At 40.8% G+C, this 72,089-nt stretch overlaps 1 protein-coding gene across 4 annotated transcripts; it reads left to right on the top strand.

Moving 5' to 3' along the window:
• The first annotated feature begins 27,945 nt into the window (after positions 1–27,945).
• Positions 27,946–38,724, top strand: LOC307043777 (uncharacterized protein). 4 transcript variants are annotated; one of them, XM_079688580.1, is made up of 6 exons: positions 27,946–28,264; positions 29,569–29,599; positions 34,410–35,417; positions 35,614–35,769; positions 37,020–37,112; positions 37,496–38,724. In XM_079688580.1, exons 3-6 carry the CDS (start codon positions 34,416–34,418, stop codon positions 37,817–37,819), a joined length of 1,575 nt encoding a protein of 524 aa, XP_079544706.1. In that variant the 5' UTR covers positions 27,946–28,264; positions 29,569–29,599; positions 34,410–34,415; the 3' UTR covers positions 37,820–38,724. The 4 variants fall into 4 exon arrangements, with proteins under 4 accessions (XP_079544706.1, XP_079544705.1, XP_079544703.1 ...); XM_079688579.1 differs by lacking the exon at positions 29,569–29,599; XM_079688577.1 differs by lacking the exon at positions 27,946–28,264 and having other exon boundaries at positions 29,125–29,599.
• The last annotated feature ends 33,365 nt before the right edge of the window (positions 38,725–72,089 follow it).

Here is a 72,089-nt window from a genome sequence, read left to right on the forward strand (position 1 = left end):
CCAGAAAATCACATTGTCTGACTTTTAAAGAATTTATTTGCAAATTATGGTGGAAAATAAGTATTTGGTCAATAACAAAAGTTCATCTCAATACTTTGTTATATACCCTTTGTTGGCAATGACAGAGGTCAAACGTTTTCTGTAAGTCTTCACAAGATTTTCACACACTGTTGCTGGTATTTTTGGCCCATTCCTCCATGCAGATCTCCTCTAGAGCCGTGATGTTTTGGGGCTGTCGCTGGGCAACACGGACTTTCAACTCCCTCCAAAGATTTTCTATGGGGTTGAGATCTGGAGACTGGCTAGGCCACTCCAGGACCTTGAAATGCTTCTTACGAAGCCCCTCCTTCGTTGCCCGGGCGGTGTGTTTGGGATCATTGTCATGTCATCTTCAATGCCCTTGCTGATGGAAGGAGGTTATCACTCAAAATCTCACGATACATGACCCCATTCATTCTTTCCTTTACACGGATCAGTCGTCCTGGTCCCTTTGCAGAAAAACAGCCCCAAAGCATGATGTTTCCACCCCCATGTTTCATAGTAGGTATGGTGTTCTTTGGATGCAACTCAGCATTCTTTCTCCTCCAAACACGTCTAGTTGAGTTTTTACCAAAAAGTTATATTTTGGTTTCATCTGACCATATGACATTCTCCCAATCCTCTTCTGGATCATCTAAATGCTCTCTAGCAAACTTCAGATGGGCCTGGACATGTACTGGCTTAAGCAGGGGGACACGTCTGGCACTGCAGGATTTGAGTCCCTGGCGGCGTAGTGTGTTACTGATGGTAGCCTTTGTTACTTTGGTCCCAGCTCTCTGCAGGTCATTGACTAGGTCCCCCTGTGTGGTTCTGGGATTTTTGCTATCCGTTCTTGTGATCATTTTGACCCCACGGGGTGATGTCTTGCATGGAGCCCCAGATCGAGGGAGATTATCAGTGGTCTTGTATGTCTTTCATTTTCTAATAATTGCTCCAACAGTTGATTTCTTCACACCAAGCTGCTTACCTATTGCAGATTCAGTATTCCCAGCCTGGTGCAGGTCTACAATTGTGTTTCTGGTGTCCTTTGACAGCTCTTTGGTCTTGGCCATAGTGGAGTTTGGAGTGTGACTGTTTGAGGTTGTGGACAGGTGTCTTTTATACTGATAACGAGTTCAAACAGGTGCCATTAATACAGTTAACAAGTGGAGGACAGAGGAGGCTCTTAAAGAAGAAGTTACAGGTCTGTGAGAGCCAGAAATCTTGTTTGTTTGTAGGTGACCAAATACTTATTTTACCGAGGAATTTACCAATTAATTCATTAAAGATCCTACAATGTGATTTCCTGGATTCTTTCCCCCCATTCTGTCTCTCATCGTTGAAGTTTACCTAGGATGAAAATTACAGGCCTCTCTCATCTTTTTAAGTGGGAGAACTTGCACAATTGGTGGCTGACTAAATACTTTTTTACCCCACTTGTACATGTACTAATTAAAGTAATAACAAACCTTGTGCCCCTATCAGCCAGGTGCTAAAAACCCAACGTAACTAATTATTTGATGTTAATTTCTCCGTCATTCATCCGTCATTACACATGTTTACACTCCTTCGTTCTCTTTTCACTTCCGGCAAAAGTCCTTTCAAAATAAAAGTCTGGATCTTATAACTATCAAAATAAAAGTACAAAACTAAAACGTTACCACAGGAAAACATCGGCACACAAGTATAACCACCTCTACAAAAGGTTAAACATATTAAAGGTCATTTTCACTCCCACCAAATTATGAGTGAATTTGTTAAATGTATAGATAAAGCACGAATAATTTCTGAACTTGATTTGACCTTTAACCTTAACTCTTATTCCATTAGAATGTCCATGAATAAGTGTTCATACTGTAAAGGATATGGTTGTGCCGTGAAGAGGGTGGTCAAACAGTCTCCACGAGCAGGATCAGCTTCTGCACTGGACGTTCGAGAATGGACGGCTTTCCAGAACACTGTCCCACCTTTCCCGTCTTCTGATCTCCAATACTAATCGTGACTCTTCTCACTAGCCCATCTTTTTATGTCACTGTCTCTATAACTCTTGCCAACTTCCACTCATTCCTGGGCAGATCTGTCTTCTCCATGACGATGTCACCGACTTCGAGGTTTCTCTTTGGAGTATGCCAGCGTTGTCTGGTGGCAATGCTGAATGTGAATGGTGGTAATGGGTCCACACGCTCGGACGGCAGATCTGCCATACGTTGTACCTTCTCATGATAATGAGCTATTATTGTCCTGGTAATGGGATGGTCCTTTGGTATTATCACTGGATGTTTCAGTGAGTCAAAGAGAGATGTATTTTTCAGTCTTCCTCCCACCTTGAGCAGTCCGTCTTGATCCAGAAAGGTATCCATCTTGTACAGTTTACTCTGTCGAGGAAGCTGAGTTTTCTTACTGAGCAACCTTATCTCTTCTGGATATATTTGTCTCTGTAAATCCTTTATGATGGTATGCTGTGCGTCCTCTCGTTCTTGTACTGTGCTGTGATTCGTTGATATATCTCTTCTAGCACAACGGATGAGACGAGCGACAGCTTGAGTTGCCTTTGACCATGAAGAAAACCTTGACAATCTGTCTGAAAGACTCACATGTTTCACTGTTTGTGTGTTTAGTGTCTGAATCTTTTTGATTTCAGGATCTCCAATCTGCATTTCTGTGATGACATCTACAGCTGGTGTCCTTCTCCAATAGCAACTGAGGTCCTGTGAGCCAGCTGGACGTTAGAATCTCATTTGCCCTTGAACCTCTAGATGCAAGGTCAGCAGGGTTATCGTTAGTAGAGACGTATCTCCACTGCTGAGGAGTTGTACTCAGATGTATTTTCTGTATCCGGTTTGAGACAGTCTTTCCATCTTTATTGGCATCCTGATAGTCAGATTCCAATACCCATAATGCATCTACTGGAGTCACTGGAGGGAGCTCCTTGACAGCAATCTGTGGCACATATCTTTGAAGCTTGGTGACTCATTCTGTGATGATGTGTAACCCACAATACTCCATCATTATAGCCTATCAAAAGGCCAACTTCACACTCTAGCTGTGGTGGGATTTCATCTGCTATTATGCGGAGATGATTCCAGTGCCTTGCCGTTTCGCAGGTAGGAATGTGTTTTCGATTCACTGGTATGCAATCCTTAATGTAGGTTGGAGGGAGATCAATGAGGACTGTGGAGTTAAAACCTCTCACTCTGAGGCCTTGGACCCTTTCACTGTGCATCAATGCATCCTTTCCAATCATCGTTGAGAGCTTCAGCCTCACAGGATGTGTCTCTGTTTGCAAGCTGTTGCTTACTTCCTGTTCAATGAAGACCGTGTCACTTTGAGTGTCGAGCAACGCATACACAAGCCTTTCCATACCTAGATTGCTGACAGAAGAAACCCACACCGGCACAATCATTGAAGTATTATCAGATGGCTCCTCAGTATTCACATTAAAAGACAGTGTGGTTGCTGCTTCATCTGTGCTGCTCTGACTCAGGACTGATGATGTTTTTGCTGCAGTGTAGCTGTCATCATGGAGAGATGTAGGATGTTTTCCTTTGCAGTTGTCACATGAGTGTCTGTGACGACAGTCCCTTGCATTATGGCCTGGCTTTAGACTGCCATAGCACAGTTTATTTTCCTTTACATATTTCCTTCGTTCATCCAGAGATTTACTTTTGAACTCAGGACAATAGTGAAGAACATGGTTACTGTCTTGACATAGCATACATTGAGGCCTTAAACTTGTTTTTGCCTGTCCTTTAATTTCAGTCTCTGTGGCTTTCTGTGTGTGGAGAACACTCATTTGACTTCTCCCTTCTTTCAGGTGATGTTTCTCTGAGTTCGACTCTGCTGAGTGGAGAGCACGGAATGAAGTAATAGGATTACAGGCAATCTCTGCCTCCATTAACATGAAATCAACAAACTGCTGGAAGTTTGGGAATTCTTGCTCACTTCTCATGACTTGAGTAACCTTTCTGTTCCACTGTGATGCTGTCCAGTCAGGTAGCTTTTGAATCAGTTTCTGATTTTCCTCGCAGTCATTCAAAATGTCCAGACCTTTAACTTAGGGCATGGCTTACTGGCATGAGTTTAGGAAATCAGCAAATGTCCGTAATCCATCAGCATCCTTTGTGTGTATTTTTGGCCAGTTTGACAGTTTTTCTCTGAATGCTCTCTGTATAATAAAGGGCTGACCATACCTTTGGTTGAGACAGCTCCATGCATCCTTATAGGCTTCCTCATCACGTCTGAAGAAGATGCCATCAAGTATTCTTCGGGCTGGACCTCCTACATACTTTCTCAGATAATGCAGTTTGTCAGCTGAATAAATGTTCCTTTTGTCTATAAGTGATGTGAATGAAGCCTTCCACTCAATGAAATGGATCGAGTCACGAGTGAATACAGGTGGCTCTGGTATTGGGAGCTTGTTCAGAGAAATGCTATCCTGGACTGCTTGAGCCAAGTAAATCACATCTGTCTGTGGGGTTGATGTTGTCACTGCAACATTAGTGGGCTGCTGGATGACAGCTGTATTCACATATTGCTGTGGAAATACACGTTGTTCTCTAGGATCGATATCAGAAGAATAGACATGTTCCTGCATTACTTCCTGGTCATAGGTTACAAGTCTAGCTCGTGCAGCTCTTATATTCTTTTCTGCCTTCAATCTTTCCAACTCACGTCTGAGCTTCAAGTTCTCTCCTTTGTTGCTCCTCTAGGAGTTGAATCCTTTCCTTTTAGTTTTTAACTCTTCCAACAGCAATTCATACTCTGCTTCCTTCACTGCTAACTCTGCTGCAGTGTCTGCTCTTTTGGCTGCTACGATGGAGCACACAGAGTGATGGCTGGAGTTAGAGCGTGGACGTGAGGGTGTGGCTGTGGAACCGTAGATGGAGCGAGCATAGTCTTTGTTAAGCAGCTCACGAAGACGTTGCCGTATTTATAAGCATCCATTGTCTGGTCCTTGTCCCTATCGTCTAAAGATGAGTTGTCTGATGCCATTTCGTGAGTGGGTGTCACAACCTTAGACCATCACATCAAGTCCCTCCGCACTCATCCTTGTTCATGAGCGTAGTGGGAATGATGAGGTGAAGCTCTTACTGTAGCGTCCCCAGCTGAATAATGGTCATACTCTCAAACTGATGGTATCCTTTTATTGTACACCCTTGCATGTATACATTAAGTATCAAGTACCAACGTAAGAGCTAAGAAAAGAAAGAAGACGCAATAATTAGCCACATGGGCGTCGCAGCCATTATATGAGGGTGGGACAAGTCCCCCCCACTTTTTCAAATGATTAGTTTAGACCCCCCCACTTTTACCATGTGGAAAGTTCTTGAATCGGTCTATCCACTCGCCACACTTTTTAGAGCGCTGTGTCAGTGCTTCACTCTCAAATCCATTCCACTTGCTTATTGAAAATGCCCAAATCAATGAAACTCCGTACCATGTTTTCACTGCTACTTTGTACCAAGGCAGATTCTCCAATAGCGCGCGCATGTTTAAGGAGTGTTGTCATAGTTGGACAGCTCGGACCTGTGTTGTATGAAGCGATGCCGGTAGCGGATGTGGCACACACACTAAATGTTCAGGACATTGTTAATACAGCGAAAATCAAAGCTGACGATCTCTTGGTTTGATATGTTTTCTCCCCAGACAACATGGACATAAGAACATTTCAAAGAAGAGGAAAGTAAGTCTTCAGCTGGTAGCAGTTAATCAGTTAACAGTGATGGCGGTGGCCGCGGCAAAAGCGTCTCACTTCTTGAGAGGAGTTTCATCTTTATGTCATGATAGAGAGATACAAATACTGAATAGTTTAGATGAGAAAAGGCATCGAAATACCAGGTTACTAGTATTTATCATGTAAACAGGGAACATGAACAGCCCGATCTCTCTGTGCTCATGTAAACACCATGATGTCCATGTAAAGACGCAGTCAGTGTGTTTTACTGCAGCCTCTGTTCGATAAGAGATTATTTTCTGAGTTCTTTAACTTAGGTACTCTAATGGTAATGTGCATTATGTTTTAATTATACTTCTTATCTTTCAGAAGCTTTTTGTGTGTGTTTATGTTTTACTGAGTGCTTATAGGCAATTTCCATCCCAGTATCCAGTTAACTATTTATTTTCTGTGCACATTACATAGACTAGCTAATATTCTACCTATTGCTTGGGACTTTGAGTCTTCAAAATGTCCAATGTCACAGACTGGGACTTACTTTAGAGTCAGTTGTATTTACATTCAGTATGACTTGTCCTGATTCAATGTGAAAGAGTATACTGCTCAATAAATAATTATCACTTCACCACCTCTCTTGACATCTAGGCGCTTGAGAGTGAGTCAGAGGCAGAATACAGGGACAGTGGAGAGAGGTTCATTGCTGAGGTGAGTGATGAAAGGGAAATGACAGTTTAGAGTAAATTGTGATGTGGACTCTCATCACAGAATTGTAAGGAAATCAGTGGGGATATTGAACAGGAAACATTTCAGTCAAGGGCCATCATATGACCAATATAGACAAAAGAGCAACATTTATTTGAATATTTAAGTCGATACCATTCCAAGGTGAACTTAACATCTGTATGGAGTCAGATCAGTCTCAATATTAATAAATGCTCACAGAAGGATTCACAAATGTATTTTGCGATTTATATATAAATGACTCCACAACAATATCTCTCAATGCACTCACAAATATTTATTGTTGTATATACATTGACAAAAAATGGGCATTGAAACTGCTTTTTATTAATTCAAAGACGGCTCTGAAATAATAATCAAATATGTTTCCTTTTTTTACTTCTGGATGAAATTACAAAATGTACCCTTCATTTTCCTCATGCTAGTGTAGCCACATAAAAGTATCAAACCACCTAAAAATAAATGCACCAGAATACAGGAAATCTATTTTTTTTCGTGGGGGGGGGATCCCCAAACCCCCGTTAAAGATGTCCCCCCCACATTCAGGATGCTTCCTATGCCCATGATTAGCCACCATTTCACAGATAAAACATCTCCATTCCTTGCATTTATAAACGTTACATTTCTAATAAACTAAATAAAGCAATTATAGCTCACTACTGCCCCTAACTAACAGAGCAGAACCAAGCGGCAAACTCTGGGGAATATCCGGGACGCCAATACAGAAGTGCAACACACTGCAGTTCATACATGGGCCGCTAGGAACTGACTGCAGAAAGGAGCAATTTCCATAGACCCCCATGTTAAAATGCCCAACTTTACAGCAGAAAAAAACATGTTTCTACCCATGGATGCAATAAATATTATTATTGATATAGTTAGATTCCACCTTCATGATTATGAATCTGTGAGTGAATTGTTTTCTAACACGACCCTTTTATTTATATTAGGTCTTAAAGTGTTTGCATACATTAGGGCGTGGTCACTTTGATGGACATGTACATGCCTCACTGTCAGCTAACAGCAACTTGTCCACTCTGCTAGGCTACAACCATAGAGGCTACAACGTTAGTTAGTCATAGTACTGTACTTGACCCTTTAGCTTTAGCCATGTTCGTGGTGATTGTGCCTTTTATGGAATATTGTTAAGAATACCAGACAATTAAAATGTCGTGCTGTGCGCTTGAATGTACGAACAGAACTTCCAAGAAGTCTAAAAGGATAATATTATACATGTTAATCCCGTTCGCAGGTGTTTCTGTGCTTGGTAGCTTAGCTTGTTACTTATTAGCCAGCTAAGGACGTAACCCTTTATACATACATATACATTTTAGTTTATGATTCAGCCTTGGGTAAGACTTTTATAGTCTATGGCTATGACGCCCATAATGCTAAATGGGAGCAAATGTTAATAGGGGACCTAACTATCCCAGTGGTGGCCGCCGGAGCTAACGGAGCCGCAGGGGGCTAGCTCCAGCCGGCGTCCCGGAGCTAGCCCAGTGCGGCTCCGTTAGGTCCGGGCAATGGAGTCCGTCGTTATAACTGGCGATCAGGGTATGCAGCGAAACGCAGACTTGGTTCGCCTGCTGTAGTATTAGCTAAATAAATTATGTTGAACAAGGTGTAACAGGACTGGGCAGATAAAGAGAAAAGTGGTAGTGTAGCAATCACGACAGAGGCAGTGTTCGAGTCCAAAAAAGAGGCTTTATTGCTGTTAAACTCAATAATACCTTTAACTATACAAAGGCTAACGTAGCCGGGCCGCTAACCGACTTACCAGCTTACAAAATGTTTCCTCACGCTGGGAGTCTCCTGCTACCACCATGTGCCACACACAACTGAGCAACTCTGTGTGCTTTGTCTCCCTTGAGGGAGTGATTAGCACCAGGTGTGAGGTCTCCACACCTGCTCCCAATACTGTTAATTGGAAGCGGGTGGAGCCACCTATTGGGAATGTAGGTGCCTCCCACTACTCTGCCCCCCCCCCCCTTCAGTTCTGGCCGAGGAGAGGTGACCATGGTCCACAGGGCATCTCTACGGGACAGGGTATCTGCATTCCCATGCTTGGCTCCGGCTCTGTGGATGATAGAGAAGTTAAACTCCTGTAGTGAGACAAACCACCTTCCTACTTTAGCGTTTGTGTCTTTTTTATTTGCCATCCAGATCAGTGGGGCATGATCAGTTACCAGAGTGAAGTGACGTCCCAAGAGGTAATACCGGAGGCGCTCAAGAGCCCATTTTATTGCTAGGCCTTCTTTCTCCACAGTAGCATACCCTTGTTCCCTTGTGTTCAGCTTCCGGCTGATGTACATGACGGGGTGTTCCTCACCGTGAACCTCCTGGGATAGTACTGCTCCTATGCCCACCTCTGACGCATCCGTCTGCACAATCATCCCCCGGCTGAAGTCTGGGGTCACCAACACCTGCCGTGCGCAGAGAGCCCTCTTAAGTCCCTCAAAGGCGTGTTCAGCCTCTCCTGTCCACTTGACCATTAGCGGCTGTGAGTCTCTGGTCAGGTCTGTAAGGGGAGAGGCTAGTGTGGAGAAGTTCGGGATAAAATGGCAATAGTAGGACGTCAGACCCAAGAAGGTTTTCACCTGTTTCTTTGTTGACGGCCGTGGCCAGTCCTGGATCGCCCGAACCTTCCTTTCTTGTGATCTAACGTTGCCCCGACAAATGGTGAAGCCCAGGTATTCGGCTTCCTCCAGTCCAAGCTTAAATTTTCTTGGATTGGCTGTCAAGCCCGCCCTGCGGAGAGATTCCAGTACTGCTGCAAGCCTTATAAGATGGCTATCCCCAGAGTCACTGTGGATAACATCGTCATCCAAATAGGCAGCTGCATACTCACGATGTGGCCTCAGAACCTTGTCCATCAGTCTCTGGAACGTGGCTGGTGCTCCATTAATCCCGAAGGGAAGCACAGTATACTGGTACAGCCCTGTGGGGGTGGCGAAGGCCGTCTTCTCTCTTGAGGCTGCTTCAATTGGGACCTGCCAATACCCTTTTGTTAAGTCCAGATTCCTGATATACCTGGCTTCCCCAAACCGATCAATTAGCTCATCTATCCTGGGCATTCAATTTTCAATTTTCTGAAATCATTACAGAACCTGTTGGTTTTGTCTGGCTTAGGAACCAGAACGACAGGGCTGGTCCACTCACTGTGAGATTATTCAATCACCCCCATAGCCAGCATTTTCTGCACTTCTTGCTCAATGGCCGCCCGTCTTGCCTCCGGCACCCGGAAGGGCCGCATCTTTACCTTTGGGCCAGGCTCTTTGTGGATTTGATGTTCCACCATCGTTGTGCGTCCAGGTCGTAGTGAGAACACTTCCAAACTCTGCTGAACCAGTTCCTTGGTTTGCTGTAACTGAGCTTTGGACAGCCCTGGACCGTATTCAACTTTGGCCACCTCATGGTCTGGAGAAGAGGGGGACACAACCGGGGAACAACAACACAGCAGTGCCTCTCGGCTAACCATTTCTTTAACAGGTTAACATGGTATATTTGGGATGGTTTGCGACGGCCAGGTTGGCGTACCTTGTAGTTGACTGGTCCCACCTTCTCTGCTATTTCATAGGGACCTTGCCACGATGCCAGGAATCTGTGTTCTGTGGTGGGGAACAGGAGAAGCACTTTATCCCCGGGAAGGAACTCACGCGGTTGGGCACCTCTGTTATACACTTTTCTCTGGGCTTCTTGGGCTTGAGCCATGTGCTCTATGACCATGGGCCAAACATCTTTCATATGCATCTGCATCGTCTCTACATGCCCAATCAGGCTCCGATGGGGGCTTGGTTGCTTCTCCCAGGCTTCCTTTGCGATGTCGAGAAGTCCTCTGGGCTGTCGGCCATACAGCAGCTCAAAGGGAGAGAAACCGGTTGAAGCCTGTGGAACTTCCCTGATTGAAAACAGGACATAGGGCAGAAGCTGGTCCCAGTTACGACCATCCTTGTCAACAACCTTCTTTAACATGGATTTCAACGTCTTGTTAAAGCGTTCTACCAATCCGTCTGTCTGAGGATGCTAGACAGATGTACGAAGCTGCTTTACCTTGAAGAGCCTGCAGAGACCCTTCATTATCTTGGACATGAAGGGAGTGCCTTGGTCTGTTAGCATCTCTTTAGCATCTATTTAGGAATCCCAACTCGGCTGAACAGGTGAAGGAGCTCCCGTGCAATCACTCTCGTTGTCATGTTCCTCAAGGGAATGGCCTCCGGGTACCTGGTTGCATAGTCAAGGATCACAAGAATATACTGATGTCCCCTGGCAGACTTCACCAGTGGTCCCACTAAGTCCATGGCAATGCGAGAAAAGGTACCTTGATTATCGGTAGAGGTATTAGGGGATTTTTAAAGTGTGGCTTGGGACTCATCTTTTGACATTCAACACAGGTGCCACAATAATCCTCTATAGCTCTTACCACCCCTGGCCAGTGGAACCGGCTCCCAATCCGCTGCCTTGTCTTCTTAACCCCTAGGTGGGCCCCTAGGACATGGCTGTGAGCCAGATGCAGCACTGTGGACACATATTGTTTTGGGAAAACCAACAAGTCTCTTTGCTGACCTTCAACCTCTTTGGCATAGTATAACAGATTATTTTTTATTAGGAAATGAGGACATGTAAGCTCACCTACTCCTGGAACTGGTTTTCCCTCTATTTCCGTAACATTGCTGCGTGCATGCAACAGATTGGGGTCTTCAATCTGGGCGGTCCCGAACTGGCCCTTCAAACTTGGAAGCAATGCGACTTCGCCCTCCTCATCACCTGTGCTTAGGTCTCCCGGGAAAGCAACAAAAGGGTTATCATTTGCCTCGTCTGCACTGGAAGATTGGTTGCCTCTCTGCTCCTCCGGCACAGCACACACAACTTTGGGGGACTGCTGAGGAGACTTACCCTGGGTGGCAATTTGTCCTTTCTCTCGCTTTCCTTTGGCACGCTTGGGCTTTTTGGGACTCACCTCCTTCTGGTGCCGCAGGCGCTTGTATAGTGGGCAGTCTCGCCCCACCAAGACTGGCACTGGTAGGGAAGGAACCACCCCTACTTTCAGCTCACAGCTGCCTTTAAATGTGGTAAGGTGGATGAGGCAAGTGGGGTATAATTTAGTGTCCCCATGGACACAGGAGATGGGCACAGTCTCTTCAGATGACAAATGGTCGAGGAGGTGGGGTTGAATGAGGGACACCACACTTCCTGAGTCCACTAGCGCCTCTGCATCTTTTCCATTTACCTTGACTGGTATCATTTGAGCCAGGGAGCTTTCCTGTACCCAGCAAGAGTCAAGAAGGTGGCAGGGCCTTGCACCAGATGAGTTGGCGGTCGGCATTAGCTCATCCTTCCCTGGGCAGTCCCGGGCAATGTGGCCTATCTCCCCACACTGGTAGCAACGCGGTTGGCCCTCTGGCAGGTAGGACTGTCGTCGCCTTACCTCTTCTGGTTCCCATCGCGGTTCTCGTGCCCGTCTAGTCCGTGATGCTTCCGCACTGACTTTCCCGCCCAACTCTGTGTCTGGTCGTGTGGACTTAAGCAGGTCCGCTGTGACCACGTGGCTCTCCACTACGCTAACCAACTCATCCAGACTGGCTGGATTCTGCTGGCTTGCCATTTTCTTCATCTCATAGGGCAGAGACCGAATATATTTGTCCATCATTATCCTCTCTAAAACGCTCAACTTTTCGGGGTTGCATGCTCTGGTTACCCGGCCTAGGTCATACATCTGGGCCCTGGCTGACAACTCTGGCTTGTATTTCCAGTCATGGAACCGCTGGGCTCTTGCTGCTACGCTATAGCCAAACCTCGCCAGGATTTCCCTCTTCAAGACGACCTAATCCTTTGCTTGGTCAGGAGGGAGGTCGAAGTAAGCTTGCTGTGCCGGGCCCAGGAGGAATGGTCCAACCAGGTCAGCCCAGGAGTCCCTTGGCCAGCCCTCTCTTTCAGCTGTGCGCTCAAAGGCTGTTGAATAGGCCTCTATCTCATCACTCTCCATCATTTTGGGGAAGAATCGACCTGTGTTAGGCTGCACGGTTGCTTCCCTCTGGATAGGAGAGGCTGCTGTTAGGCATTTTTGGACCTCCACATGGAGAAGCGCATTCTGTTTCTGCTGCTCCTGTATCCTCTGCCCTTGCAGAGTCTGCTGCTCAGTAGAAATACGCACCAACTCCCTTAGTAAACCCTCCATCTTGAAAAAAAAAAAAAAAAAAGATTCTGACTGCAACACCACCACTAGAGTTCTTATGCCCGCATTCTCCACCAGTGTAACAGGACTGGGCAGATAAAGAGAAAAGTGGTAGTGTAGCAATCACGACCGAGGCAGTGTTCAAGTCCGAAAAAGAGGCTTTATTGCTGTTAAACTCAATAATACCTTTAACTATACAAAGGCTAACGTAGCCGGGTTACCAGGGTAACCCGGGTAACCGGGTAACCAGCTTACAAAATGTTTCCTCACGCTGGGAGTCTCCTGCTCCCTCCATGTGCCACACACAACTGAGCAACTCTGTGTGCTTTGTCTCCCTTGAGGGAGTGATTAGCACCAGGTGTGAGGTCTCCACACCTGCTCCCAATACTGTTAATTGGAAGCGGGTGGAGCCACCTATTGGGAATGTAGGTGCCTCCCACTACTCTGCCTCTCAGTTTCTTACAAAGGCTTATTAAGCTGAACATCGCCACAATTTTTCTGCTATGTATCGGTACTTATTTTCTTAACGTGTGAATGACAAGCATTAAGAATAACAAAATATAGCTAATTCTCTTGCAGATTGTATCATTTGATTATGAATTTATAGGGGAACTACAATGTTAGAAGTAACTTGGTATGCATGTATTTCATGTTAGCTTAGCTTCTTAGCCTGAGCTAGCTCTGTTTACTTCCAGTTCGGAGGCAGCAGGTTCGGCTCCGCCTCTTTGCCCTTATTTGGAGCAGGCGGGATTAGACTCTGACGTCGCTGTCAAGCGTTAGTGGCCGACTCCGCCTACTAAGGGCTTCTCTGCAACTCTGCAGAATCCTATTGGTGACGTCACGGACACTACGTCCATTTATATATACAGTCTATGAGCAGAACACATGTAGGCTAATATAGCAGTTTTGTTAATTCAAAAGCATGGACTCAAAACTCTGCAAAACTACGAAATAACACCACATAATATCAATACACATATTAATTAAAGTAATAACAAACCTTGTGCCCCTATCAGCCAGGTGCTAAAAACCCAACGTAACTAATTACTTGATGTTAATTTCTCCATCATTCATCCTTCATTACACGTGTTTACACTCCTTCGTTCTCTATTCACTTCTGGCAAAAGTCCCTTCAAAATAAAAGTCCGGATCTTATAACTATCAAAATAAAAGTAAAAAACTAAAACTTTACCACAGGAAAACATTTGCACACAAATATAGCCACCTCTACAAAAGGTTAAACATATTAAAGGTCATTTACACTTATTGTAAGTCGCTTTGGATAAAAGCGTCAGCTAAATGAAATGAAATGTAATGTAACTAGACCGATAGTTCTTTGGATTTTGGTTTCACACCAAAAAGATCTGGAACTAGAACCTAGTTCGCGCGAACCTTTTCACCCCCAGATAGTCCCAGCTAGAGAGGTGGTACTTTCCTGGGGATTAAAAGGTTTGTGGGTGTGTCGGCCGCACTAAAAATGTCTGATTGGCTGGGCGAATTGCAAACCACGGCCCGTAAAACTCCGAAGAGTTTTGTGAAGCCGCCATTTTATTTGCTCGCATTAGCATTATTAGCATTATCTCAGCGCACCAACTGAGAGAGACTAATTTATGGCAACACAAAATAAAACATGGGAGCGGTGGAGTGATGAGGAGGTGTTGGCGCTTCTGGCGATTTACTCGGAAGACGCTACCCAGCAGATTCTACTGAAGCCAGTCCCTAGCTCCGGGGGACTCCGGGACTTAAGGTGGCAGTATATGCCGTGAAGTTGGTTGCGGCCTGCCAGTAAACCCAGAGCAGAAGAAGAAGAAGTGACGTCAGCGGCTTCATTTGCGTAATCCTCCCTCAGGGACTTATTCCGGTGTTAACGCGATCTACAGGACAGTTCCAGGGACTAAGGAGTTCGGGGGGACTAAGTACCGGGAACTGAGTACCGCAAAGTACTTTGTGTGAAAGCAGCTAATGATCTGTTTGGTGTTTGAGCCAAACACTTCAGAGACAGGTTTCGTATATATCTGAGACCTATTATATATTGTTGAAAAAGAGTATAATAGAGGGACAATAATCTGTTATTGAAGTTAATTCCTCTGCATCTCCCGAAAACACTTGCTCATTTTAAAAGGGCATATGCGTGATATCTGATCCGCCCCCTCTAATACGTGGCTTACCCTAATTGCCAGTTGCTTATAGCTCAGGGTTTCCCTGTTCACTTATATTTTTAGCAACATTATGGGATGGGTGTGCTTCCTTTCTAGTTTTCTTTTGGCCAAACCTTCTGTTAGATCTGTCTGCTCATATGCCTTGTTGGCCTATCTCTAGTAATGTGACCATGGCCACAGATCTCTGCAATTACTTTAAAGAGTAACATCACATATAGACATAACCTTCAAGTCATGTTGTGATCAATGGCATGCTCCCTCCACCTTGGCTATTCAGGTCAGTTATTAATCTCACAGCAGCGAGGGGATGCTGGTCAGAAAACAAAAACAAAAAAACATAAATACAGGTTGCTGAACAAATGACTAATGCTGCTGCATGCTGCACGTTGAGTACAAAATGTAATGTGAGGACCTGTTGGGACCCCTCAAGGACCAATGGGAGCCCCCCAACCTCACCATGGAAACCTCCTCTCTAAAGGGTGCAGCTGCAAGGAGTTGTAAGAGCCCAGAGTACACACACACACACACACACACACACACACACACACACACACACACACACACACACACACACACACACACACACACACACACACACACACACACACACACACACACACACACACACACACACACACACACACACACACACACACACACTCACACATTTACCACTCACTGCTGGTCAGGTCAGATCAGTCAAGATTAAATAAGAGTACCCCTCCTCTGGTCTGAATGGAAGGCTGTGGGAGACTAAGTGGTCATCTCTGTGGTTGATGAAGGTTAGGATTAAAACAGACATACACATCAGAACACATTCGTATGGACACTTCTCTTTCACTCTTGAGTTATGATATATGATGAAGTTATGAAACACATCTTTGAAAATGAATCTGAGGAAAGCTCAGTGTTCTGTGTTCTCTGCAGTCTGCCTGCTGTACAGGAAATTAGGAAGTAATGCTTTAAGGAGGAGAACTCCTCCTGCTCCCACAGCGCTGCCAGTCAGCTGAGTCGCTGCTCAGCGGATGGGGGGGGGGAAATACCTGCCGCTCTGCACAATAGTGCTGCTGGGATTACAGGCCCCCCTGCTGGTGAGGAGCCCGGCAACGGGGGAGAGAGGGAGGGAGGAGAGAGAGGTTGGTGTGCACCAACATCTACAGCTTCCTAAACATGGCCTCAGACTGGTGCTTTAAGACTGTGTGTGAGTCATTTAAGGACAAACCCTTGATTGTATATATGCTTAAAAAATAAATAAATAGGACAATACATTGAGAAATAAAAATATCTACACAATCAGTTTATTAATTTTATAATGATATAGGGTTCCGAAGTTTTACCTCAGAACCCACTTTTTTATTTCAGCCCCCCACATCTCTCTCTGTCTCTCTCATCTCTCTCCCTCACATGTTTGCTTTTGAAGTGTGGTAAATTCAACATATTTGTCACAAGGTAACAAAGATATGCTTACTTATATGCATGCGAGTATGGATTTAAATGTGAGGTGTGTGTGTGTGTGTGTGTGTGTGTGTGTGTGTGTGTGTGTGTGTGTGTGTGTGTGTGTGTGTGTGTGTGTGTGTGTGTGTGTGTGTGTGTGTGTGTGTGTGTGTGTGTGTGTGTGTGTGTGTGTGCTAGGGCTGTACCCGAATATCCGAATATTCGTTCGTTGGCCAACTATTCGGGTTTCAATTTCATTATTCGGATATTCATTTTTTCAATTTTTTTCCTAAATGTATGCTATCAATAAAGACGAATTGCCATATTCTTATACTACATTTATACTTTTGAATTGCACTGTTAAACAGAAGTGGCGCTATGGCTATTGGGCCAACTCCACCAATCAGGAGGAGACAGCCACGGACATTGCCGTTCGAAAGCGCTGGAGATGCTGTAGTACATATGCCAGGCCTGTAGATGGTGCTGTTCTCACAGAATCAGCCCATGCAAAGACAGTGTTAAATTGAGCGAAATGAGGAATGGCTAAAATGCATGATCTGTTTGGTATTTTGAAAAATAAAAAGTATAAATATGCCTTATATAGGTATGGTCCTACACTAAATTATTCAAATATAGCATGATAGGTCCACTTTAAATTGGACGATGATAAGAAGAAGGCAGTGTGCCAAATATGCGACAAGAAACTGGTCTACCACGGTGGCACAACAACTCTGAAAAGTCACCTGGATGCTGTAAGTAGTAGCCTAGCTTAGCTTAGCTGTTGTCAAGTTGCCAGGATGAAGCTGCTTTATCCGCCGTTTAAATAACGTTACACATGATAAAAACGTGCACTTACTTTGCTTGGAAATAAATATAAATCTTATAAATATAAATCGTAATAGTATGCTCTTTCTGAACTTTTGCTTAACAGCATGTTGTCAGGTGTCTCGGATTCGGAGCGTGTTATGAAACCTTTTGGAAAATGTTGAAAAAATTGTTTAAAAAATTCTCTCCGTTCCGAATATTCTAATATTCGCTGCTGATTACTACCGAATATCCGGAGCCCGAAAAATGCTATTCGGGACAGCCCTAGTGTGTGCGTGTGTGCGTGTGTGCGTGTGTGCGTGTGTGCGTGTGTGCGTGTGTGCGCATGGCCGTATCTACCATTGAGGTCACCGAGGTCCGGACCTCGGTAATATTTTTCAAGCTGTGTATACAAAACTTGTGAAATAATTGCACTAAACGGGGTTCTTTGTAGTACTTCCATTTACTGCCGATGGGGGCGCTGCATAACTACGTAGCCTTGATTAAAGCAAACAGAAGAAGACGACATGTATCAACAAACCACCGCAGCCCGGACTTGAACCGGAGCAGCGGAGGAGTGATGAAGTATCTAGAGATCTGAATCCAGCGGGCTTCTTGTGTTTCTGTTCATCAGGACATCCAGCAGATCCTGTGTGAACGCTCTACGTTAGTTAGTGGACGTCCAACAACATGCACACTAAGTTATATTGCAGCTATAGGCTATACTTTGGTTTAAATTGCGTGAATAACTAGCTAGAGAGCTAAAGTTAATTCCATTCATCCAATGTCAGAAGGATTACCTTTTAACAAACGTTGTAATGCTTTTCTTTCATTTCAATTTGAGTAAAACAATGGAGATATAACATTGTATTGTTTTCTTTTTACACTGACTCAGATATAATGAAAAGACTACGTCAGTCGAAGCTTAGCTTTGGTAAGGAAGAGAGAGAGAGAGAGAGAGAGAGAGAGAGAGAGAGAGAGAGAGAAAGAGAGAGAGAGAAAGTGATGAAAGTCAGGGAGGAACTGCAGGTACAGTCACACAAAATAATGTATAACTCCATATATTCATCTATCTATCTATTTGTATAGATATATATATATATATATCTATAACAATAGTCTTAATTTACAATAGGCATAATTTTAAAACAACATACATCTATTGCAGGTATGATGTCATAATAAAATACAATTGTATAAAACACAATTTGCTTACATCTTTGTTCTCTTTTGAGAATCAAACAAAACAGATTTAAATGACAAAAAGAATGCAAACAAACAAGTGAAATGAACTAAATGGCTGAATTGCTTTTAACTTACTGGCAGGAGCGACAAGTGAGGAGGAGCAAAAAGTGAACAACGAGGGAGAGATTGAACAAAGAGAAAGAGTAGAGGACAGAGAGAGTAATGAACAGGAAGAAGACAGAGAGACTAAAGAAGATAGAAGAGAGGCTGCAGTTTATGGAAAGGAGAGAGACATGGAAAATGAATGTTGACAATGTTTTGTGATCATGTTAGCCTCTTCTGCATGTCCAGATCATTAATAGTAACAATCAGCTGATTAGTATGTATTACACTTTCAAAAAGAATTTATGCTGACATTTTTCAGCCCAATGACATGGTTTGAAATCAATATATTATCCAATGTGTGACCCCCCACAGGACTTAAAAAGCACCTAACTAGATCATGAAAATCCCCAAATTCTCGGGGGGTGTCCCCCGAACCCCCCTAACATATTTGGACCTCGGTATTGAGGAAATCCTGGATACGGCCCTGTGTGTGCGTGTGTGTGTGTGTGTTGCTGAGCTGTGTTTGGCAGCTCTGGGAGGCGAGCAGATGGAGTGGAGAGGGATTCTGGCTGCAGCTCTACATGTGAGATAAAGATAGCCTCCCTCTCATAGCTGCTTCTACTTCTTTGTGTCTCCACAAAATGAATCACTGTTTAACACATTTGCTAATCCAGTTACTGTTGCAATAAGCTTTTGTAGATGTGTTAAGAGTCAGTTAACCCAAATCATCAATCCAAAACATATTTTCTCACTTCCTCTTCTGGTATCGAGCCATGTGAACATTTTTCATTTGTTTGTGTGTTGAGATATAGGTCTGTGAGATGTCTTCTTCCTCTCTCCACAATGGAGATGAAGGGAATTTTGTTCAGAAAAAATAATGCCATTTAGAAAATAAACAACATGGGTAAGAACAGTGAATTGTGTGAGTTTTAGATCACCAAAGTATATTAGGTACATTGTATATTTAATATATTAGTTTCAATGTTGTTAAAATCACAACTGAATTAAAAGAAGTCTCAAAACCTAGAGATATAAAACCAGCCCAATATGCCTAAGATTTATATTAGGACTCAATGTTGAACTATTCCATATCTCATGGGTTATATCCAGGGCCGATGTTGGCAGCAGCACTAGTGACTTTCTTCATTAAATTACATCAAATATTATTTAGCGGATGCTTTTATCCAGACACTCAAACACCGTGGACATGCCTACGGGAGAAATTTGGGGTTAGGTATTTTGGCCAAGGACATTTCAGCATTTTGAGCCACAGAACGGTTATACATTCTATTTGCAATGATCTTTCCCTATCTTAAACCATACTAAAGTCATCATCTGCAGATATTGTTAAAAAAAAGAGCTGAGAATAAAAATGTGTTACAATCAAAACTTATACGAAGCAGTAATGCATAATTCATGAAACAATGTATTTGTCTAACGATTTGGTTAAATATAACTCTGACTTGACATTTTCAATGTGTGTTAAATTACTTTAGTCTTTAATGTCACACATAGATGCTTAGTATTGTTTGATAGTTATCTAACTGTATGCATGGTAAATGTCAGAATGCCCAAGAACATGTCAGTTACAACAGATCAGATGCAGATAACTGTTACAGTGTTTCCCTGTGCTGTAGCTCTTGATCCTCTGACAGCCGGAAAATCCGGTACTGATGTCCACACTGGCTGCTTCGCTCACAACGATCTGGGCTTCATAAACAGGACGAGCAGTAAGCGCTACGGGACATTCACACTAAATAAACGTATATGTTGATACACCACTGCTCAGAGGTGGAGGGCTAGTGGGGCGTGTAACTGCATTTGGGACCGCCCCTCGGGGGGTTTATGGCTTATGGGGCAGTAAAGATGTCATGGCGATAAACCAGGAGCGCTTTTCCTAAAGGGAGAATATCATTATATTAAATGCAAAATGTTCTGATTCCAACTCCCATTCAACTTTAAGGTCTTCGCAGTGGTCCAACCCTCCTGCTAGATATTAACCTTAACCTTTAACCTTGAAGTGTCCCACAGTCGGCTCTGACTTAGCTTTGGAGGTGACCCTCACACCCCCCTGGCTCTGGTCCTTCAGCTAGCCAGCACTATGTTTCCTTTGTTTAACCCCTGACCCGGGAAAACAAGAAGCGTTCCAGAGTTCTGAGGAGACTGAGGGGAAGAGGAAGTGTCTGGTTACAAATTAAATATATGCGTGTCATGAGCCATAAATCGGCGGGCCTGCTAGCAGCACTGCTACTGAAACAGCATGTGGTACCAAGGCTCTCACCATAAAGTTTAAAGGCCTCACTTCTATCTCTGCTTTTCAAAGCTGATTTGGATGAAGGCTGGACCCAAGGCAAGATGGATCCCAGGTGTCACTAAGGAAAGAGGTAACACTAAGGAAAGGAAAGATGGAAAACCGATAAAAGAGAAAAGGAAATAGCAAACAGAAAATATCTATTAATTAGGGCTGTCAACGCAAAAAAAAATAACGCCACAAATTATTTTAACGCGATTAACGCATGTGTATTTTTTGTCCTTGGCCGCCCCGTAGTTTCAGAGCGCATCGAGTTTAAAATACCATCTACAAGCTGATGCTGAGAGCCCCGCTCCTGCCACCCGCTTGTGGCAGACCACACTTCCACGCTCACCGGCAGGCACCGACCAACACACTCTCACTCCATAATCGTCCAGGAGCGACGTTTGGTCAGGGTCCCGTGGTGTGCAGTTGTGGCGCTCCTAAGCTCCTTCAGCTTCATAAAGGGACGCAAATAGCTTTCAACTGATTGCAATGTATTCCCATCTGCGGCGGGATTTGACGCTCATGGAAGCACGGCATTCGTTTGTGTCGGCTGCCCTTAAAGGCAATGTGAGCGTCCATTCCCATTGGATAACGGAGAATTGTACACCCGGAAGTAAGTATTCCCCTTACTGTTGATTGATTTTACAGTGATATCTGCACTACTCATCGACTGAAAAACACCAGATTATCCTTTTTAATTACACAACATTGATTGGTTTAAATTGTGTGCAATGCTTTTGTATTTTTCCCCTTCGATTCTGAGAAATAAATATTTTTTCGGAGTAAAGGATGGCAGAAGACACTACACTACCCAGAATCCCCAGCTATCGTTTAGGACTACACCTTTTGATCTGTTTTCACCATTCATTCCAATGGCTGGCGTCTATGTCACGTGATCTTCAAATTTCTCCCTGCAGAAAAAAAAAACATGGCCGAACTTCGTTTTATTCTCGATGGAAAATGCCTATTTTAAAGTTAGTTTGGCCATTAAAATGCGTTTTGATGTCATTTGATGTGAGAAATATGAGTTGTTATTTCAGATTATGTGTGCAGTGGATGTACATGATCTTTAGTTTGCTAGTTATTACGAAGATTACTTCAGGAAATTGCGTCCATAGAACGTTTTCATTGTTACCAAGGTGGTTGCTAGGGACGCTGCTATCGATATTATTTCTGTTATGTTTTGTAACTGTTTAATGGTGTTATCTTTATTGCTACCCCCTTCCCCGTCAATGTATAGTCTTGGTCCACAGCGCAAACGTATTAGTTTAACAAAATCCACATCTAAAGATACGTTATTTTCCCATGTGCAATTCCAGTCTCACATCTCACATCACATCGTCATTAACAAATAGACCGAAAACCTTTAAAAAAAATAAAATAATACTTTATTCCTAATGTGCTTGCTTTTCTCTTTGAAAATCATCACATAACAGCATTGTAATACACGGTTCGGCTGCATTAAATATTACATATCTGCCGTAGTTCTCTATTTATAGAGCCCTGATGAGAAGACTTCTAGACAAACATGAGGAACTGCCGCCAACACTGAAAACGTGACGTGGATCATAAATATATCAGCAATTAAACAACATCTTACATTTATTTTCACATAATACGTCTCTTTGCAGGATCAACTCTAATTTGGCTGACTTTTATATTTGATCCAATTGGTAGATAGGCTGTATTTACACCATAAACGTGCACAGCTGATAGAAAGGGACACCTGGTGGTTAAAGCATGTAATTGAATTTCATTATTTTTATTATTAGATATTAATAGGATCCCTATAAAGTATATTAATTACTCATTATTCTCTACTAATAGTTAATTAAAGACTGTATATAATGACTATTTTGCACATCCCTTTCAAGATTTCAAGATTTTCTAAGGTTTATTTGCATATCATATTCACAAACGGTGTAGTTATGCAATGAATGAAAAACTTGGGTCGCAGGTTCCTCAATAGTGTATTACAAGACATCTATCAATATTTGTGCATACCTCCAGCAATGTTAACTATGTTGAAGCACTTATTTTAACTGATATTATACGCATTATACTCTTATAGGATGTATATAGATATTTCATCTCCGGCCTTGTCAGGTATTGAACAATCAATAAATAAAGAACACAGAATTATTCAATATAAAACACAAAATTGATCGATGGCTACTGCCATATTTGCAAAATTTGCCTCTGAACCTTGACAAGTGCATGTTTTAGGCTTATCAATTAATGTAATTTAATGTTATTAATTAACAAAAGGAGGGGTCACAAACATAAGACCAGCTGTTAAATAAAGCTCTTCTGACCTTAGCTGGCATGTGGGTATATATATTAATGCTGCCCATTATGGGCACAAGCAATTTTCACCCATTTATTAATTATATGTTTTAAATTTGAGTGTTTCCTAACCCCTAAACCTCCAGGGATGTACACAGTATACTGGCAACTTCTTATTATGGGAAATACGAAAACGTCTTTTAAAACTACAACTCCCAGTAGAGACGTGCCATAGATAGAGAACATGTTACGAAACACAATATCGATAGCAGCGTCCCTAGCAACAAGTAACAAGTAGTTAATAATAATAAAAGACATTAAGAAAAAGGCATTTTAAACAGTCATTAAAAAGCAACACAATCTACCTGGATTGCATTACTCTAATCGTGTAATAACGTGCTTTAACCAGTAGGTGGTTTGGGTTAAAAAGCTGTCAAGTTTACAGTGTTAACAAAATAAAATATACTGCTGTTTCTGGTTAGTTTACGACGGATATATTTAGTTATTGTTTTGATATTTGTAACACAAAAGCGATGGAAAAAACCCACAGCAACACAGAAAAGATGGTCTTAACATGACCCAGCGGTCTAGTAGTTAATAAAAAACAATAATATCAAAACAAAATATTACTACTAACTTTATTGTGAAATTCAAACTGAACGGTAAAAGAAAAGTTTCCGGTCTATTCTCAGCCCGATCTCTGTAGATAAATAAAAATAAAGAACTACGACAGATGTGTAATATATTTAATGCAGCCGAACCATTTATTACAATGCATTCATGTGATGACTTTCAAAGAGTAAAGCAAGCACTGCTGAATAAAGTATGATTTTATCTTTTACGAAACGTTTTTTTTTCATATGGAATGCAGTTGGAGGTCAACCAATCACAGAGCTTGATAACTAATCACGGGGTTTGTCAAACAGAGCACATGGTGTAGTCCTAAACGATAGCTGGGGATTCTGGGTAGTATAGTGTCTTCTGCCATCGTTTACTCCGAAAAAATATTTGTTTCTCCGAATCGAAGGGGAAAAATAGAAAAGCATTGCACACAATTTAAACCAATCAATGTTGTGTAATTAACAAGGATAATCTGGTGTTTTTTAGTCGATGAGTAGTGCAGATAACACTGTAAAATCAATCGACAGGAAGGGGAATACTTACTTCCGGGTGTACAATTCTCCGTTATCCAATGGGAATGGACGCTCACATTGCCTTTAAGGGCAGCCGACATAAACGAATGCCGTGCTTCCATGAGCGTCAAATCCCGCCGCAGATGGGAATACATTGCAATCAGTTGAAAGCTATTTGCGTCCCTCTATGAAGCTGAAGGAGCCTAGGAGCGTCACAACTGCACGCCACGGGACCCTGACCAAACGTCGCTCCTGGACGATTATGGAGTGAGAGTGAGTTGCACCGACTGGCCATTGGGAGGACCGGGAGGGTGTGTGTATGTGTGGAGCGAGCGAGCAAGAGAGAGACCTTACGTGTATTGTTGTTGTTAGCATCTGGTGCTATCTAGCTGCGCTAACGGATATAAGGAGCTGTTTAAATGAAAACAGAGGAGCGACATTTCGCCGACAACTGCACTGAGCACTTGACTTTATGCAGGTAGCCAGACAGTGGGACATTGTACGAAAAGTCAGCACACTCAGCACGGGTAGTGCGCGCAACATGATTGCAGCGTCCAGGCAGCTCATGTTCGAGCATATGCCTTGAGTTGCACATAGCTCCAACGATCCATCACACACACACACACACACACACACACACACACACACACACACACACACACACACACACACACACACACACACACACACACACACACACACACACACACACACACACACACACACACACACACACACACACACACACACACACACACACACACACACACACACACACACACACCACACACACACACACACACACTTTGTCTTGTATTATTGTATGAGAGAGGTTCCAGGTTGAATTGAGGCGAATATTTGTAATGTTCAGAGGTTGTTGTGTTTAATATTCATGAGAATATTTGTCATTGTTCAAATTATAATAAACATTAGCATAAAGCATATTTGTCCACTCATATGATATGTTGATAAGAGTATTAAAAACTCGAAAAATATTCCTCTAAGGAACATTTAGAACAGATCAAAAATGTGCGATTAATTTGCGATTAATCGCGATTAACTATGGACAATCATGCGATTAATCGCGATTAAATATTTTAATCGACTGACAGCCCTACTATTAATATATCTTATACAAATATATAGTTGAGTAATGGTTACCTGTGTAGTGAATGAAGCCACACTCCATCTGAGTTCTGATCCAAGCTTCTACGCGCTCTGTTTACGTAGCCAGTTCAATTGCGTGTTATTTAATGCCCCCCCCCCCCCCCCCCCCGAGGTTACACTGTTGATTCTGTCAGCACTTTGCTACTGTTAGCACTGTTATCTGCTAGCCACCAGCAGAGCCATGTCTTTAAAGTACATGGAAAATATTTTAATTTCAGGATTTGACAATTCATACCTATTTCTATCAGCACCAACGGCTTCGCCAATGTAGGCCATTGACTATAGGCGATTTCACACCAAGTACTTTTCCCAGGAATAGTTCCCGGAACTTAGTTCCCCGGAAATCTTTAGTTCATGAACTATCTAGTTGATCGCGTTCACAACGGAATAAGTCCCTGAGGGAGGATTACACAAATGAAGCCACTGACGTCACTTCTTCTTCTTCTGCTTTGGGTTTACTGGCAGGCCACTAACAACTTCACTGAGTATACTGCCACCCGAAGTCCCCGGCCGGAAGTCCCTGGAGTTGGGGACTGGCTTCAGAAGCTGCTGGGACTCCAAGCGGCTTCGACTGAAACCTTCCGAGTAAATCGCCAGAAGCGCCGACACCTCCTCATCACTCACCGCTCCCATGTTTTCTTTTGTGTTGCCATAAGTTAGTCTCTCTCTGTTGGTGCGCTGGGCTAATGCTAATGATAATAATGCTAATGTGAGCAAATAAAATGGCGTTTTCACAAAACTCTTCTGAGTTTTGCAGGGCGTGGTTTGCAATTCGCCTAGCCAATCAGATATTGGAACCTTTTCCTCTGCAGGAAAGTATACCACCTCTCCAGCAGGGACTGAAAAGGGGTTGAAAGGTTGCCGAAAAAAAGTTCTAGTTCCAGATCTTTTTGGTGTCAACGCAAAATCCCAGGAACTATTGGAACTATTCCTGGGAAAAGTACTCCGTTGTGAAAGCGCCTAATGAGTGCTTTGTTGTCTGTGTTATTTTTTTCCGGATGCACACAGGAAGAAAGGGGGGTAAATGGAAACAAAAAAGGCCAATGGTGAATTACCTTCTTCTTTTAATTTTATTGAATTTCAATGATATAAAATGGAATCTCATTTGGATAGATTTTTAAGAATTGGACTGCCACCCGTACTATCAAAGGATATTTTTATTTGTCTGTGCCTTTCAAAACCATTAAAAGTAAATGCTGACTAATCATATTTTTTAGACTGTGACCACACTATAGTTTAGAAAAACAACTTGGGTATAGTTGTAAGGAAAGATCATGGATTGAACATTGGTTTGGGTCAAGAGCCATCCCGACGGTATCCTCCACTTCACCCATCATTATCACAATGCAACAGAGAACATTATCACCTGGACGTCAGTGTCATGTGACCAACAGTGGCTGTTGTTAGAAATTAAAATCAATGTTTTATGGCATAATTTAGTTTAAATATGCCATCAGTTAAAATGCTGATTTATACTGAAAAAACCTAAAATTCTCGTGCACAACCAGTTAAGCTTTTATTCTGAAAATCCTTCATCTCCGGTTAGCATTTAGCATGTGGCTAATATACGATTTCCTAAAGAGGTGAATTTAGTAGCGAAATGACATGGAGTGGTGCAAACCGAAACCTACTGATTTAACACCACAACTATAGATGTCGAGATACTACCATGCTGAATATTAAATGAAGGTACAGTTTATTTGAATACATTATTGTTTACAGACGAGAGTAGCATGTGACAACATCCGGAATGACCGGAAACCAAACCAGCCGTGAAGTATTTTCTGTATTTTTTAGAGTATTGATTACAGCGTTTAGAATGTGTTACATGAAAAGTGATGAAAGAGAATATGAGGACAAAAGGCGTGTTAAGCATATATGAATGTGAAAAGTACCAATCCTCTGTTTAAATGCAACAACGGACATTAGAGACGAGGCGAGCCGGCTGGCGGGGAGGAGCCAGCAGAGGATATATATAACAGCACCGGACGAGGGATTCTCTCTCTTCTCTTGCTCATGAGAGCCGGATCACAGCTGTTTTCTGCCTGAACAATATTCTGTCTGTAACACTACCGCACCTTTATTTAATTAAAGTATCCCATTTGAATCTTCTCTGAGACTCCATTTAGTCTCAGTTTAAAGCTTCTCTCCTGGACGCGAGAATAAAGAACATATTTAACAATTGGTGACCCTGACGTGATCCTCGCACAACCGGGAGAGACTACAGGCTGCTCGCTGGACCCGCTGGCATCCGTTCAACACACAGAGAGCTCAAATCAACTAGGTAAGGAGAAACGTGTTATATCGAATTCTTCAATAGTTTATGTAGGACAATGTTAGTTCTGTCTGTTTGACGGCGGCCAGCGGATCCTGAAAATAGCTGTGCAATTTAAGTTAAAACAAGCCTAAATCGATAATCATTGGTATCCTACCACGTGGCGTTGCTTTGTTACAGGCAGGGTGAGTTCAATTTATTTTGTTCTATTTAACCCTGCATGCTATTCGTTTGTCTGTTATTACATGTCGGCTAGAGGCCAATCACTTCTATAGGTGTCTTTTGTTGCGTTTTAAGTTAACGTGAATGGTTTTAGGCCATTAAGCAGTCGGGACTGCTTGAGGCAAAGACACAGCCAAAGTTGGAAGCTAAGGTTATTGGAGTGAGTGTTTTGTGTTAACAACAGTGTGAGGCTGTTTTAAAAAACTATTTTTTCAAGGAAAAGGCCTGAGGAGTTTGAAGCTTTCAGTGGTTACTTTTTTCTGTTTTCAAAAAGACACTGCATAGTGCACTCTAAAAAGTATATTTTGGAAAAGTTGAAGTAAAGCACTTTTTTGAATAAATCTGATTCAGATTTCTGCTTTAGCGACGGCACTGTACTTTTGTGTATTATATCAACTTCAAATTGTGCTTTACTACATTGACCTGCTATTCTTATGCAAATGCAAGCGCTTCAATTAGGTTTTCCTGTCTAACGTCATGACGTAGACGTTGAACGTCAACGTCTTTTCCAGCAAGATTTTTCTAGCTGAAGCTGCCATTTTTTCTCCTCGTCAATCTCATCGTCCATGCGGTCAAGGTCACTCTGAAAAACGGTAAGTTTAATGCAGACAAAGTCATGTTTTACACATTTAAATTGTCAGATAACAAATGTTCTGCCTGTATGGGTCAAATGTACGTCTTAAGGGTTAACTTTAGTTAACTAACTGAACCGGACCAGCTAGTTAAGTCATGCTAACTTTAACATGTTCGATGCATTTAACTGATTTTGTGAAATGTGTTAGCCATATGTTTAAACCACTGGTGTGCTAAAGGTAATGTGGCATTTCATTTAGCATTTTGCTAGAGGACACTACCGGACTGTGAGAGTAAATGCTAGGTGAGTAACTTGTGCAAGTAATTTGCACGCGGGGCTCTCGTGGTGTAATGCCGTTACTGAAAGTAGTCTTAAGTTAACGTATGTCATACTGTGTACTGGTTAAGCTGCTTATTTGCACATTAGCACGGATACATTTAAGCGTACATGTGTTTGCAACTGTGCTGCGCGCTCGCAGTTCTGTTACGACGTTTGGGTGTTTTACTGCCGTCTCCGTTAACGTATTTAGTGAGACACAGGCGATGAGAGAGGGTGCACGTCGTTCTCATGAACGCACAGTGGTGAGTCCGGCGCTTATTAAACAACACTGCTCTGCTGCTATTCCTAAAAGGAATTCCTAAAAGGAATAGCAGCAGATATAATAATAGCAGCTTCCTAAAAGGAATAGCAGCAGAGCATGTAAAAAATGTAACTCCGCCAGCCCGTAATCGCGCCCCCGTAATGCTGCCAGTCCGACGTGTTCCCATTCCGACAGTCCTGTGCGCGTATGCTAATTAGCCATGTGCGCCAAACAGAAGAAGGGCCCTATCTTCTGCCCGGCGCAATTTACTTTAGTTATACCATATATATATATGATATATATATATATATAATAGTTTTACCGTGAGTAAGTGTTTAAAAGAATGAATGAATGCGGGTGATGCTTGGTGCGCGTGTGTGTGCGCCCATCTGTCTAAACACACGCAAATTAAACACGTAAGTGTATGAGAAGGAGATCGAGTCAGTCGACCTGCGATAAGCAGCTGATTCTGAACGAACTCGTCTTCGAGATGGACGTGTTCTAACGCATTTTTAATCGATGAAATGTTAACACAACAGTATATATCTGACCATTTAATTTTCGAAATTAAATGGTCCCCCCCCACCCCCCCCAACAACTCCGCCAGCCGGTAATCGCGCCCCCCCCCCCCCAACAAATCCACCACACATTGCTACCTGGTCTGTGGGAAACACTGCTTAATATTAATGCATTTTTAATTTGCTTTTCATGATTCTTTCCCTGATTGGTGGTGGTTACATCAGCCCTGGACACAACTCATCAAACTACCCAAAGGTAAGTTAAACTGCAGAATTAGAGTGCTAAAGACAGTGATTTTTTTCTGGCTTTAATGTGACAGCGTGTACAGGACAGTGTTTTGTTAATGTACTCATAGTTTTGCAAAATGTAGTATTAATGCTCACAAATTAGTAACCCATTGCAGCTTAAATCTGAAAAAACTATTTAAGAAATCCTATCTAGGCCTGAATGTGAATTGACTGTAATGAAAACTGAGCCTCAGAGATAAAAAAATAATAATAATTTTGAAGATATCCACATTGGATTTGATGAATTCAGACCGTTGAAGTCTTGCTTTAGCTTAAGATAAAGTTTTTAACAGTTGATTTATATTTAAATTTATTTGGGAAAGTGAGCACTTTACAACCTGTACTGACAGAAAAAACAATCAAATGGCCACAAATTGCTTCCAATGGGCATGTGTGTATTTCCCTTAAGACAGACTTGATAACTGTAAACCTATCCCTTAAGGCACTGTTCGTCAATCTTTAAAAAAAAACAATTCAGCATCGTGAATACAGAGATGTTATTGCCAAATAACCATTGAAATATGTTCTGTAATATTTAAACAATACCTGCATGTTATGGCATTTATTCTCAATTATATTAAGGTGAATGGTAGGCTATTACAAACTACATTTACACTGTTGCTGTCTTTGATGCCTCAGTCAGATAGGAATGCAGTTTCATATTTATCATACCATTTACAACAATCACCTTTTATGCAGTCAGTGTGAATAAATATTAATTTGCAGCATTTCAATGACTATTTACGGGCACTATGGCCGTTGCATGAAGTTTGCAAAGGCTGCTACACATTTCGAGTTTATTGTGATTTATAAAATGAAACTGGGGCTACTCCAGGGGCTTCATTTAAAAAAAGGGCTTATGATTCAAGTCAAAAGGTGGAATACGGATGAAACACCAAAGTTCTTGTGCATCAATATATTTCAGATGTATATAACACGTGGACACTCTACGCTGGTTTGACTTCATAAATTACAATCAACTCTAAATGTGTCGCAACCTTTGCAGTTTCATGTAAGGCCCATAAATTGTCAGTGAAACACCCCAAATTAGTATTTGTTTACACTGACTGCAAGGTCAGGATTTGCCATGATCACTCAAGGTGATCGTGGCAAATGCTGTCAGAACACACTGTGAACGTATAGCCACTTTCAAAACGGTTCGTGCTTTAGAACAAAAGTACACGTTGAAGACGCATATAAAACGAACATGAAGCCATAAAAATGAACACAATATGTGAAAAATATGAAACTGCACACCTATATGCCTGACTGAGGCATCGAAAACTGCATCATTGTAAACGTAATTTGTAATGTGCTGTTCATGTTAATATTAATGAGAATAAATTCCATAACATGCAGGTATGGTTTCAATATTTCAGAACATATTTCAATTGTTCTTTTGCAATAAGATATGTTTGTATTCATGATCGCTGAGTCCTGTTTTTTGGTCATTCCCTGTGAAATGTATTGGGTTTTTATTTATTCATAAGAATGGATTCATCCGTTTTTGCAAAGTAACTTATGTTTGACACATGACGTGATATTTGTATACATTTTACACAAAAACGTAGTTTCTCGCGTTTTCGTCACCATTTGTAATTTCTGTGCGTACGCCTGGATCAGTGTCCGTGGAGAACTGCACATTCTCCCGTCAAGTTTGTTTTTTATAAATCCAAAAGTGCTTAGAGTGGCGTGCGCCATCTTCTATAAATGAGGCCCCTGGTGTGAGAAACTGCCTTAAGGTTTATTCTGAGAGGGCTGGCTACATTAACAGACTGTTGTGTTTAAACAATTGGCTCCACCACCACTATCTCCTTAAAAATTCAACCTACAAAGGAACTCCCAATAAAGCCAGTTTCTTTGTTTTTTTTTCAGTTTTCCGCTTCATGTGGAGATGCAAGGACTGTGGGATTGTGTTAAGAAGAAGATCTGAGCTGCTCAAGCATTACAAACTGAATCATAGGCACTATGGACGGGGCCATTCATATCCATGTACCTATTTAAATTGTACATGTAGATTCAAGACTTGGAATGCCCTACTAAGTCATTTATCAAGGAATCACCCTGCCCAACAAACTATCAACAAAGCTGCATCAACGTTCACATGCCATATTTGTGTTCATAATCAACTCTGCACTGAGAGGGAATTTTTTCAACACATCTTTAATCATCTTAAAAATAAGGAGACTGTTACATGCGTGTTCCAAGACTGCGAATATAAAACCAATATATATGAGAACTTCAAAAGCCATAAATACAGGAAACATTCTGGGACGGGGAATATCTTTAAGCCTGGTATTAATTCTGTTACAGAATCCTTTGCCAGTCTTGCCAGTGATATTTCAGATGGGGAACGTATAGAGAGCAATGACAATTTAGATTCTGCTTTTGTCGATGGGGTTTCTGAGAACTTGGAGAAGGATATCGAGCTTAAACTTGCGTCAGTCCTTCTTAAGTTAGAAAACATCTTTCTTGTGTCAAATGCTGCGGTAGATGAACTTCTGCAGGAGTTTAACTATTTGATTGGTTCTCTTTCTCTGCCAATCACTCAAAAGACTATTAACCAAGTATTACAAGATAATGGTTGCCAGTTTGACCAGTCAGTGGTTAAAAAACTAGCCAGTGCACTCTGTGATAGAAACCCTGTTAAAAAAGCAATTGGAGATAAAGGCCCACTTTCCAGTGCTTGGAGGCGAAAGGCTTACTATAAGAGACACTTTAATGTAGTGGAACCAGTGGAATATATACTAGACCAAAAGAATGGAAAGTCATTCCAATATATTTCAATTTTAAAGTCTTTGGTACAAATTCTTGACTGCCAGACAATCTTAGATCAGGCTGTTAATTTGAATACTTTAGATAAAGAATCACAGGGAACTTGTGCACAGATATACAGATCTTTCTTTGATGGTGCCTTGTTCAAAGAAAATTGACTTTTGTCTAAACAGGAAAGCCTTTCCTTGATATTATATATTGACGATTTTGAAATATGTAATCCCCTTGGTACATCCAGAAGGAAGCATAAAATCTGTGGTTTGTATTGGATTCTGGGCAATTTACCACCGGGCTGTAACTCTGCTTTGTCCTCCATCTATTTGGCAGCTTTAATTAAAAGTACTGATCTGAAGTGCTATGGCTATGATAAAGTGTTAGAACCTTTTCTTAACGATCTTGTCATTTTGGAACAGAAAGGGATATTTGTGTCAAAGTTGGGCAGAACAATAAAAGGCACAGTTCAGTGTGTGGTTGCTGACAACCTTGGGGCACACGGTATTGCTGGATTTGTTGAGAATTTCTCAGGGTCATATGTATGCAGATTTTGCACTGCAGAAAAAGCAGACATCCAGACTCAAGAAGTTAGAAGCGGCGTCTTTCCTTTGAGAACCAAAGACATTCATGCCGATCATTTAAGAACAATTGAGGAAAATGGGTTGCCCAATTATTATGGTGTGAAATCAGAGTGTATTTTATCAAAGCACCTCTCCTATTTTGACGTTACCTCTGGGTTTCCTCCCGATATCGTGCATGATCTTTTCGAAGGTATTGTTCCTTTTGAACTTGCACTTTGCCTGAGTGTATTCATTAAAAAAAAGTATACCACATTATCTACATTAAATGATGCAATATCATCTTTCAACTTTAAGTGGGCTGACAAAACTAATCGACCTCATCCTGTGCCTCTCAGTTTTGGGTCCAGAAAAACTGTTGGGGGAAATGCGCATGAGAACTGGAGTCTAATCAGATTTTTGCCTTTGTTGATTGGGCGGAGAGTTCCCTGTGAGGAACCAGCTTGGCAGATCTTAACAGACCTGAAGGACATTGTGGATCTAGTAGTCAGTCCCATTCAATCCCAGGACTCCATTGCATATCTTGATTTTAAGATCTCTGAGCACCGAATTAGATTCCAAGAGGTTTTCCCAGACTGTCCCCTTAAACCAAAACACCATTTCTTAGAACATTACCCATACTTGATCCATCAATTTGGTCCACTAGTTTCCCTATGGACGATGCGTTTTGAAGCAAAGCATAGCTTTTTTAAAAGAGTTGCCAGGAATATCAGGTGCTTCAAAAACGTGCTACTTTCCCTTTCAGAGAGACATCAGTATCAGATTGCCCATCATTTGCATGCATGTAGCTTTACCAGACCTCTATTGGAAGTGACAAATGTTTCCACTGTACACATCGATGTTCTTAACAAGGACATTTCAAATGCTCTGAGACGGAAGTCTTCAGATATGGACACAGTGGGCTTGGCCAAAAGCGTGACATATGATGGACTAAACTACAAGTGTGGAATGATCTTGATCCAAGGCTCACTGGGAGGACTGCCAGAGTTTAGTGAAATCATCCAAATGGTGATACTGCAGGACAAGTTGATCTTCATTGTGAAGAAGCTCATTGGATGGTATATTGAACACTATAGAGCTTTTGATCTCAAACCATCCCCAGTCGAGGAAGTGGAACTTATTGAGCCACAAGAACTACATGATACATACCCACTGGCGGACTACAAAATTGGAGGGATGCGTCTTGTCACATTGAAAAGATATATCCATGTTTAAAGGGTGAGCTCTCTCCATGTAATGTTGTTTTATTTTGTTCTCAATACAAGCCAAAGGTGGTCCACTTACAGAAGGTAAATTACAGGACATGAATTATGAGAACCTTTTAACTGCATGTGGGTGTTTTTTGTTTTTTTATTGATTGCCCTTAAGGGATAGTTAAGTATTTTTTAAAGTGATTTGCCTCACCTTATTGTGCTTTTGCTCTCTTTTCAGACTGCCATGGCTCATTCCACGACTGCCAGACTTAAAGTGATTTTGGGGGACAACAACATTGAAAAACTGACACTTCCCAATGGCATACCAGAGTCACTAGATGACCTTATCGGCACGATAAGGAGTACATTCGGATTAAAGTGCAGCTTGAAACTGCAGTACATGGACCAAGATTTTGGCAATGACTTTTTCAATCTGAACTCTACTGCTGAACTTCAGAATTTGGGGACAATCAAGGTGATCCAGCAAACAACCTTGATCAGTGCCACTGCATCCTCTGCTTCTGTTTCACCCGAGTCGGATGACTGTGTCTCACTGGCATCAAACGATACTATACTGCTTTCATCCCCCGAGTCTCTGTCATCTCGAACCAAGCAGTGGCCAGAAGAATTTCCAATTCCTCAATTTTCCTACGACACAGAGTTGCAGTTAGTGAAAGGTAATTCTGAGTGCCAGGTTGGAAACAAGTTGTTGACCTTGAGCTCCAGAATGAAATCAGATATCTTGAATAGAGTAGTTGAAGAAATTTACCAATATAAGGCCTACCCGGAGGATGCACATTTCTGCACAGTTGCAGAGGCCTTAATCAAAAAGCACCCTTGTTTAAAAGAGCCTGGCTCATTCAATGGCTGCTATGGCTGGAAACAGCGACTGAAGTACAAAATGGGGAACTACCGGACTCAACTCAAAGTGCAGGGGTGTCCAGAGCTGTCAGTAAATTCCCTGAAATCGAAATCAACGTCAGATGCTTTCCCTGCTAAAAAGGTGAAGAGGCCAAAACGATCCGAAGCCAACTTCTATCCATCCTTCCCTACTGGAGAAACTGAGGACAGCATGGAAAAAGAGAGAATAGAACTTCTGACGGATGTCAAGATGAGGAACAATGAAAGGGTAATCACGAACAAAATGGCTTGCACGTTTGCCTACAGGCGACAAGAGGTGGTCAACCAAGAACCCAGCATTGAAGACTTTAAAGACAGGTGGCCTGCCCTGTTCCATCAGAAAGAGGTATGGTAACAATGGAACTGAAATGACACAAATTGAACAGTTTATTGACAGAATTTACATATTCAAGTAAACTTTTCGTTGCATTGACATTTTGCCTGTTGTCTATGCAGGCTTCAGTGTTTACGTTGTTAAAACTGAGATTGTATGTGAGGTAATTTGCATGTCCTTTTTATTTATTCATTGTCATCTGTTTTAGATCAATGCAGAGTTCCTGAGGCTCATGGCTGTTCCTCTTGAGGATAAGTTCTTTGCCCAGTTAGACATCCAATCAAGTCAGCTAATCAGAGTCATCCGTGCCAAAGGTGGAGCAACACGCCGAAAGACTGCTGACATCATGGACATTTTGGACCAGGTACATCTAGAGCATCAAAAGTAACAAGTTTCCTTGGTTGCTTAGAGGGTGTCACAGTACCCCTATCTATTAAAGATGCATCATCCGGGTTAGCTTAGCTCCAGCGCCGGTAGCTAAGGGGATCAATAGCGTGCCTCCGCTGGCAGCAAGAAGATGAACTAAACGACTCACTAAACGCTTCTGTTTATTTACCAAGTTATGTTATGCTCGTTATTTCTGGCACGTGTTATTTTATAACCAAATGCATACTGGTAGGAAACCGCATGGGATGTAAACAAGACGTCAGTGACTATAAGGAGCAGAAGAGAGGTTGCTGTGAAGATCCAGAACTGTATAGATTTGAACCAGAATAAGCAGAGGAGCACCTAGATGTTTTGGAAGGGGAGCTGGTGAGGAGAGAGGCTGAGGCTGATGTACTGAGTGGATACGTGGGAAAGTTTCAATAACTGCCGGTTGAGTGACAGATTATTGATAAACAGATTGTTTTAACACAATCTGTTGTACTGTCCTCTCGCCTGATATATCAAACCTTCCAATTGATGGCAGCTCCCGGTGTACTCAAAGGCACTGGTTTGCTGTCGGCAGGTGGACAAGCCCCACATCGACACCGCTAATGACTCTCTCCTCGTCCCCAGGCTGTTAACCAGCCTCTCCTCTCCCGCTCAAAACATGTAGTTTCTCCTCTGTGGTTCAAATCCATACAGTTCTGTATCTACGCAGCAATCTCTCTTCTGCTCCATATAGTCACCAACATCTTGTTTACAAACTGAAAAGCCCATCTGCGTGAGTTTGTGTATGCCCGCTGTGCTCTTTCCTACCGGTATGTATGTATGTATGTATGTATGTATGTATGTATGTATGTATGTATGTATGTATGTATGTATGTATGTATGTATGTATGTATGTATGTATGTGGTTCTAAAATGACACAACATGCCAAAAATCACGAGCGCAACATAATGTGGTAAATAAACGAGCACAAGTGTTTGGTGATTGGTTTAGTTTTATCTTCTTGCTGTAAGTGGAGGCAGGCTACATGTTCCCCATAGCTACCAGTGCTAGAGCCAAGATAACCCGGATGAGCGACCTATGCCCCTAACTTCATTAAAAATGCACGCACAGTTAAAGGGAAGGTTTCTGTTGCCTTGCAAAGTGCTAAAAATTAAAAATATTCCTTTAAGTTTTAGGAGTAGGGACACCTGTCTTCAGAGATTTTGAAGATTAAATTAATCAAGATTTTATTGTCCTAGACTGAGGACATTCATCTTCGAAGGGAGTGTGTCCTGAAAGCCTTCATCTTCTTCCTTGGCGAGGATGCAGATGACCTGATCAAGGAATATCGTGTAAGTTTCCACAGCAATTTGCATGTCTGCTCATCTCATATTAATCCTGTAAAACATACAGACATTTTTGTCAACTATAATTACTGAAACCTGGTTGGATTGACTACATGTTGTATTTATAATATATGTAGTGATTCTTGCGTAGAGCTACTGGTGAAAAGGTTAGTCTAGAGTCCTGCAAAACATCAAGACACACTTTGACCCTTTCACGATACCAGGCTTTGCCAATAATGAGATGTGTGGCTGAGCCTTTAAAAGGCTCCAATCCATATAGCACTATTCAGTGAAATGAAGTCGATGTGATTTTGCAGTAGTCTTTTTAATGTGAGGCGTGAATAAAAGTACAAAGTGATGACAGTGATGTTTTGTGTCATGTACTTTAGGACTCTGGACCAGAGGACGTTCAAAGGGACCTGGAGCATCTCACTGTGGCAGTGTTTGTCATTCGAAGGGACGGGGAAGGACCGCAGGAGCCACCTGAAGACATGGGCATCGTCATCGAGGGCGTGAAGGTGTTGCATGGACTGACTTCAGTTGCCTCAGCTTGTGCCCTGCTTCTAGGTTTGCTATATGCACTTAACCTAGCTTATCCCAAACCCCTTCGTTTTACTTTCGAAGTGCTCCAGAAAATCATCATGGAGCTTGATCAACACAAGATGTCCCCCAAAGTCCAAAATCTGTATGGCAGTCTTCAAAGCTCGCAGTAATGACACGCATCACAATTGATTCCCTTTCTGGACCCAAAAATGGCCTAGGGAGGAACAATGTTAAGACTTGAAACTGAAGCCTCTTTGTGTGTTTTTGCCTTTGTGTGGTTAAAGAGACAATCGAGAGACAAATATTCTTCAAACCACAAGATATACTTGATTTTGTTGCAGGTTTTTGGAGGTGCAGGAGTTTTTCTCCAAACATGTTTCCTTCATTTTCTGGGGAAATGTTGAGCTTAGAGCTCAAATACCTTACTGAGGTGTTAATGTGTTATCAAGTGTTATCAATTGTGCACACTGTTGTGTGTCCGATTTTAAATCGTCAATTTAGTGCCTTTCATCTATACTTTTATTTCTTTTTTTTTGAAGTAAAAAAAACGACCTGTAAGTCATATTGTGAAACTAACTTACAGGATTTTCTTTTTTCAAAAACTGGCGGCTGCCAGAAGTACGCTACAAACGCTTTTGTACGGTTGCCGAAACTGAAGAAAGGCCTTTTATTTATTTTATTTTTATATATTTTTTTTGTTACTACTGTGTCTACGAGCTTATGCTGGTAAAAACTGGTTCTATATGGGAAAGATTTTGCTTGCCCAAACTGTTATGCACTTTTTATGCATTAGTCTTGTGATTGTTAAAATGCATATTTGTTCAAATGTAATTGTCCTTTAAGCTATCCTGGATGAGCAACCTTTGTTGACCGCTACATCAAAAATGCATGCAGTTACAGGAATGGTTAGGCAATTCAAAATGTCTAAAATCTACATTTGTTGTCTAAACTGTAATGCATGTTGTGCATATGTGTTTAAAGAAAAAAGTAAACTGTATGCATTTAATGTGTTGGAAGATGTCGGCATATTGCGTTTTATACTTTCATATAATAAAGTATTCACAAACAGTGAAAATGTGATATTTTTTTGAAAGCCAACTTAAAATTAAATTTTTAATTGTAAAAAAAATATTTTATTATGTTGAGCAAACTTACATTTCACATTAAGGTTACTATAAAAATATTCTTAACCTCAAGGCAGAATATTGGGTTCTAAGGAAGCAGTATTTTACTTTAGGATATAGCAGAAAATTTAGTTGGAAAACAAGGACATTTTAATTTGTTGTGCATTCATTTTAAGTTTGATTGATGCAAATTGTTTATTTGAAAACTAACATATTAGTAATTCGATCTGACTTAAAATAATTGGGTCAGTCTAACTTGCTATTTTTATTTGAATAAACTTAATTAATTTATGTGTTACCAATTGAAGTAATTCAATTAAGTTGATCCAACTATTTTCTTTTTACAGTGTGGATTACGACGAGAAAAAGCGACATTCGTGCATTAGATAGATGATATTCTTCTGATAGTGTTTGGATAGCGTCCCATTTTGTCCCATAATAGCATGTTTAAACAGAAGAGGTGACCATACTGGCTCTTAAAGTCAAAACATTTACGTACATGGGTAGAGGGCTATGACGTAAGGGTATGAGGCCCATTTATCATTGTAAACTAAATAGAAATGTTATTTTAAACTACAGTGTTGTGTGTTGAATTTACTAGACAAAATATCACCCCACCATTATTTCAACTCCACTGTGAGAACCACACGAGGTGTTTTTTTTTCAAATCCCTTTGTTCTTCAGGTCAAAGGTTGGAAAACCAGTTTTCATCTTGTCTCGACCTCATGTTCACAGTGAACCACACGGCAGTCGCCATTTCATGAAATGCTAATTTAAGTACTCTGTTTGCTTTAACAAACTTAGGCTAGGCATTCCATCTTGTAAAGAACATCATACTTCTTGTTAGAGTTAGAACTATTGGAAGTACTTCTGCTGGTAAAAGTGTATTGGCTGGTTTTGGGATATTCTTGTTTGCAAATGTGTATTGGCGGTTTTGTGAATATTCTTGTTTGCAAATGTGTTTTGGCGGTTATGTGCTGTGTTGTTTAACCATAGAGTAATGTTCTTCCTATTTTAAAGATATCTTTAAGGAAAATAAGTTTCTCCTTGTTAAAAAAAAGTCAGTTTTGCAACAGCCATTCCCTAGTGCAGCCTTTCCCAAACTCAGGGTCGCGAGGCAAAATGGGTCGCGGACCCGTTTTGATTGGGTCGCCATGTTAAATGCATTGCTACACACACACAGCGTCAGAGCTGATGGCTGCGTTGCAAATACAATTTTTTTATAATTTTTGTATTTTATTTTTTATTTTGAAAATGAAATTATGCAATATAGCATTGTTTATTGAATTATTTAATTTTCTAAATACAAATAAACAAAAATTAAAAGATTGTATTTGTATCAGCTCTGACGCGTCCCCCGCGAAAGTTTTCGCGCCTTCTGTTTATTGTTTATTGTACGATACAAAGAGGAGTTTTTAAACGTTGGCTTCACAAAAGCTGTTAGAAATGGAGAGGAGCGGCCTCAGTGTGTTTTATGTGGAGAGGTGCTCAGTAACGAAAGCTTGAAAATGAACAAATTGGACCGGCATCTCCAAACAAAACATCCTCTGCATCGGGACAAATCGAAGGATGTTATCCTCTGCAAAGAAGAGTTGTTCAAGAAGCAGTGTTTTGACGGCGGAAAAGTAAGTCACTCATTTTAATCATTTGATTTGTGTGTTTGTGAGTTTCTCAGGGTCTGTTGTGAAATTGTTTCGTTAATGCAAAGTTGGATGAAATGCAGACTGAGCCCCGGAGCGGACCGCCAGCTGCGCGCTCTCGCGCGTCCTCTACCCGCTCCCGCGAGTCCACTACATTCTGCAGCGGCACAGAGCGATGTTTCAATAGCCTAAAATGTTTTTATAACGGCCGGTGTTAACTGTGTTCGTTATTCTCCCGACCAGGAGAGAAGCTTTAAAATAGGAGACTAAATGGAGTCTCTGTGAAAGTTCAATTGGGTACTTTAATTAAAAAAGGCGCGGTAGTGTTACAGACAGAATATTGTTCAGTCAGACAAACAGCTGTGATCCGCTCCTCGATAGGGAAGACAAGAGAGTGGATCTCTCCTCCGGTGGTTTATATATGGTGTGCTGGCTCCTCCCCGCCAGCCGGCTCGCCTCGTCTCCAATGTCCGTTATTGCATTTAAACAGAGGATAGGTTCTTTTCACATTCAATATATGCTTAACACACCGTTTCTCCTCATATTCTCTTTCATCACTTTTCATTTAACACATTCTAAACGCTGTAATCAATACTCTAAACAATACTTCTCGGCTCGTTTGGTTTCCGGTCATTCCGGATGTTGTCACATGCTACTCTCGTCTGTAAACAATGTATTCAAATAAACTGTACCTTCATTTAATATTCAGCATGGTAGTATCTCGACATCTATAGTTGTAGTGTTAAATCAGTAGGCTTCGGTTTGCACCACTCCATATAATTTCGCTACTAAATTCACCTCTTCAGGAAATCGTATATTAGCCACATGCTAAATGCTAACCGGAGATGAAGGTTTTTCAGAATAAAAGCTTAACTGCTTGTGCACAAGAATTTCTGGTTTTTCAGTATAAAAGAGCATTAAAACTGACGGCATGTTTAAACTACATTTCCCCATTAAAACATTGATTTTAATTTCTAACAGTCCCTCCTTACACACCTAAAAGGTGTGTATAATACTGAAATCAATGAGTTCTTCATCTGAACTTTGCATATTACATATCTCATATTAACAAACATACAATCAAATGGAATGGTTTTACAGCCGGCTTTACAAAAATACAAAATAAATTCTTGTCCGTGTTCAAACATAAAAGTTTTCCCTTGTGCATAACTTCTAGTGTTTACATTCAATATCATTCTTCAAAATAGCAGCAATGGCTTGGTATCAGAACATTTCTTCCTCCCTCCTTTCACAGAAACCGTTCTCATACCACGCTCAGTGTTAAGGCACTTGTTTTTACAAAGTGAAAAGAAACAAACCATTTTAGAATAGCAATGATTTATACAACATGAAATCTACCATATTAGAATAGTATAAAATAATAAAGTCAAATAAAATGGACTATCTTAGAATAGTGTAAAATTAATTGGAATAATAAAAATATTAAAAATATACTATCTTGGAATAGTATGAAGTAAATTGAAATGGATTCACTCCATTTTAATTTTGCTCACTTCTTCACATGATATCATTTAAAGAATCACATCGGCTGGCCATTCATTGATCAATCTCATCTCCGAACATCCATATCATTTAAACTAACTCATCATTGTCATCCACATCTGTATACGGGGTGGGTCGTCTTGTTCTGCTAGCATTTGTAACCGTCTCCTCATGAGAAATGTACCCTCCCTCCTTTCATACCATTTAAGGTATGAAAGTAATATGTTCTCTAGAAGGGGCCGTTGTACGTTCTACTCTGGGGTACGGCATTCTAGACAGTCATTTCTGGGAGAAGATTTTGCTCAGTTACAACAGTTGTAGAGTTTCATCACTTAAAAGTTCCTTCTCATTACCTTTGGGTGGTCTGTTCTAATGCAGTGATAAAGTCCCTGAAATGGTGTGAGAAGCAGTGGAATGTCAATAACGCATTATACTAATTTATTTTCAATTCTGGTCTACTTAAATAGCTATGCTAACCCCTTTAACAGTGTGTGGAACCTTGGGTGCCCGAGCATGTGATAATTACTCCCTCCTTTAACAAGGATTTCAAAAACAGAAGTCATTTCATTAATGGTTTGTAGTTTAATTCAGGAATTTACATTAATGGCAGATATGTTTCTCCTTTAAATAACATCTCTAAATGTCAGGTCATCTGGTGAATGGATGACCTTTAGGAGCTGGTGGCGCTTGTCTTTTAAAACTCATACTCTGGTGCCGTGCGCTCCCTCTGAAGCTGCAAGTAAGATTTAAAACATCTGCAGGGTGGGTTGAGCGACCCCTTCTCCCTGAACGATGTTTGTTGTAACAAATATGCACCATCACAATGAGTGCTCCAAGGCCCCGCATGTATTGCTCCCAACTACATTAGTTTTTTTTTTTTAAATTAAACTTTGCTTTCGCTCTTTGCCCAGTGTCATTTTAAAACTCTACATCTTGGACGAAAAACAAATGTTATTTCCACCTTAATCTTCCCTCCTGAGGTAATAACCATGCTACAATGGAGAAATCAATACTCTAGATTGGAATACTATCTTTGGCTTGGTACTAGCTCTACCTTTAACATTTTCCATACAAATAAAGATTTGTCTGCTTTTATAGAGTGGTTACTAAAACCATCCCTTTAAACTGTAGGTCTATACTGTAACAAGTTCAATCTTACCCAAATTCACACATGAATAAAAAACTCTTAAAGAATAATTTGTTGATATGATGAAAAGATTGAATAATATGTTCTACCCTCAGTGTGTTTTTAGGGTTATTTAATAGTTTCCTCTTTCTTTCTTTATAAATTCACCAATTGATTAATTCATGGCTAATAAATATTTTTCTTTACGTATTTCTCGTTGGTGAATAAGTGTGTTTATGTGTAAACTCACTCACTCCCGTTTTCCTTCTCTCCCCCTCTGGTTGTCAAGCCACGACCCCCTCACATTCTGCCGGACCAGGCCAACTCCTCCGTTCTTTCCTCTCCTCCGTCCACCTTCTCCTCAGTCCATCTGCGCTTGGACCCTTCCGCTGTAACTCTTTTCAGTGTCCCATTTGCTTTGCTTTTCATCTCCTCCTTTAGTCTCTACTTTGTTGCATGGAGGGCGTATTCCGCTCTCATGTCCCACACTCTGCTCTTGTGTCCAAATCTTGTGGCTCAGCTTGGAACTCCATGTCCTGTGGGGGACCGATGAGAGTGTGCCTTTTTATGTCACCTGTAGTTCTGGATGCCTCAGGTGGAGATGGTTCAGGATAAAGTCTTGTCATTGTTGGTTCAGCTCTGCTTCTCTGTCTGTTCGGTGGAGGAGGAGGAGTCTTCCGTGGTGAGGTCTTTTGTCTGCTTGGAAGTTGGGGTCGTAGCGTTCTGACAGGCGGAGAGATAGAGATCTCGGGACGCATTATCTATAGTTAACACACTGAGGTAAAATAAATCCAATCTTTCCCACTCCATTTTCCTAACCATACTATCTTTCTTTGATGTTAAATGTCATCTAAGCCCAGTTAATGTTTTCTAATAATTGTACCATATCCCTAAACATTGTTTTCACCCACTGTAACATGTTTACTCCAATTAACTTTCAGGAAACCACTTTCTTCCATACATTTAAATACCTAGATGCTTCAAGCACCACATATTTCACACACTATAAAGGAACGTCTCCATTTTTCTCCATCACTTTAAATCTCACTGTTATTTAGAACATAAGTAACTTTGGTGACTGGACATATCTGCAATGTCGCCACTGTCTGCTGGGAAATTTTGTTCATAGAGTTTGTACGTACAAAGCTGTACTTTTGGGTTAGTAGCCTGTGTCTAACAATCATTTTCAATAATTGTGCTCAGATCACCGATCGGTTGTTCATAGCTTAACAGGGGGTGTTTCTGGTACAGACTAAAACATGGATCCAGTGTATTTAGAGATTCCCCTAATCTGTAAATCCCCATCACTTACATATCCCAATCACTTAAACCCATCTCATCATTTGATACAAGAACTGCATATAGGGGGGGTGAATCATCTTGATTATAACCGCCTCTTGTTTGGGACCGAGTATTTCTAACTCCTCCTCTTGTTGCTCAGCTGATCTTTTGGCTCTGGGGATAAGTGAAAGTCTCTGAAACACAGCTGGAGTCTTGTTAGTGATGTGGGCATTCTATGAGTGAACTAATGGATCCATGTCTTACATAATATTGTACTCCCCTTCCAACCAGAAAGGTGCCAAGTGTAATGAGCACAATCAACAATGCTATTCTGACTCTTATCCCTAGGGGACCCCTCAATTGGTTTGGCTTTGTTCTCGTCATCATCTCTATTTTATCCCTGGTTGTGTCCGTTACAGAATTTAAATAACGAGTCCAAAAATAACATACAAAAAATTGGTCTCTTTTTCAGATGTAAAACAAAAAAAATAGGTTTTCACATTAATGTACAATCTATAAAAATCTATAGACAATTTGTCTTTTGAGCTGTTTCTATCTTTATCTTATTTCTATTTATTGTTTTGTTCCAGCTCTGCCAAATCAGTCCTAACTCCCAATAATGTTCTGGAAGTTGCCAGTGAAGGGTGACAATGTGTGAGGTGGTGTCAATTTGCTCCTTTTTCTTTACCTTTAAACCGGAGCGCGTGTGAAGTTTGTTACAACCTTTCACGCTTCCGTCCACCGGGGATCAGCCCACTGTCTTTTGTGAACTTTCACCCTCACCCAATCACCTGGCCGAACAGGAGTCTCTTCTGGTGTCTCGTCTGGTATCTCTGTAGTTTTCCTAGCCTGCTGTGTAGACAAAACTTGCATAATATTACTCAGAGTTCTGACATATTCATCCACTTCTATTTGTCTAATATCTAAAACTGGACCACTCCCTCCTTGGAGAAGGCCCGAGCTTCGGCATACCTCTTGTTGACTACATGTTATTATTTATTAACTACAACGTCACTGAAATCAACATATCTGTATAATCATGACACTCCCTCCTTTGAGCATAAAATGCTCAATTAATATTGCAATGATTACCCTATTCTGAACAGGACATGTAAAACCCATAACGTTGCATTAAAGAAATATAACTTCTCCGTGTACCCACAAGGGGTACAAAAATATCGTATGATTTATGGTTTTCTGATGGTATAAATGCATATTCACTATAAAAAAATCAGCAATTAGCACTTCTAATAGTTTACTTGTTTCAATAATGGCTTTTGTAATGGTATTATGCATCATCGTTGCTGCGAAAAACAATACCTCTGGTGTCGCTAATGCGTCTCGATAACTCTAGGATTAGAGGATTGGTTGACACTGCTGAACTACCATATGATAAAAATAATATTTCCCCAAACTGGAGGGAAAATATGAACTATTCTCACAGAGAGTGACCTGCATGAAGGGCTGGTGCCCCTCACTCAAATGAGATGTTGCCTTACGCACTACACTATAAATCAGTAAAGTTACTCAAGAATAAATAAATAAAGACTGATTCTTGAAACTGTTGTAAAAACCCTACAACTTCTTCATCCAAGCTCTCAATCAGTGTTATGTTATTTAATCTGCGGCTCATGCCTTAAAACAGATACTTCAGACCGATTATAAAATTGTGTTTGAGAAAAATGTAATCTGACTCCATAAATCACATAATTGTTTGATTAAAAACTACACTTCTGGCTAATAATAAGTGAAGTTCCCCTTTAAACACAGCCCCGGTCTTCTGACGGGGTCCATTTATGTACTGGCTGGAAAATGTTGGGCCAGTCTCCGTCGCTCCGTCACTGTTCTCCCGTTAACAGTCACTCTCTAGTTCAGCTGGGTTCTTGTTGACTTCTTCACTGGTTTGAGACAAGCGACCCTATCGGACACCTCCCTTTGTCTTTCTGCAATAATGTCATTATGGGCTTCAACTGCCTTTCGTCTCTCTTCCATTCCTCTGTTGAGCTGCTCTTCCATTCTTCTGTTGAGTTCCTTTTCCATTATTCTGCCAAGTTATTCTATTCTTCTGTTGGATTCTTCCTCTCTTCTGCTGAGTTCTACCACATGTAAGCTGTTTGTCAATCCTTGGCTGGCATCTTCCAGATGGAATACCAGACTTGCAACCATAGCTTTTCTTTTTTCAGCTCTGTTCATAGCAATGTTTTCAGGTCCATACCAAGAGGGTTGTCCGGCTTTGATCCATGCTTGTTGTTCTCGCAGGTATTCTCCATTTTCATGGTCAATTACTGCTTTTCTATGGGCTTTCGTTGGTTCAGGCTGATTATCTGCTGGAAGCAGTCCTCTCGTTTGCCACTGTTCCAACAGTTTCTTATATTGGGTCCATGTCTTCCATCTAAGATTTGGAACTGTTGTAGCATCTGATCTGATTTTTACCCTTTCCTTAACAACTGCAGTTGTGCATGGTTCTGCGTCTGGTCTCAACTTAGTGTCTTTAAGTGACATGTTCTCTTCTTATTCGAATGAAATTATGAAGTTTATCAAGGATTGAAGCACTAATCCTCCGACTAGCACCTTTGTTCCTGATTTTAATATCCTATGTCATCCGATCTTAACTTTAAATCAGGTTGTTTTTTTGTTTTTGTTTTTTTTTAAAAATTTTGTTTTTAAAAAAAAAAAATTATATTATTAAAGTAAATTAAAATATAAAAATTTTGCAAATTCTAAATTGTTTAAAAAATAAAAATTTGTGCAAATTTTAAATTGTTAAAAATAAAAATTGTACAGTGTACAGTATAGTTTTGACTTTGAAATATGAATTTGGTTCAAATTCACAATGTTATGGTGTTTCTGCTATTTGGGTAATAATTCTGTACTACCACCAGAGTGCGCTATTTTAAATTCCAGCTTAATCCACTAGGGAATAGCTGTTTCAAAACTGACTCGTTTTTAACAAGGAGAAACTTAGTTTCCTCAAAAATATCTTTAAAATAGGAATTTACACTATGGTTAAACAACACAACACATAACCGCCAAAACACATTTGCAAAGAAGAATATTCACAATGTTATGGTGTTTCCGCTATTTGGGTAATCATTCTGTACTACCACCAGAGTGCGCTATTTTAAATTCCAGCTTAATCCACTAGGGAATAGCTGTTTCAAAACTGACTCGTTTTTAACAAGGAGAAACTTAGTTTCCTCAAAAATATCTTTAAAATAGGAATTTACACTATGGTTAAACACACATAACACACATAACCGCCAAAACACATTTGCCAGCAGCAATATTTCAAAAACCGCCAAAACACATTTGCCAGCAGCAATACTTCAAATCTTTGGAAATACAACAATCCTTCTCTCTAATATCCAAAAATTGATTCAGCCTTCTAGTTCCAACTGTGACAAGAAGTATTATTCGTTCTTCACAAGATGGAGGTCAGGAAAATGCCTCATTGGAGTGAAACCAGCTGCATAAGAACAAAGAAAGGAGTGCTTTGAATTAGCATTTCACGAAATGGCGATTGCCCTGTCTTTGTTTTTCCACATGTGGGGTGTAAACAAGATGGCACCCGATTATTTCGCACTCTGACCTGTAGACAAAGAGATTTGTCCATGCGGCTCCCAGGTGGGAGTTTAAACAATGGCTAGGTGATCTTTAAACGAACAGTAACAAAGTAAACCACTGGTGTGGTATCATAAACCCTGAAATACAAGCCAAAACAACACTTAGTTTAAAATAACCACATTTCTATCTAGTTTACTATGAAAAAATGGGCTTTATCTTATTGATATCATCACTTAAAGTTAGGAACCCTTACGCACTAGCTATAAACCTGTTCACGTAATATTTGACTTTATAGTCGACTATGGTTAACTGTTGCTATTTGGACACGCCAAACTGGGACTAATATGGAGACCTATCAGCCACTGATAATAGACCGTCGTCTTATTACTGCACTGCTGCTGTAACTCCGATTACCGTAACCCACCCGCAATATCTTTTTTTAAACAGAACAGTTTTAACCACTGATAAAGGCCTAGACCTTAACCAAGCCTTTCTTGAAAAGGACTTTCTTCACTGACTTCGGTCTTAGCCCTTAACTGATTCACTATGCCCCGCTGGTTTTCACTTTCTCGGCCCTTAACCGATTCGCTATGTCTCTAGATCTTAACAAAAAGTCGTCAAATGGGCTATATACCCTTACGTCATAGGCTAACTAACTATTAATCGTAACAAGAGACACCCATGTGAAAGCAGCAAGGCACCTATCCGAAGTACAATGTCCACACACTATATATTTAAAATTCAACACCCACACGTGGTTAATAGCATGCAGGGTTAATGGAACAAAAGAAAATGTGAACTCACCCTGCCTGTGACAAAACAACGCCTCGTGGTTTTAGAGTGATTATTTTATCAATTTGGGTTGTTTTAACATTAAAATGCACAGCTATTTTCAGGATCAGCCGGCTGCCATCAAACACACAAATCTAACTTTGCCTAGTTTAACTAGTGAAGAATCTTTGTCATAACAGGCATCTTCTTACCGATTGATTTGAGCTCTTGTGTGTCGAATGGCTGCAAGCGTCTCCAGGAAAAAGCCGGTTGGTTTTCTCTCCTCGGTCAGCGAGATCACGTCAGGGAAGTCACCAGATTGTTAACTGTGTTCGTTATTCTCCCGACCAGGAGAGAAGCTTTAAAATAGGAGACTAAATGGAGTCTCTGTGAAAGTTCAATTGGGTACTTTAATTAAAAAAGGCGCGGTAGTGTTACAGACAGAATATTGTTCAGTCAGACAAACAGCTGTGATCCGCTCCTCGATAGGGAAGACAAGCGAGTGGATCTCTCCTCCGGTGGTTTATATATGGTGTGCTGGCTCCTCCCCGCCAGCCGGCTCGCCTCGTCTCCAATGTCCGTTATTGCATTTAAACAGAGGATAGGTTCTTTTCACATTCAATATATGCTTAACACACCGTTTCTCCTCATATTCTCTTTCATCACTTTTCATTTAACACATTCTAAACGCTGTAATCAATACTCTAAACAATACTTCTCGGCTCGTTTGGTTTCCGGTCATTCCGGATGTTGTCACATGCTACTCTCGTCTGTAAACAATGTATTCAAATAAACTGTACCTTCATTTAATATTCAGCATGGTAGTATCTCGACATCTATAGTTGTAGTGTTAAATCAGTAGGCTTCGGTTTGCACCACTCCATATAATTTCGCTACTAAATTCACCTCTTCAGGAAATCGTATATTAGCCACATGCTAAATGCTAACCGGAGATGAAGGTTTTTCAGAATAAAAGCTTAACTGCTTGTGCACAAGAATTTCTGGTTTTTCAGTATAAAAGAGCATTAAAACTGACGGCATGTTTAAACTACATTTCCCCATTAAAACATTGATTTTAATTTCTAACACCGGGAGAAAAACAGAGAAACAATAACCACAGGAAGATTAGAGGGAAAGTGGCAGGTAGTATGAGAAGGAAAGCGAGAGAAAGCTTTTTTTCACTGCAGCCGCACGGATGTGACTGCTGCAGTGTGATGCACAATACATATGGGGGTTATTCCCTATCTTTATTCAAGAGCGTGGTCTTTAAATTTGAGAGCATACTTTATTGATTTCCGGTTCAGAATATGTATTGCTTTCCCTCAAACCCTGTCCTCACACTCAAATAGTGCCTGCTTGCACTTATGGCGCGTTTCCACTGCAGCGGGTAGCTCGCTTTAAGCGTGCCGAGCCGTGCGGGGCCCGTTTTTGGTTTCGTTTCCACTTGGCCTAGTACCGGCTAGCGGGTCCTAATTCACAGTATTGAGTATGTAAGTTGCTTTAGATAAAAGCGTCTAACAAGTAACATGTAATGTAATGCGCTATAAATGCGGTTGCCAGGTCAACATTAGGTATACAGCGTACGCCGGCTGGTGTTAAAAATCACCAAATAACCCAGCAATGTTAATGATGATATCTTCTCTGTTATTTTCAGGCATTCAAAGGGAACAGAGGGGCACTGAGGGCATCCTATCAAGTCAGCCTCCACATTGCCAAAGCAAAGAAGCCCCATTCCATCGGGGAGCAGCTGATCAAGCCTTGTCTTAAAGATGTGTGTCTCTCTGAATATAGTCGAGCACTTGTCTCAACTACAGGAGAACTTCAAGCTGTACTTCCCTGACTCACAGAGAGCTCAAAACCTTCAGTGGATGAAGTTTCCCTTCCAAGCTGTGCCATCACAAGACCTGGGTCTCAGTCAGGCAGAGTTAGAGGCACTGGTCACACTGCAGGTCAACAGGGGCAGTAAGATGCTGTTTGAAACAACCACTTTGGCATAGTTTTGGGTTGCTCATTTCCAGCTGGCTGAGTTCTCCTGCTTGGCTAAGATAGCTGTAGAAGTATTGATACAGTTTGGCACCACATACTTGTGTGAATCTGGGTTTTCTACTTTAGCATACCTGAAAAACAAATACGGAAACAGGCTAAATCCTGAGCATGACCTCAGATTGGCACTGTCAAAAACCCAGCCCAGAATAGATCTGCTGGTTGAAAATTCAACCAGCCACATACCTCTCATTAGATGTAATTGTTATTATATTATATATCATGTATCAATATATGATATAATACCCCTTCTAGCATGTCATATGAGAACATATCAAAAATAAGTCAGTAAAGTTAATCAGTTGCCAAGTTTTGGACTTTTTTTGTCTCTCAGAGTGTTTTACAACAGCTCTGTTAATTTAAAAGGGTGTGTACATAGTTTTTGATCTAGTGACAAACTTAATGTTGCACTTCTGATAATTTAAATGTGGTTTCACCTGTGATGTACTGTATACTGCACTTCCTATAGTTAGTGTTTAGTCCCTTTCTGTTTACAACATGTTTGTTCTTTGTTCATTTAAAATACTTTAAAATGGTGTGTACATAGTTTTTGAGCTAGTGACAAACTTAATATTGCACTTTTGTTTATTGTATCATTTAAATTAGATTTGTACTGTATATACTTCACTGCACTTCCCATGTTTCGTCTTTTTGCTTTGATCCTTATTTTTTCTGGGCAAGCTCAAAGGGAAGGTTTTTATGGTGAGAAACCTAATTGCTGCGAAGCACTTTTATAATTAAATAAACATTTTCATTTACATTTAAAATTCATGGTGTGTTGCATTCTTTGTTTATAAATGTAGAGATTATGGAAAATCTTGACATTTTTTTAGCTTGGGTCCCTTAGGACCACAACATTTCTGTTTTGGGTCTCATGCTGAAAAAGTTTGGGAACCCCTGCCCTAGTGGATTAAGCTGGAAATTAAAATAGCGCACTCTGGTAGTAGTACAGAATTATTACACAAATAGAAGAAACACCATAACATTGAGAAGTATAATTTTAAGTGTTATAAATAAACACATGCTTGATCGCCAAGATAGAATTGCAATAGGTTTCTAAATATAAGAGAAGAAACTTTACATAATACTTTTTCAAACACCAATTTATTGAAGCTAACACAAGTCGTCACATTAGCATAATTTCATACATTTCGGTATGCACTGTACACAGGAGATTTGGATTTGAACCATATTCATATTTCAAAGTCAAAACCATACACGGTACAACTTTATTTTAACATTTCATATTTTAATTTTGCATAATTTGTATATATTAATTAACTTATTAATATTTTACCTAAAACTTTAAAAAAATAAAATAAAATCTATAACTTAAAACAATTTTTTTTAATAAAACCTTGAGCAACTTAAAAAAAAAATGTTTAAAGTTCGGACGAACAGCAACGAAGGTGCTAGTCAGAACATTAGTGCTTCATCTTTGATAAGTTAATAAATAATTAGAGAACATGTCACCAAAACAAACTAAGTTGAGACTAGACGCAGAGCCAGGCTCAACAGCAGATATCAAGGGAAGGATACAAATCAGATCAGATGCTATTACAGTTCCAAATCTTAGACAAAAGACATGGAACCACATGGAGAAACTGTTGGAACAGTGGCAAACGAGAGGACTGTTTCCAGCAGATGATCAGCCTTGACCAACGAAAGCCCATAGAAAAGCTGTAGTTGACTATGAGAATGGAGAATACTTGCAACAGCAACACGCATGGATCAAAGCCGGACAACCCCCTTGGTATGGACCTGCTAAAAGCGCTATAAACAGAGCTGAAAAAAGAAAATCTAGAGTTATAAGTCTGGTACTCCATCTAAAATATGTCAGCCAAGAATCAACGAACAGCATGTATGTGGCTCAAGGAGCAGAGCTCACAGCAAAGGAAGATTAGAAAGAAAAGACAGAAGAAGCTCCAGTAATCCAACCTTCAAAGCTCCTTCCAAGCCTGACAGATGCGCCTCCTCCCTACATGACAGAAGAATACAGTTTCTTTCAACCCCCAATACAAGCTCCAACTCTAGGTGTTTTAGGAGGAGTATTGGAGTTGGACGGTCTCCCCACAGCTACACGTGTCAAAGACTTGGAGTATGAGGTAAGACTCCTATCTGGTGAGCTCAACAGAAGATTGGAAGAACTAGGCAGAAGAATGGAAGAGGAGCTCAACAGAAAGATGGAAGAACTCAGTAAAAGTATGGAAGCACAACTCAAGAGAAGAGAAGGCGAAGGTTCTCCAGACACCACAACCGTAACTGAAGCTGGAAGACTCAAGAACTGCTCAACACTCATGCTACCGGTGATAGCGGCTGGAAGAGGAGGATTTCAATACCAACCATGGACACAGGGACATGGAAGCATTAGTGTCAAAGCTACCTCCACTCACGAAAGGAGGTCAGAAGTGGGTGAATGATCTGGAGAAATACACAGTCCAAGACCACCTGTGCTTGGGAGACATGAGGGCCCTGCTCGGACGGATTGAAGGACGACTTGAAGTGAGAGCACCAACTCTCCAGATTACATTTCCTTCAACAAAGTCAGGTCGAAGTATTGGGCTGCCATTCGTCAAATCTACCCAACAACACTGAGTTTACATGCCGTCAACAGCCTGAGAAAAGAACCGGGGGAAGACATGTATGCCTTCCTGAAGAGATGTGAAGGAGTGTGGGAGGACTGCACTGGAGAACGACATGACGTTTCACCGTCTGTTGTAATGCTGTGGAAGAACGCGGTCATTAACGCCCTTCCCCAATCAGTGAAGGCAAGCCAGGGAGATGTGGTGGCATTAGACGCTATACCCATTGAAGAATGGAGACAACATCTCATTTACCACGATATGAAATACCAAGCAACCCAGAGGGAAAAAGACGAAGAAATTAAAACATTACAACTAAGACTCTTGAAGATACAAATAGCTGAGAAAGATACCAAAGCTAATAAAAACAAGAAAGCGGCGCGGCAAGGCAAATGGCAGCTACATCAGAGAAGGCAGTGCAGATTCCTCCAACAATTCAAGCTCAGGAAGAACCAGAGAATGCAGGGCAGACATCTCAAACAGTTGAATCTCAGATAGTGCCAGAGAATCAGATGGAGAACCAACAACCAGGAGGTTTCCGAGGAGGCAGAGGCAGAGGAAAAGTTCTCCGGTTTGAGGGATGCTACATATGCAATCAGCTAGGCCATTGGGCTAGAGATTGTCCACAACAACAAATGAAATACCCACCACATGCACCGAACAACGGCCCACCATGCAGTTTCCATTATAACAGAGATGTCAAAGACTTACAGGATTTCCAAACATGAACCAAATGCCACTGACAGCCTGGTATCAACCACAACAATGACGAAGCTTAGAGGACCAGACCATCAGGTGATGCATCTTCAGCACTAGAGTATTTTGAAATCCAGCTACATAGAGCCACATATGTCACCACAGGAGGGAGAGGTTGAATGTTATTTAAAAGATAGTGAGTAGAATATTGCATTTACACATAAAGCATCCACAGAGTAGTAGAAGATTAAGACATAGTAGAACATTTAGCAGACTATTTTTGTAATTATGAGAAGGAAAATACATTACGAGTGATGTTGTTCCCCCACACAGAAAACTATTGTGTCCACACAGCTAGTGAGGTCAAGAAGACGGGCTTCAACCCAAAATATGCAAGGGGCGGCGATACACCTGACGTGAAGCTGTCCGGACCTGAAAACAGAAACTCGATTCTGCTGTGTTGAAGTCTGGCTACAAAGGGAGGTGTTCCAATAGGGTCGCTTGTCTCAAACCAGTGAAGAAGTCAACAAGAACCCAGCTGAACTAGAGAGTGACCGTTAGCGGGAGAACTGTGACGGAGCGACAGAGACTGGCCCAACATTTTCCAGCCAGTACATAGATAGACCCCGTCAGAAGACCGGGGCTGTGTTTATAGGGGAACTTCATTTATTCTTAGCCAGAAGTGCAGTGTTTAATCAAACAAATTATGTGATTTATGGAGTCAGATTACATTTTTCTCATAAACACAATTGTATAATCGGTCTGAAGTATCTGTTTTAAGGCATGAGCCGCAGATTAAATAACATAACACTGATTAAGAGCTTGGAGGAAGAAGTTGTAGGGTTTTTACAACAGTTTCAAGAATCAGTTTTTATTTATTTATTCTTGAGTAACTTTACTGATTTATAGTGTAGCGTGTAAGGCAATATCTCATTTGAGTGAGGGGCACCAGCCCTTCATGCAGGTCACCCTCTGTGAGAATAGTTCATATTTTCCCTCCAGTTTGGAGAAATATTATTTTATCATATGTTACTTCAGCAGTGTCAACCAATCTTCTAATCCTAGAATTATTGAGATGTATTAGCGACATCAGGGGTATTGTTTTTCGTAGCAACAAATGCATAATACCATGACAAAAGCCATTATTGAAACAATTAAACTATTAGAAGTGCTAATGGCACATTTTTTGTGAATATGCATTTATGCCATCAGAAAGCCATAAATCATACGATATTTTTGTACGCCTTGTGGGTACACGGAGAAGTTATAATTTATTTAATCCAACGTTATGTGTTTTACATGTCCTGTCCATAATAGGGTAATCATTGCAATATTAATTGAGCATTTTATGCTCAAAGGAGGGAGTGTCATGATTATACAGATATGTTGATTTCAGTGACGTAGTTAATAAATAATAATATGTAGTTAACAATAGGTCTCATAACAACAAGAGGTATGCCGAAGCTTGGGCCTTCTCCAAGGAGGGAGTGGTCCAGTTTTAGATATTAGACAAATAGAAGTGGATGAATATGTCAGAACTCTGAGTAATATTATGCAAGTTTTGTCTACACAGCAGGCTAGGAAAACTACAGAGATACCAGACGAGACACCAGAAGAGACTCCTGTTCGGCCAGGTGAATGGGTGAGGGTGAAAGTTCACAAAAGACAGTGGGCTCATCCCCGGTGGACGGAAGCGTGAAAAGTTGTAACAAACTTCACACACGCTCCGGTTTAAAGGTAAAGAAAAAGGAGCAAATTGAAACCACCTCACACATTGTCACCCTTCACTTGCAACTTCCAGAAAGTTATTGGGAGTTAGGACTGGTTTGGCAGAGCTGGAACAAAACAATAAATAGAAATAAGATAAAGATAGAAAAAGCTCAAAAGACAAATTGTCTATAGATTTTTATAGATTGTACATTAATGTGAAAACCTATTTTTTGTTTTACATCTGAAAAAGAGTCCAATTTTTTGTATATGTTATTTTTGTACTTATTATTTAAATTCTGTAACGGACACAACCAGGGATAAAATAGAGATGATGACAAGAACAAAGCCAAACCAATTGTGGGGTCCCCTAGGGATAAGAGTCAGAATAGCATTGTTGATTGTGCTCATTACACTTGGCACCTTTCTGGTTGGAAGGGGAGTACAATATCAAGTAAAACATGGAACCATTAGTTCACTCATAGAGAATGCCCACATCACTAACAAGACTCCAGCTGTGTTTCACAGACTTTCACTTATCCCCAGAGCCAAAAGATCAGCTGAGCAACAAGAGGAGGAGTTAGAAATACTCGGTCCCAAACAAGAGGCGGTTATAATCAAGATGATTCACCCCCCTATATGCAGTTCTTGTATCAAATGATGAGATGGGTTTAAGTGATCGGGATATATAAGTGATGGGGATTTACAGATTAGGGGAATCTCTAAATACACTGGATCCATGTTTTAGTCAGTACCAGAAACACCCCCTGTTAAGCTATGAACAACCGATCGGTGACCTGAGCACAATTATTGAAAATGATTGTTAGACACAGTCTACTAACCCACAAGTACAGCTTTGTATGTACAAACTCTATGAACAAGATTCCCCAGCAGATAGTGGCGACATTGCAGATATGTCCAGTCACAAAAGTTATTACGGTTCTAGATAACAGTGAGATTTAAAGTGATGGAGAAAATATGGAGACGTTCTTTTATAGTGTGTGAAATATGTGGTGCTTGAAACATGTAGGTATTTAAATTTATAGAAGAAAATGGTTTCCTGAAAGAGTTAATTGGAGTAAACATGTTACAGTGGGTGAAAGCAATGTTTAGGGATATGGTAAAATTATTAGTAGACATGAATTGTGTTTAGATGACATTTAACAACTAAGATGGATAGTAAGATTAGGAAAATAGAGAGGAAGAGGTTGGATTTATTTTACCCCGGTGTGTTAGAATTGAACTATACGTAATGCCTCCCGAGATCTCTCTCTCTCTATCTATCCGCCTGTCAGACCGCTACGACCCCATCGTCCAAGCAGACAAAAGACCTCACCACGGAAGACTCCTCCTCCTCCATCGAACAGACAGAGAAGCAGAGCTGAACCATCTCCACCTGAGGGATCCAGAACTACAGGTGACATAAAAAGGCACACTCTCATCGGTCCCCCACAGGACATGAAGTTCCAAGCTGAGCCACAAGATCTGGGCACAAGAGCAGAGTGTGGGACATGAGAGCGGAATACGCCCTCCATGCAACCAGTAGAGACTGTAAAGGAGGAGATGAAATGCAAAGCAGATGGGCCACTGAAAAGAGTTACAGCGGAAGGATCCAAGAGCGGATGGACTGAGGAGAAGGTGGACGGAGGAGAGGAATTGACGGAGGAGTTGGCATGGTCCGGCAGAACGTGAGGGGGTCGTGGCTTGACAACCAGAGGGGGAGAGAAGGAAAACGGGAGTGAGTGAGTTTACACATAAACACACTGATTCACCAACGAGAAATACGTAAAGAAAAATATTTATTAGCCATGAATTAATCAATTGGTGAATTTATAAAGTAAGAAAGAGGAAACTATTAAATAACCCTAAAAACACACTGAGGGTAGAACATATTATTCAATCTTTTCATCATACGAACAAATTATTCTTTAAGAGTTTTTTATTCATGTGTGAATTTGGGGAAGATTTAATTTGTTACAGTATAGACCTACAGTTTAAAGGGATGGTTTTAGTAACCACTCTATAAAAGCAGACAAATCTTTATTTGTATGGAAAATGTTAAAGGTAGAGCTAGTACCAAGCCAAAGATAGTATTCCAATCTAGAGTATTGATTTCTCCATTGTAGCATGGTTATTACCTCAGGAGGGAAGATTAAGGTGGAAATAACATTTGTTTTTCGTCCAAGATGTAGAGTTTTAAAAAGACACTGGGCAAAGAGAGATTGCACATTTTAATTAAAAAAAAACTAATATAATTGGGAGTAATACATGCGGGGCCTTGGATCACTCATTGTGATGGTGCATATTTTACAACAAATATCGTTCAGGGAGAAGGGGTTGCTCGATCCACCCTGCAGATGTTTTAAATCTTACTTGCAGCTTCAGAGGGAGCGCACGGCACCAGAGTATGAGTTTTAAAAGACAAGCGCCACCACCTCCTAATGGTCATCCATTCACCAGATGACCTGACATTTAGAGATGTTATTTAAAGGAGAAACATATCTGCCATAAGTGTAAATTCCGGAATTGAACTACAAACCATTAAATGAAATGACTTCTGTTTTTAAAATCCTTGTTAAAGGAGGAAGTAATTATCACATGCTCGGTACCCAAGGTTCCACACACTGTAAAAGGGGTTAGCATAGTTATTTAAGTAGACCATAATTGAAAATAAATTAGTATAATGCGTTATTGATATTCCACCGGTTCTCACACCATTTCAAGGACTTTATCACTGCATTAGAACAGACCACCCAAAGTTAGTGAGTAGGAACTTTTAAGCGATGAAATTCTACTACTGTTGTAACTGACCAAAATCTTCTCCCAGAAATGACTGTCTAGAAAGCCGTACCCCAGAGTAGAACGCACAACGGCCCCTTCTAGAGAACATATTACTTTCATACCTTAAATGGTATGAAAGGAGGGAGGGTAAATTTCTCATGAGGAGACAGTTACAAATGCTAGCAGAACAAGACGTCCAACCCCCGTATACAGATGTTGATGACAATGATGAGTTAGTTTAAATGATATGGATGTTCGGAGATCAGATTGATCAATGAATGTCCAGCTGATGTGATTCTTTAAATGATGAAATCATGTGAAGAAGTGAGCAAAATTAAAATGCTAAAATGGAGTGAATCCATTTCAATTTACTTCCTACTATTCCAAGATAGTATATTTGTATTATTCCAATTAATTTTACACCATTCTAAGATAGTCCATTTTATTTGACTTTATTATTTTATACTATTCTATTATGGTAGATTTCATGTTGTATAAATCATTGCTATTCTAAAATGGTTTGTTTCTTTTCACTTTGTAAAAACAAGTGCCTTAACACTGAGCGTGGTATGAGAACGGTTTCTGTGAAAGGAGGGAGGAAGAAATGTTCTGATACCAAGCCATTGCTGCTATTTTGAAGAATGATATTGAATGTAAACACTAGAAGTTATACACAAGGGAAAACTTTTATGTTTGAGCACACGCAAATAATTTATTTTGTATTTTTGTAAAGTTAAGCCCATTGAACCATTCCATTTAGATTGTATGTTTGTAATATGAGTTATGTGCTATGCGAAGTTCAGATGAAGAACTCATGGATTTCAGCATTATACACACCTTTTAGGTGTGTAAGGAGGGACTGTTAGAAATTAAAATCAATGTTTTATGGCATAATTTAGTTTAAACATGCCATCAGTTAAAATGCTGATTTATACTGAAAAAACCTGAAATTCTCGTGCACAACCAGTTAAGCTTTGATTCTGAAAATCCTTCATCTCCGGTTAGCATTTATAGTAGAGCGGATAACCATGAAATTGTGCACTTTTTGAAAGAAACATGAAACTTCTACCATAGTTAGTTTATACCATGAGGTTTATTTTCAGATGTGGAGGGAAGTCAGATTTGACCTCTGAGGCCCGGGAGAGGTCAAATCCAAGATGGCCGCCAATAATACTCAAAAATGCCTCACTTTGGAACCAAACACTGTAGAAAAACACTTAAGGTGTCATTTCCCACACATTTTAGGGTGCCCATTCTGTTGGTGATACCTTTGAGACCAATAGAATTCAAGAAAATGCATTTAGATCAATGTGGAGGTCAAATAATGCAAACATAGGGTGGTGAACGATGCAAAAAGGTAGTTTATTTTCAAAATAATAACAGTAATGATAAGGTTAATAATGATGTCAATAACAATAATAACAATGCCAATAACAACAGTCATTGAAATAATAAGTAATTTTTTAACTGATTTATTATTTAACTTTTTAATCATCATCAAGGGACGGAGAAGTGGTTAACAACACCACAGTCCTTTCATGTCAGGATCACATATTGGTAGTGATCAAAAATCTTAACAGTCCCCAGAACAAAAGCAGAGATCTGTACACTTAAGTGCAGCTTTGACACATGAGCACCGTCCAGTGCACCCTTTCTGACAGTTACAGCGGATCAGCTCATGGCAAGACTTTGCTGCTTCAGGGAGAGTTGTCCAGAGTGGCTGCCACCCAGTGGTTTCTTTTGTCCAGCCCCAATCAGATGGCTCTGGCATCTCTGGGTCCAGGACCAGTGACTGGTTCCAAACGTTAGCCTGAAAGCAAGTACGCTTGATGTGCTGTTTGAGGGCAGCCTGGGTTGGAGGGATGTTTTCTAAACTCCTGGACTTCTGGGAGAAAAGCTGTTTCCTGGCATCATTCACTTCCATGCACTCACTCGTTCGGTCATACATGAGCACCACGAATCTTTCCAGCAGTAACATGGAATCTTCACTGACCTCACTTGGCATGCACAGGAGTTCCTGGAAAGCATCACTGACCTCTGGGAAAGACTTCCATCTCTCCCAGGCAATCTTCTTTCCACGGCCAGCAAATGCAGACACGGTGTCACATCCAGTGAAAGCGTGAAAGACAGGGAGAGTCAGGCATTGGATAGGAGTCATTGTGGCAACCATTTCATGAATAGCGATAAACCGGAAACTCGACCCAACACCAAAGGAAACCCACAGTTCATCGGGAGCTATTTTGCTAAAACAAGCCACTGCCAACACCACCACATCTGTATCAACGGTACGTATGGTCACCTTCTTACAACCTTTATGCACAGCGTCTGCCACATGCAGAAGTAGCCGGGTGTCTGCCTCTTCTTGTGAACATGGGGCAAGGCAGGTCACACATGAATCGGCAGGAGAGCAGAGGACTCCAGTTCCATCTGTTGCATACAGTTCCTTGCCCTGTGCTACTGGCAGACTTACGGCTTCTCGGGCCAGGAAGGAAAATAACTCTGTTTTGTTTTCATCACATCGAAGGAAGTCTTTCCAGTTCTTGGGCATCACAGTAAGGGGAGCCACCCTTTTCCTCTTGCCATTTCCCCTCTTCTGTCTTGTTGAAGCTTTCAGGCTGGCAGATAGGTATACATCCCAGACAAGGTCAACACGGATGCTTACCTCTAGTTGAGCAGAGATGTATGGTATGAACACTGTTTCTCCATACTCTTGAAATGTTCTTGATAACTTTGGATTCAGCATTTGAACCACAGCTGCACCATCTAGAATTACTGCATCAGTCTTAGGAACACTCTTGATTTCAAGCAGATTTGACTCCAGGCAGCGAAGCAGATCTGCTTTAACCCCGAACCGAAGTTTTCCTCCACTTGACAGAGCTGGAGGTGCTGCCTGGTTTTCGTGGGAAAAGAAGTGGTTGATGTCTCCATCTCGTGTTTGACATGAGATGTACAGCCTTGAAAAAAGACCACAGTCACTCTTCAGTGCAGCGAGTTGTGCTTTCTCTTTTGATTTGACCTTCACAGGTGGTCTGCTGAATAGTGGCAACTTTTTTTTTGGAAGAGGGTGTGTGATAGGTGTTGTACACCTTTCCAGCCTTTGGGTCACAAACTCGGTGTACTGCTCCTCACCAATGGTATAAATCCTTCTTACAGTATCAGCAACTTGGGTATCAACGATGTCTCTTGTGTCAATGACTAAAAGATCTTGGCTGTGTTCTAGAAATGGATTCCCCATCTCTTCCAGCACCGTGACAAGTGCCTTAACCTCCTTCAGGAATGTGGCTTGCACTCCAGGTTGCTGGTCATGGTGTCTAGAGTCACTGGGTCCATGCTGTTGGTGTGTTGCCTGTTCTTCAAACTCTTTAGTGATCCTGGCGATTTCTGGTCCTGCTACCATCCAGCGTCTGAGTGCTTCTGGATTGCCAGTCAGTCCAATAGCCCCACCAGAACCTTTGACCATGGCATTGTTCTGTTCATGGCACTGGTCAAGTGCCATGGCAGAGAACTGGTTGCTGGTTTTGTGCACCACGAAATGTCCAGACTTGAATTCTGCCAGGACATCTGGGTGTCTGTCCGCAAGAGTCATCATATCACGGATGTGTACGGGAAGCCATCTGCTGTAGTGTGTGTGATCCAGGGCGAACATCCAGGGCATGATCTGTGTTAGGGATTCCACGTACAGCTGGAAGTTGCCTTCACGAATGGACCTCATGTACCGCAAAACGAGAAGCTGCAATGACAGGGTCTTATGCCAGTAGTCAAAGTGAACACTAGCCTTTGCTTGTTGTATGCACCACTCCTCAAAAGATAGACTGTCAGGTGGCATGGCATCTGTATCATCAGATATGCAATTTTCATTGTATGCTCGTTGCAGTAGTGTATAGAGGCTTGCAGCTGTGACCTGGTGTGCATGGCGGGTCTTGGTGACATGTTTGGCATGTATGAAGGAATTTGCTGTTCCAGAACTTGCAATATCAGCCTGGACCAGAGCATTGGTCCAGCCACTGTCTTCTAGCCAGTCTCCCAGCAACTTCAACATAGCCATTTCAATGTGTAGACCACCAAACATGATCACAAAGTGATCTTCTCCATAAGTGTCTGGCCAGGTCCACTGTACTTGTTTAGCGAGAGCATACAGTGGTTGGTCAGCAGCAATGACAGGAATCTGACCAGGGTTCACATGTTGAATTGCTCTTTTTACGATTTCCATAGAGTGCCGAATCATTGCTACTGAATGTGCATTGTCAAGAAAGAGAGGTAATAATGCATTGATTGCTGCAGGAGGGATGACGGCATGGTGAACACAGGCATGGTAGGCAGACCACAATATCATGCCATCAATGGCTGACGTTTCAACAGCTGTCTTGAATTTTCTGAGCCATGCATATTCATCCTCTGTGGCGGCTGTAGAAACTAGGAGGGTGGAGGGTCTCACAGGACCTTGTACAGGTGGCACACTAAATTCCTTTTTGTGGAGGGAAGCTGGTGGCACGACTGTGTATGATGTTGGCAGAGGTTTCACTGACTTGGTGGAAGAGCCATCTTGACTAATCACTAGTACACCACGATCAGTTCCGCTTTGTGTGTGTGATGGATGCTGCATTAGTGAGATTCCAGTGCCGTGGAAGGAATCTTTGGCTGTTGCAGAACTTGGGTTATGGTCTATATTGTCCACAGCTCCTGTTGTGAACAGTCCATTACGCAACTTTGGTGGGCACACAACATCTTCCATCCTAAATTGCTGGCAGACACCATTGGCAATGTTTGATGTGACTTGCAGCAGCCTGTCATAGGAAACACACAATCCCAGGTTGAACAGTGTGTCAACTAACCCCCTACTTCGTGTAACTGCATGGATCTTGAGGGACAGATATAGAGGGAGTGGAGTTTCTCGGGTGTGCCTTGTACGTGCTGAGCTTGGTGAATCCATGTTCCGTGCCTGCTTCTTACTGTTAAAGACCATCAATTGGGAGATTGTTAGGGCAGGTTTTGTGGTGGTCTGATGCTTAATGTTTGTACCATCAAGTACCATGTTGACGAGAGCCAAGAGAGATGGTGGCACAGCCCTCTGCTGGCAGTTTTCTTGGAATGATCCGTCAAAAGAGAAAGACGAACCAAAGATTTCTTTGCGCACTACTTGTGCTGCTCGCATTAAGTGCATGGCATCACTGTCAGTTTGACAGGCTATCATGAGAGCTGGTCCAATGTCATTCTCAAAACTCAGAAGTGTGTCTCTTCCTTGTGAATGTGCCCTCAGATGTGGAAGCTCAGAAAGCAGTCGTTCTTTCAGTCTGGTGGTGTGAATCCGTTTATCTACAGTCAGACCAAGTTGTTCCAGCCTGGTCTTGTACAACTGAGCGATGTCAGTCAATTTCAAGACAGGGGAAGTGTTCTCATCACTGTTCTTGTCTTCCAGATATGCCACTAACTGTGCAAAGGCTATGCCATGTAGGCAAGTATCATCTCCATCATTGTGTTTAGATGCAGCCTGCCTGGCTTTGTTGTACAATGAAGACAGACAGCGATGATGGTACTTGGCCTCAATGGCAATCATGTCACCCTCTGCGAGCTTGGCCAACAGAGCAGTGTCCTCAAGCTCAAGGGCACACTTCCTCACATTTCTGTCAATGTTGTAGGTTGATGCATTATGCAAACCTGAGGAACCTGCAGCAGGCTCATTGCAAAAGAAGCAAGTAGGTTCTGTGGACTGTGAATGGCTGTGGGCAGATCGCGTGTGTACAGATGAGGTACTTTGTTGTTGTGCTGTAGTTAATTTCCCCCGACTTAGCTCATCATATGCTTTTTTGTTGAATTTTAGCCGACATCTCTTGTGCCACTCTGCCTTGTGTCTCTTCAAAGTGGATTCTATGCCATCTCCATCATCTAATCGCTCCAGGTTGAGGTCCATTGGCATATGCTGAAGGGTATGGAACCGGAGAAGGTCTTCTGTGAGGGATACATAGCCACTACCAACAGACTGTTTATATTTGTTTCTGAGAGGACACTGTAAAGGTTCATCTGTTTTGACTTGACAGAGGACACAAATGTCCCAGTTAGTGCTGGGGGGTGGCTTGGATTGCTTGGATAACGAGGGCTGGGTAGGGACCATCAAGCTGTGACGCTTTGACATGGTGATGGTTAAAATTCCAGCAAGACGTGGGAATCTGAAAAGATAACAATTTAACATTGTATTAAACACTGTTGTCATTGTGTGATTCGGTTTTTGTAGGGTTAGGTTAAACCAAATGACACTTAATGACAATGATATGACATATATGTGTCATATATATATGACATTGACATAATGTTTATGACATGTTCGTGACATGTCCGTGACTGTGTTTTGTTACTGTTATGACAGGTAAAATGTTACCCAAATTTGACATAATAACCAAGTTGACATCTCTAGAAAATACTCTGTTCAATCATTAAACTACTCAGCTCAAACAGAAATGTTCCAGACTGTCTTCTACTTAAGCTAGGATAATTATTTTGATCACGCTAGCTAGCTAGGTAGCTAGCTAGGAGTTTTCCTTGCTAGCTAGCAAGGAAAACTCCTTCCTGGCTACAGTCAAATTCAATACATTCACATTCAAAGGCATATATTAATATTAATATTGTTTTTAATAATATTGTTTGTTCATAGTCAATCTTTTTACCTGTTAGAAATGTCCGAAGTGTCAGAAGTGGCATTTCTGAATACTTCTCACCATGTTGTCTAGCAACAACCCCTCGAATAAGTAGGCTACTGAAGCTTTAGAGCAGGGGGTTTTCAACCAGTGGTCCGCGGTGGTATTGCAGGTAGTCTGTGGAAATGGTCTAGGGGGGTCAACTGCTGATAAATCTGTGCTGAGAATGCTTACAAATATCCACACACCCCATGAAATAATAACTTATAACTAAATAATACTGAGACTACAAACAAATCAATTGAAGAATGTTCTTGGGTACATAAAAAATAAATATTTTGATATATTTTTACCTTGACTTTAACATAAATGCATTTTCTTGAATTATATTGGTCTCAAATGTATCACCAACAGAATGGGCACCCTAACATTTGTGGGAAATGACACCTTAAGTGTTTTTCTACAGTGTTCGGTTCCAAAGTGAGTCAGTTTGGAATATTATTGGTGGCCATCCCCGATTTGACCTCTCCCGGGCCTCAGAGGTCAAATCTGACTTCCCTCCACATCTAAAAATAAACCTCATGATATAAACTAACTATGGTAGAAGTTTCATGTTTCTTTCAAAAAGTGCACAATTTCCCTTGATTTGAGGGCTTAACCGCTGTACTATTAGTATGTGGCTAATAGACGATTTCCTAAAGAGGTGAATTTAGTAGCGAAATGACATGGAGTGGTGCAAACTGAAACCTACTGATTTAACACTACAACTATAGATGTCGAGATACTACCATGCTGAATAATAAATGAAGGTACAGTTTATTTGAATACATTATTGTTTACAGACGAGAGTAGCATGTGACAACATCTGGAATGACCGGAAACCAAACCAGTATTTTTTAGAGTATTGATTACAGCGTTTAGAATGTGTTACATGAAAAGTGATGAAAGAGAATATGAGGAGAAAAGGCGTGTTAAGCATATATTGAATGTGAAAAGTACCAATCCTCTGTTTAAATGCATCAACGGACATTAGAGACGAGGCGAGTCGGCTGGCGGGGAGGAGCCAGCAGAGGATATATAACAGCACCGGACGAGGGATTCTCTCTCTTCTCTTGCTCATGAGAGCCGGATTAAAGCTGTTTTCTGCCTGAACAATATTCTGTCTGTAACACTACCGCGCCTTTTTTAAATTAAAGTATCCCATTTGAATCTTCTCAGAGACTCCATTTAGTCTCATTTTAAAGGTTCTCTCCTGGACGCGAGAATAAAGAACATATTTAAAGGCCCAGTGAAGTGCATGTTTTTGCACCAAAATGAAATGGCAGTTTCATTCCTTACATATCATTGTGCCTGTTCATGGCTAAAATAATTTTTAATAATTCATAATTTATGAATTAATGAATTATTAATTTTGCCGTCTGAGCCTAACGGAAGTTGCAGACGATAGTGGCTGTGACGTCACAAGATGTACCCAGTTGCGATTGTAAACATGGCGGAGACTCTGGAAAGTGATACTAGTGTGAGAGAAATGATTGATTTGGACAGCTTTTCGGACAGGATAGATGAGGAAAGTGATCAATCTGGTGCACTTTGAGGGCAACATTAAGAGATTTATGGATACAGCTCTCAACACTCATATGAAACATATATTTCAATAATCAAAAAACATTGGAAGGATTTCTTAACCTATTTTATACAACTAATATTACATAGATGGAAATATTTGTTTACATAGATGACCAAACCCACTGAGATAACTTAGGCTACAGTTTACCTCCCTGAGCTGACGTTATCTCTCTCAGTCCCACAGGAGAGCACTCTCCCTCTCCTTATTGTTGAAACAGCTAATCTCCGTTAGCTCCGAGCTAGCACCAGATGCTAACAACAACCCTGTAACTCTGTCAGTCTCTCTTTCTCTCTCTCTCGAATCGACCACTGGCCTTTATTTATCATGATCAATCAAATAATCTACGAAACAATGACACCAGCCAGGCTCACCTTCATCTTTTGGGAACAGAAACATCGCCACTTCGGCAGACTTGACATTACTACAGCCAGCGGCAATGCATCGTTTCCCCTGTGTTTTTCATCCCTCTTTCTTCACTGTCGCCGCCATTGTCAGGTTTTCTCGATTGGCAATCACTTCCAGTCGACTCCGACACACTTTCCAGGAAAATACTAGCTCAAAAACGTTGAGAAATTCGACTTTGAAAAAGAGAAAAAACGAACGGTGATGAATGTAAACAGTGCGGCGGCATCCATCTCGTGACGTCACGCAGTAGATCGCAAGCCACGCCCACGAAGGAGAAGGTCGACTGCAGATTTCCCCGGAAAATTCAAAACTCGTCAAATTTGTTGCTATTCCAACATTTTTTGATATGGGTTCCAATGGACAATTTTGGTCATTACTATACGTATTAGCATAACAGATCATGCACAGGTGCACACTTCACAGGGCCTTTAACACTGTCAGTCTGATATTTTTTTGGGGTACACATTTCACATAGCTGTATTAGGATAGTTGAAAGCAATAATATTAAGTTGAACCTAATTATTTAAGCGTAATATTATTGCTTTCAACTAACCTAATACTGGTATGTGAAATATGTTGACAAAATACATTTAATCAAAGTCAACGCTTCAGTTTTTTCAGTTTCAACCAGATCAATTAAATAACTGATACAATATAAACATATGTTGTCCCGCATAGGAGGTCTTGCTAAAACGACAAATGGTTGTCTTTATTCTTGACCGAGGGCAAAATTGCTAAAAGAAAATTTCTTTACATTACTAATTAATAGCTCAAATGAGGTGTTTTGGTTTGGTGCAATAGTCTTTTTTAAAGCTATAGTGTGTATTTGAGTGAAGATGCCATTAGCAAACAATCTGGTTCCTCTGACCCAGTGCTCCAGTATTTGCATGATTCCATTTTGCTGGAGTAAAACAACAAATTGTAGCCAATGATTCACTTCTGGTAAACCTTTCAAAGTAGGCATCTCTGATCCAACCTGAATGTGTATTATTTTACAGCTTTTTCTATATCACAAATGCTTGCCAAACATGTTGTTGTTGTTGTTGTTGTTGTTGTTGTTGTTGCAGTAAATGCAAAATGATCACGATAGTCTAAAATTCACTATTCCTAACAATCCCTCTCTCTTCCTGTTGAGAGTGTTCAGATTTCCTCTCTGTGACAGACAGCCATCAACTCCTGTAATCCCTGGGCTTTGGGCAGAGCAAAGTGTTGAAAGCTAGACAACACAGCCTGCACCAAGCTCTAAAGAATAAATGATACACATGTAAACTCTGCACACACCCACCATGCAACTCAAGCTCAGAGACACTATTCACAGTTTACTTCAGTAAAATATGTCTACAATTCTTCCCTTTTTGTTGATCTTTCCAAGGCTTTTGATATGGTTGACCACTGTCTCTGTCACAAACTTGGAAACACAAGGTATAGGACTCAAATGCACGACCCGGGAGACAGAGGTAAAGTTTGAGAAAAAATACTTTATTCCAAAAAAGGATTTTACAAATAAAGATTGACACTCTTGACCAGGTGAAAAAAGGCACACAAGAAAATTGCTCACTAAGTGAGGAACAAAACTTATAACATAATTTCAGGAGCATGAATCAGGCTTGAGACAGGATAAGTAATCGCTGGTACGTGCAGACAGGACAAGACAAATTGACACAAGACAAAGGAAGGCAAGAGAATTTAAACAAAAGGTAATTGGCACAGGTGGAAACAATCAGGGGCGGGGCTGACGCTGATGAGAGCGGGAGAGACAAACAAGGATAGGGAGTGAAGGGACCTGGAATGAAACACAAAAGGTGAGTACCAAAATAAGACAGGAAGTGCGAGACAAGACAAAAAATGATTAAACAAAAACATGAAACATGAATGAACTCAACACTTCCTCCTTGACAAGTTCCATTCTATTGGTTTTGATCTAAATGCTCGCCTCTGTTTTAATTCTTATCTGCATAATAAAAGTTACTGTGTGGTCTTCCAGGGTTCTCAGTCGGAATATTTAACTGTTGAAAGGGGTTTTCCACAAGGTTCCACCTTCGGACCACTTCTTTTTTAAATTTGTATTGACGACTTACATCAAATATTTTCAGATTGTCAGGTTCATTTGTATGCGGACTACTGTTATTTACACTTCAAACTCATATATGTTACAAATCCAGAATGCTCTACAGTTCAATTTTAACTTTGTTAAATAATGGTTTCATAGAAACAAACTTGTAATGAATATGAAGAAGTCCAACCCAGTCTCACAAAAAAACGAGTAATAACTACGTTGGTCCACAACTTGGGGCGTAGTATTTCTACAAAAACACCTCTGAAATTGTAAGATTCCTACGTTTTTTTTCACCATTCATTTCCAATGGCTGGCGTCTTCAAATCTTCTAGACAAACATCAGGAACTGCCGCCAAAACTGAAAACGTGACGTGGATCATAAATATATCAGCAATTAAACAACATCTTACATTTCTTTTCACACAATATGTCTCCTCGCAGTATCAACACTAATTCGGCTGACTTTTATATATTTGATCCAATTGGTAGATAGGCTTTATTTACACCATAACGGTGCAGAGCTGATATAAAGGGACACCTAGTGGTTAACCCTTTGGAGTCCTGGGCTAACTTGGCCGTTTTCGCATACTTTTGATTTGTCTTACTAAACACCATTCAGAAATGTTTGGCATGTCAATGTTTGGTATCTTTCTTTTAAGAACAACCTCACCTATATAACCTGATAGTTATTTCTTTCATTTTGAGATACTATATGAACATTTTGGACCCCAAATCACAAAAAAACGTAAAAACAGATTTTGAAAATGATATTATTTTTCATTTAGGTAACACAAACATACACAACGAAACCATTTGAAAGCTGAAAATATATACATGGGATGTCACTATGATAATGTGAAAGTTTGATTGAGGTAGCATGAACATATATAAAAAATGTATGAACAAATAACAGGTGTATCCATTGGCGTTTTTCCCTCATTTCTCAAGTTCTGTCAACAGTGACACAGTAGCCTATAGGCACAACAAAACATTCATTTAAAAGCTTAAATAATGTACGTGGGATTTTATTCTGATAAGGCAAAAGTGTTATTATAAATATAATACAAATATATATATATACACATTATGTACACAAATCTGTTGTTTCTGTCTTTATCTGTGCCACGCTTCAAAGCAGTTTCTGTCAACTACGACACAGAGGGCAACATCACAAGCTCCTCCTCTTCTTCCATGTCAAAAACAAGCTCATAGCTTGACTCACGTTCAGAGTTCTCTTCATCATAGTTGAATCTTCAAAACTCTAAAACTATCTAACTATATCTAAATTCTCAATGTTTGTCTGTCACTTTACTTCAATCGCAGTCTCCCGTCGTCTCTCTTTGTATATCTTCGTCTCTCTCCATTTCCCGCCGTCTCTCTTTGGTTCCCACCGTCATTCTTCGTCTCTTTTCGTCTCGCTTCGTGTCACTCCGTTTACCTGATTACCTCAACCCCTCCCTGGTAAATACATCTTGTTGAGCAGAATCTACAGTTTCCAGTATTTTCCGTTTCGTAAAATGATGAAATACCGCGAAGATATTATTATGTGCTTCCATTATTCATACTTTTGAAATATATTTGTATTAACTTTATATCATTGTATCTCCGTGTTTATTGGGTCTTTTTGCATGAAACAAAAACTGGCATATAGTTTCAAGCCAATGCTTTTGACAGAAATACACATATACATCCTGTTGAGCAGGATCTACAGTTTCCAGTATTTTCCGTTTCGTAAAATGATCAAATACGGCGAAGATATTCAAATATGTGTATCCATTTTTCATACTTTTGAAATGTATTAACTTTATATCATCGTATCTCTGTGTTTACTGGGTCTTTTTGCATGAAAGAAAGACTGGGATATAGTTTCAAACCAGTACTTTCGACAGAAACACACTGCAATGTTGTCCGGACTGTTGTTTTTATGCGGCACTGGCTTGAACAGGTCATGTGATCTGATCACGCCGGCGTGACGGTCGACTCCAAAGGGTTAAAGCATGTTATTGAATTTTCATTATTTTTATTATTAGATATCAATAGGATCCCTATAAAGTACATTCATTACTCGTTATTCTCTACTAATAGTTAATTAAAGACTGTATATAATGACTAGTTTGCACATCCCTTTCAAGATTTCAAGATTTTCTAAGGTTTATTGACATCGCAGGTTCCTCAACAGTGCATTACAAGCCATCTATCAATATGTGTGTAACCTCCATCAATGTTATGTTGAAGCACTTATTTTAACTGATATTATACATATGTATTATACTCTTATGAGATGTATGTAGATAGTATAAGAAATGTGCAGAATATGAATATGTTTAATGGTGGAGGTACACACATATTGATAGATGTCTTGTAATGCACTGTTGAGGAACCTGCGACCCAAGTTGTTCATCTCCGACCTTGTCAGGTGATAAACAATCAATAAATAAAGAACACCGAATTATTAAATATAAAACATAGAATTTGTGTGATTATACTAAATTATTTACAAATAAACACCACTGCATATTTACAACTGTTACACATACTGATGTAACGCAAATGTTTCCAACTTGGGATCAATAAAGTATATCTTATTTTAAGATGATCGATGGCTACTGCCATATTTGAAAAATGTGCCTATGAACCTTGACAAGTGCATGTTTCAGGCTTATCAATTAACAACAGGAGGGGTCACAGATATAAGACCAACTGTTAAATAAAGCTCTTCTGACCTTAGCTGGCATGTGGGTATATATTAATGCTGCCCATTATGGGCACAAGCAATTTTCACCCATTTATTAATTATATGTTTTACATTTGAGTGTTCCTATCCCCTAAACCTCCAGGGATGTACACATTTTAATACTGGCAACTTTTTATTATGGGAAATACGAAAACGTCTTTTAAAACTACA

This window comes from Notothenia rossii (assembly GCF_949606895.1).
Source record: "Notothenia rossii genome assembly, chromosome: 6".
NCBI lineage: Eukaryota > Metazoa > Chordata > Actinopteri > Perciformes > Nototheniidae > Notothenia > Notothenia rossii.

Bases quoted from the DNA above. Each gene is read 5' to 3' on its own strand.
- LOC307043777 (XM_079688577.1), top strand. From the start codon at position 29,534: ATGATTCTTTCCCTGATTGGTGGTGGTTACATCAGCCCTGGACACAAC. The intron at 29,600-34,409 runs GTAAGTTAAACT...CTCTCTTTTCAG, and splicing joins ACTCATCAAACTACCCAAAG to ACTGCCATGGCTCATTCCAC. The intron at 37,113-37,495 runs GTAAGTTTCCAC...CATGTACTTTAG, and splicing joins ACCTGATCAAGGAATATCGT to GACTCTGGACCAGAGGACGT.